General features: G+C 43.0%; 4 protein-coding genes across 5 annotated transcripts; 3 read left to right on the top strand and 1 right to left on the bottom strand.

Annotated features, from left to right (window-relative positions):
* Positions 1-24,589: 24,589 nt before the first annotated feature.
* On the bottom strand, positions 24,590-28,595 carry LOC124266103. The gene is made up of 3 exons (XM_046700915.1): positions 28,131-28,595; positions 25,420-25,501; positions 24,590-24,774 (listed from the first exon to the last, which is right to left on the bottom strand). The coding sequence occupies exons 1-3, from the start codon at positions 28,470-28,472 to the stop codon at positions 24,590-24,592; spliced, it is 609 nt and encodes a 202-aa protein (XP_046556871.1). The 5' UTR covers positions 28,473-28,595.
* A 3,073-nt stretch (positions 28,596-31,668) lies between these two features.
* Positions 31,669-35,535, top strand: LOC124266085 (polysialoglycoprotein-like). Its single transcript, XM_046700903.1, has 3 exons — positions 31,669-31,744; positions 32,344-32,931; positions 35,077-35,535. The coding sequence occupies exons 1-3, from the start codon at positions 31,675-31,677 to the stop codon at positions 35,331-35,333; spliced, it is 915 nt and encodes a 304-aa protein (XP_046556859.1). The 5' UTR covers positions 31,669-31,674; the 3' UTR covers positions 35,334-35,535.
* Positions 35,536-36,409: 874 nt separating this feature from the next.
* LOC124266102 (DNA-directed RNA polymerase II subunit RPB1-like) lies at positions 36,410-41,573 on the top strand. The gene is made up of 5 exons (XM_046700914.1): positions 36,410-36,430; positions 37,879-37,946; positions 40,199-40,656; positions 40,760-40,887; positions 41,010-41,573. Exons 1-5 carry the CDS (start codon positions 36,410-36,412, stop codon positions 41,571-41,573), a joined length of 1,239 nt encoding a protein of 412 aa, XP_046556870.1.
* Positions 41,574-43,200: 1,627 nt separating this feature from the next.
* Positions 43,201-70,979, top strand: LOC124266057 (dynein light chain Tctex-type 5-like). Of its 2 annotated transcripts, none has more exons than XM_046700872.1 (3): positions 43,201-43,293; positions 63,956-64,062; positions 69,354-70,979. In XM_046700872.1, the coding sequence occupies exons 2-3, from the start codon at positions 63,967-63,969 to the stop codon at positions 69,918-69,920; spliced, it is 663 nt and encodes a 220-aa protein (XP_046556828.1). In that variant the 5' UTR covers positions 43,201-43,293; positions 63,956-63,966; the 3' UTR covers positions 69,921-70,979. The 2 variants fall into 2 exon arrangements, with proteins under 2 accessions (XP_046556828.1, XP_046556827.1); XM_046700871.1 differs by lacking the exon at positions 43,201-43,293 and adding an exon at positions 51,970-52,061.
* Positions 70,980-72,089: the final 1,110 nt, after the last annotated feature.

Below are 72,089 nucleotides of genomic sequence, written 5' to 3'. Positions count from 1 at the left end.
AAGAAAAAGAAACGTACATTTCAAAGCGTAAGCTAATAATATCCTGTTATTTTGGGATATGCTATGAAGAATTTCAAAATGTAATAGAAATATTAAATTATTGAAAGCTATTGCTCGTAAATTATGTCCTTGCGTCAACATCGAAAATAACTCCATAATGAAAAACAATTAACTTTAATTTTCGAAACATACACAAATAATCTCTGGCTTTTTTAAGACGTGTCACGAATAATTTCACAGCTGGTAGAATTAACATGAAATTATAGAAACCATATGCTAACAAAAATTTGAAAATTAGTAATGACAAAGCGTTTGTCACAAACATATAGCTATTACCCCCCGCCACATGTCGATATCTGAATGTAGCAATTATCCTCTGTCTGACCCTCAAAATTATGTAAACGTTACCGAAACTGTCACCTGATGCCTTGATACAAAATGCGGCCTACCTTTAGAATACGGCACCACAAACTTTAAAATACGTCATAATACCCTTTTACGTAATGTTATGTGATTTTGTTCGAAAGCACGTTCTCGAAACAATGCCCTATGACGCCTGCATGGCAACACAGTTGTCTGGCTCCGCGAGTGCGTATAAGCTCCGCTCACTGGTGTTTCATCTCTACGAGCTATGTCATTGCATAAGCCCAACGATGTTGAGAGTTTCCAGTAGTTGTATACCGGCGGATGCGCAATATTTTGCAAGCACCAGTTTGAAATATTTTTCTTTTTTCACTAATACGCTCATATTTATTTGTATTACGGGCTGCTGAGGTGTTATGTTTTGCGTATTTTGTATGTTGTAATTTTTTTAATTTACATATCTATTTTTGTCATTCAGTAATTTGCACCATTACATAGAAAAGTGTTTTATTAGTATTTTATTTTTTTCGAAGCGGTAATAATGCATTACACTAGACACGTCAGTCGTGTTTGTGCCGGTTCGGTCAATGCATTCTATTTATTAGGATTAATTCAAGGGATTGGGGTTAGGGCTAGGGCTAGGGCTAGGGCTAGGGCTAGGACTAGGACTAGGACTAGGACTAGGACTAGGGTTGGGGTTAGGGTTTAGGGTTGGGGACCTAATGCAATATAGTAGGTACATGTCCGGTGGTTCTGTCAATGCATTCTATTTATTAGGATTATTTCAAGGGGTTAGGGTTAGGGTTAGGGCTGAGGGTTTAGGGTTTAGGGTTTAGGGTTAGGGTTAGGGTTAGGGTTGGGGACCTAATCCAATATAGCAGGTACATGTCCGGTGTAATACGTGAGTACCATTTGTTGTTTTTCCTTTTTGCATTTTAATACTTTTTTTTTCACACAAAAACGGGAAATCAAAAACGTCGAAAGTACATTATGAAATGGTTTAATGTAGAAATTTTGGGCTAATGGAAATTGGTCTGGGAATTTGCACTCAAGCCTCTTTCACACGCAACATAAATTTTGTAAACTCACCCGAGTGCCGTCACTACACATGCTCATGTCTCCCTCGTTCTTTAGTGCGATCCACATTATCCTTACAGTGTTCCCTACATCACTTTTCTGTCACAAAATCACCGATTTATATAAAAGCGCGTCATTCATGCATGCACCGTGAAATCTACGTCTGACGCCTGACGTCAACAACCCTTTTCAGTTTGAGGCATATCGGCTCATTCCACGCCACACGTTAATTTGTAGATTACGGAATGGGACGAGTGTGCCAAATGGCATCGGATCCATTCGGCAATTGTCCGGAGAATAAAATCACGAGACACCAAGTCTACCCGTAGCATTCGTAATTGTCCGTGACCTATTCGACTCTTTCCGTTCATTTCCGTGACGTCACAGGAATGACTCGATAAATTTGCACATTGCGCAACAGTGTGGACGTAGCTCAGTCGGTTAGCTGTCGAGCTAACAACCCGAAGGTCGCGGGTTCGCGTCCGACGGGTTCTCACAAACTGGTTGCTTGTCTTAAGGACACGTGACCTACGGCAGAGATCGTCCTCACGAGAAGTTGTGGTGCTGTATTCTAAAGGTGCTCCCAAAATGCAAACAAATTCCATCCTTTAGGTTTGGAGATATCCAAGAATACTCGCTGTGACCTTGAAAATAATCCGAAGGTCACTGAATTCGACTGGCGTTAGACGATACTCCCAACGCATCTTGGTACTACCTTTAAGCAAAACATATTAATTCTGTCTTGTATTTTCGCACTAAAAAGTTAGACATGTGCAAAACACTTTTCACTGTGAACTTAAAATGAGCACAAGTTTCCCAATCAATTGGTGTTGGGGGAATCCCGCCAATACACCTTGATATAAAATTGGATCAAAATCTATTAATACTTTCCTGAGTTCCCGGCTACCAAGCTTGGCATGTGCAAAACTGTTACACCTTCGCTGTGACCTTTAAAATGACCTCAAGGTCACAGAATTCAAGTGGTGTCGGTAAATCTCCAATCTCCAGTCAATAAACCTTGGTACCAAATTTGAACAAAATCCATCATTTCTTTCTCGAGTTCTTTCAGTAAACAGAATGGGGAGTCATTTGAACAAGCGATTGTAGTTTCAAATTGCTTTTTTGTGCAGTTTAATATAAGTTTGATTCTAGACGACTTCTACCAATCTCAAACATAGCATATTTTGTTTCCTGAAGTTTGTGATGCATTTTATTGCAGATTTTACGTTTTTTGGGAGTACCAAGCCAAGATACAAAGTCTCACAAAGTGGGGACCGTGAGGCTGCAACATAGCAAAACCAATTTGCTTGAGGCTGACAGATAATATGTAGAAATATAAAACATAAAAACAGCTGTATTTGTATCATATTCTAGGTGAGGTTGACTACTATTTGAACGCCCCTCGTAGTTATACCCGTTAGAACACCCACCCACCTCTCCGACTCTACATGCATGCAAGTGTGTTAGATATACCCGTTAGAAACCCACCGCCACTTTATATGTATACATATCAAAACCTCAAAAGATATTTGCGAAAAGACATGATACAGAGGACAGTTTATATCGATTATACATCAGGACGAATATCATTTTCGTCATTTAGCTTTGTCAGTTCATTCTTGGGTTATCGCGCTAACAATCTTTATATTGGCAAAACCATCAGATTTTTGCTGTGACCTTGAAAATTATCTCAAGGTCACTCCATTTCACTTGTGTCGGTGAATCTCACCAATATACCTTGGTACCAAATTTGAACAAAATCCATCATTTCTTTCTGGAGTTATCGCCCTAACAAGCTTATTTGATGTATGAAATGAAACGAAAAACAAACACTCACGTATTTACGAGTGATTAAAACTGTTATTACAATTTACGTAAATATCTATTACATTTTACCGCAACGAAAAGTACTACAATTTACGTCAATTTTTATTACAATTTGCGCATTACAATTTACGTCAATTTTTATTACAATTTACGTTTTTATTACAATTTACGTCAAGTTTATTACAATTTGCTTCAAGTATTACAATTTGCGTTTTTATTACAATTTACGTCGTAACATAGCCGTTTAAGCTCTGTGTGTAATATTTATACATTTTCTATCCACGGACAACATGCTTCTAATATTAATATTTTTTTCATGGATTCATTATATTTTATCTATAGCTGTGCTATAGTTTTCATGAAAATGTCTTTTCTGTTGTTGGAATTGAAGTAAGTCCCACACAGAGCTGGGATCATATGTCTTTGAAATATAAATTATGCAAACGGCTGGAACCTTGTGTTCCAATACAAAACGTTCGTAGCTCTACGACATTCGCATGCCTATGATAAACTATAGAGTTGGGCTCAACCATTGACTGGATTACATTCTCTTCGTCAGCAGAGAAATTTCGACTTTTCTTTTCCTTTGGAGTGCAGGCGACATTTTGCGTTTCCATTTTTGATAAACCGGATTTAAACAGAAAACGGAATTATGGGATATATGGAAGCTAACCAGTGACGTTAACCACACTGTTAAACTTTGACGGCGACGTTAGCTAACGACATGACTAACCATGTTTTGAACAACGCATAGTTAACGTTAGGAGTAGATAACCGAGTATTGAACAACCGGGCCCAGTGGTATAGACAATGGGAGTACCAGGACACCCGCCATTAGCCTTTTCATCTCAATGTGCCTAACATGAAAAATACAACAGCCTCTTTCAAACTTGGTACACACATCGCTATTAATACTGCCGCAAAACTACCCATATCTCAGTTTTTAAATAACAGACAATTTCAAGTTCGGGTGGGTTCCACACTGTCTGACTATTTCCACCAAGATCAGGGCGTCCCCCAAGGCAGCATCCTGTCTGTCACACTTTTTAGCATCAAAATTAACAGCCTCACTAACGTTCTGAACAGTTGCGTTGATGGGTCCCTTTTCGTGGATGACTTCAATATTTCATGTCGTGGTAAGAACATGCACACAATAGAAAGGCAGCTACAACTCTGCCTTAACAAAATCCAAAAATGGGCCAATGAAAATGGTTTTAAGTTTTCAAAATCCAAACCAAATTGTATTCACTTTTGTCATAAATACAAACCACACAAGGATCCAGACCTAACTTTAGATGGTACTCCCATCAAGGTAGTAGAAGAGGCCAAATTCCTTGGACTCATATTCGACCGCCACCTGACATTCTTACCACACATAAAATATTTGAAAACAAAGTGCTTGAAGGCTCTAGACCTGCTAAAAGTAGTCTCAAATACCGAGTGGGGAGGGGATCAGACCACCCTCCTTCACTTGTACAGATCATTACTTCGCAGTAAACTAGATTATGGCTCCATTGTCTACGGCAGTCTATATGCGGAGCCAATGAACCTTCCCTTGAACAACGCCGCATTAAACTCTCACTGCAGTATATCACTAAATTACGTTCAAATGAGTCCAATCCAGCATACAATTGTGTTTTCAACCCGCTCTATGAAAACTTATTTCCTAAACTGCCAAGCCTGGTTCCACCACTTGGAATCAGGATCAAACCACACATATCTGCAGCTAAAATTGATCTCAACATCATTGCACCATACCGACTTCTGTCCTCACCACCATGGCAAATGGTGAAACCACAGGTCGATCTTACCCTCACCAAACTCAAAAAGTCTGAAACAAATCCCTTGGTGTTCCAACAGGAATACAACCAGTTACATTCGAAGTATAACACTCACAGACCCATTTTCACAGACGGATCCAAGGACGATGGCCAAGTTGCCAGCGCTACAGTCATTGGAGCCAAGACTGTCTCCTCTAGGATCCCCGACAACAGTTCCATTTTCACCGCTGAAGCCAAAGCTATCTTCTCAGCTTTGACCTACATTCAACAGCAAAATCAGTCCAAAATCTTCATCGTTTTTACAGATTCATTATCCTGCCTTCAAGCACTTCTAAACGTGACTTCAAGTCACCCAATCATCCTGGACATACTAGAACTGTACAACGACCTTTCTACTGGCCAATATGACATCGTCCTCTGCTGGTTGCCGGGTCACGTCGGCATAGCAGGTAACACTAAGGCCGATGCTGCAGCAAAAGCAGCTCTTGAAAAGCCCCTATCTCCACTGCTAATCCCGTACAGTGATTTCAAACCCACTATCAAAAGCTATACTCGGGACCTGATCCAAAAAAGGTGGGACACTCAAGTAGGAAGAAACAAACTCCATGAATTGAAGCCAACAATCGGTTATACCTACTTGGGTTGCCAGTCAAGACGTGATGAAGTAATTTTACGACGATGTCGTATTGGCCACAGTTGATTTACACATGACTATCTGCTAAAAACGGATGGGGATGGACCCCCCATATGTCTCTCCTGCGATGAGGCTTTCACCGTCAAGCATATTCTGCTTGACTGTGTGGACTTTACATCTGCAAGGTACTCGCATTATCATGCAACCAATCTGAAAGATCTGTTCTCCAGCGTGAGATGACGACCTTTTTGGAAGCGACCACTTCCCAACAATTCTTACTCCTATCAACCCCACGGATGAACCACCATCAACAAGATGGAATTTTACTAAGGCCAACTGGCCTTTATTCCAAACCCTATGTTCAGAAAAACTTAAGCCGGACAACTTCAGGAATGTTCCTGACCCCATGGAACTATTTTTTGGGGGGTTATGAGTATATTTTGTAGAGCGCTCACTGAGGATATCACTGAATATATCCTTGTGTATCAAGTACCTTGATATTCTGTGTTTTACTCATGTGGAGAATCGACCCCGGCCATCAGCGTGACAAGTGAACGCTTTAACCACTGGACTTCCCCAGCTTCTTCTGTCTGGTGCTACCAGTTGAAACTAAACGTTAACCAGACATCTGTCCGTGGAAGAACTTCAAGTGAAACAAACAAACAACAAAGCAATGTGAGATAAGTAACAATTGTATTAAAAAAAATATAAGTTTAGAAAATAACTACAAACCACGACAAAGCTATTAAAGTGGCGGTACACAACAGAGGGACAATACAAATACAAAGGCAATATAATACAAAAGTAGTGATTAACTTTAACCTCACTGTAACTATCATGAAGTTTCCAAAACAGGCCGAGTATCCAGTAAGAAGATCTCCACACAGCTGCTGGTCTTCTTGTATCTTGACAGCTAATGTGAGATATGACACAAGAGGTAGATCCCCTCAGAAAACGCTTCCAGAGGATTCTCCAACTCCCAGGGTCAGAATATAGTGGAAAGGCCCATAGGGAGAGTGTTCTGTAGTACCTTCCAGAACAGTGTCTGAAGATAGCACGCATTTGAATATAGAGAACACCAGTTCTGTAGTACCTTCCAGAGCAGTGTCTGAAGATAGCACGCGTTTGAATGTAGAGCACACCAGCGCCACAACTGAACATCAGCAGCTACAATGTATTACACTTGAAACATTTCTTTGAGAGTCATTTTAGAAGTTGTATAGGTGAAGGAAAACTATCCATACTTGGTATTCCTTCAGTTGGAACATTGTTACACAATAAATACCACTGCAACATAACAATGGTTCTTTCAATGGCGAGGATGTAACCGAAGTCAACATGCAATCTGAGAACATTTACTAGCATGGATTAAAAACAAAGTGTCAAAACTAGGACCTTTAAACTCCACGTTTATCTAAACATTAAAGATGAGGGGTCGTTAGTTGTCGTACAAGTAACAAGCGAGTTTAGTTTTACTCGCTTTTAGCAATTTTCCAGCAATATCATGGAGGGGAACACCGGAAATGGGCTTAATACATTGTACCCGTGTGGGGAATCGAACCTGGGTTTTCGCCGTGACGAGCCAATGCTGTAAGCACTAGGATACCCACCGCCCCTCGTACAATTAAACGCTGCCTGAATAAACCATGAGGTGCGTTGCCCGAAAGTTTTGGGTTTCTTCCCCCCTGGGTGTTTAACTGAAACTTATGTTTAAGATAAACATATTGAAAATATTTACAGTGAAAGGAAGGACCTACGGAAATACTTCCTGTTGTCCGAAGTTCAACACATCAACGCTCGACACAGCTTTTGTTTGGTTTGAGCAATTAAAAACAAAATTGGAAAAGTCCTTTTTATGAACAGGGGTGTGGTGTGTCGGAATATTCCAACACTTACAAAAAACTGACCCCCATCAGGTTAGAGAGCTATTGTTCGGCCATTACGCCCCACTGTGTTGTCAAACCATATTCAAGGGCAACAACTCACAACACTCGCAAAATAGCGTCATTCAGCTGAAAAATGTTTTACCCAGAAAAAAAACCATCTCGTTCTTCAGTTTTCTTTGCGATTTAGCAAAGCTGTCCCATATATACATGAAGTTCGGAAGAAAATAATTTTGGGTGAAACAGTTTATAATGTTAACATTTGTTTCTAGCATTTAATTGAAAGATGCTTTCCGACTACCTATAATACCGAGAGTAAGGAATACACTTCAACTTAAAGTATCAGACAGACATATGTTGAAAAGAAGCTATCGTTCTTACAAAACATATAATCCTGCTGCCAAAAAGAGCACAAATCATACCTTCTCTGTCACATGTGGCGGGACCCAGCATGTTTTAGCTTCCCTGGTCCCATGGCTTTCTGGGAGTTGATGTTTGCAATGAACAGTTTGAGAAAATTGAAGCGCTTTGTCAAAAATAAAAAATAAACATCGCAACACCAAAAAGTTGAAACCCCTCCGTCTTAAGAAAAAGCACAATCGCTATGCAGTTGCCATTAATAGTTGTGTTTTTTTACATCTACAATAAGATCATCTGTACAGCAAACATCAATGCGGGGGTGGTGGGGTAGCCTAGTGGTTAAAGTGAAGATCCGGGTTCGATTTCCCACACGGGTACAATGTGAGAAGCCCATTTTTGGTGATATTGCTGGAATACTGCTAAAAGCGGCATAAAACTAAACTTACCCACTCACTCACAAACAGCGATAAACCGACTAACGTGTAAAAGCTCGTGCCAAATTTAATGAACAAAACCAAATACATCGTCAGTTACCGTAACCTGCAACTCTACCTGTCCTTGGGGACGAAGCTGAAAAAAGTACATTGCGTGATCGCATTCCGTCAAAGCCCATGGATGGAACCTTACATTTGGTTGAACACGGACTTGAGGCAAAAAAACACCAGCAACTTCGAAAAATACTTGTACAAGCTCATGAACAACTCATTATTCGGCAAGACGATGGAAAATTTGAGAAAACGAGGGAACATGAAGCTAGTCAGATCGAGCGAGGAAGAAAACCTTAGGAAACTCATAGCCAGCCCAGCGTTCAACGACGACTTGGCAGCGCTGCACATAAACAAAACCCACATCAGATTCAACTGACCTGTTTACGTGGGGATGTGTATCCTTGACTTATCCAAACACTTGAAGTACGATTTCTACTACAACAAGCTGAAAACACAGTACGGCGACAAGTGTGAAGTGCTGTACACGGACACGGATTCCCTGCTGAAGGAAATTTGCACCGAGGACGTGTATGAGGACGTAAAGACAAATATGCACCTGTATGACACCAGCGACTACCCTAAAGATCACCCTATGCACAGCCAAGTCACCCAAACAGTGCTCGGCAAGATGAAGGACGAATGCGCGGGCACGCCGATCGCCAAGTACGTTGGCCTGAGACCCAAGATGTATTCCATCAAGAAAGCAGACGACGACGAAATCAGAAAGGCGAAGGCGTGAAAAAACATGTGGTGAAAAAACACATCAAGCATGTCAGATTCAAGGAAGTCCTGTTCCAGAATATAACTTTCAAACACCAAATGAACATGCTGAGAAGCGACGGACACAGGATATATACGGACTGAGAATCAACAAGACATTGTTACGAGTGGAGAGATCACACAACAATTTAAAATAGTTTTAATACTGGCAGTCTATACATATATACAAATGTTCAAAACAAGTATCATGGTATATGTTAAAAGTCTTACTTTGGTTATCACACGGATATACAATTGTTCCTGCTCCATCACATTCCTCAGAATAATATCACATATAATCCTTCACATGAAATCTCACTATGCCGACATGGCATATTTAAGTAGATAGTTTTAAACTTGCCGACATGGCCAATCCATTCAGTTCACTCCCGACCTGGGCACTGATCACTTTGTGTGTTACCTTGCTTTAACAAGTCAAAACCCAAGCTACAATTATATAACATCGTTGTTTCATTACCCCAGCTTACTTATAGACAATGGAGAGTGGTCACTGGTACGAGCATAGCTTCTCAATTAAGGTGAACAGGTATTTTAGGGAATGTAAATATATTTTAGAATGACTTCAGATTTATAAATATATATACAGAATTATGTATAGATATATAAGACATTCTCATAACATTCCCCCTCTTGAAAAAGAAGTTTTGCATGTTGAAAAACTTCAGTGTAAAACTATGTACAACATCTGTCATAAACACATTCACATGATGTCTGCACATTCAAGATGTGTCATTTGTCATTTTGAAACAGGCTTTGGATTACAGTTCATACAGTCAAGGTAATCATGACTTAATGTCCCAAGCTACATTGCCCGTGAAAGAGCATCAGCCAATATATTGTCTTTTCCCTTGATATGACGAATGTCAAGGTCAAAATCTTCCAGCTGTATACTCCAACGCATTAATCGCTGATTTTTGTTCTTGAGCTTTTTCACAAACACAAGTGGATTGTGGTCCGTGAACACTAGAATTGGTGTCACCGTAGTGCTCAGATACACTTCGAAGTGTTGGAGAGCTAGTATTAGTGCCAATGTCTCCTTCTCTATTGTAGAGTAGTGTTTTTGATGACTGTCAAATTTCTTGCTGAAGTAGCAGATGGGATGATCTATCCCCAAAGTGTCTTCTTGTTGTAACACTGCTCCTGCTCCTATGTCACATGCATCAACACAGAGCTTGAAGGCTTTGTTGAAGTCAGGCACTACTAACACAGGTGCATTAGTCAGAATAGCTTTGATTTTCTCAAATGCCTGCTGTTGACATTCTTCCCAGATAAATTTGCAGTCTTTCTTCAGTAGGTTGGTCAGTGGTGCTGCTACTTGGGAAAAGTTCTGGCAAAAACGGCGATAATATCCAGCCATTCCTAAGAATCTCATCAATTCTTTCCTGTTTGTAGGTTCTGGATACATGTTCACAGCTTGTATTTTGGCCTGTACTGGTTTAACTTCACCTTGTCCCACAACATGACCTAAATAAGTTACTGTGGCTTTCACAAATTCACTCTTGGTCAAGTTGATAGTGAGTTTGGCTTGTGTTACAGAGTCAAACAACATCCGAATGGTCTTGATCTGATCATCCCACTCGTCAGTAGCCACGATGACGTCATCAATGTATGCATCACACTGGTCAATTCTTCCTGTGATGGAGTTGATAAGTCTTTGAAAGGTAGCTGGTGCATTTTTCAATCCAAAAGGCATCACATTATATTGATATAAGCCTTCTGGGGTAACCAATGCTGATACTTGTTTTGCCCTATCTGTTAACGGGATCTGCCAGTATCCCTTCAATAAATCAAATTTGCTTACATATCTAGCTTTTCCTATCCTATCAATACAATCATCTATTCTAGGCATTGGATAGGAATCAGATTTGGAGAGAGCATTGACTCGTTTGTAATTATTGCATAGTCGAACACCTCCTCCAGCCTTAGGTACAAGTATACATGGAGAACTCCAAGCGCTATTGCTGGGTTCGATGATGTTATTGTCCAACATGTATTGAATCTCAGTTCTAAGCTGAGCTAATTTGATTGGGTTCATACGATAAGCATGTTGCTTAACAGGAGTTGACTCCCCTACATCTATATCATGATAGATGCAATCTGTCCTAGATGGTACATCTGGAAATAAATGTGAGTACTCGTGAATTAACTCCTCCAGTTCTATCTTCTGTTCATGAGTCACATGTGCTAACTTAGAATCTAGATTGCTTAAGACATCAGAGTTATTAAGCTTCACATCAGGTTCTTTGCTCTTTGTACAAGAGTCTCTAGCCAATGTATCATTCTCAGTTATTTCTACTGTGTCTATTGTGCTAACACTCACAGTCTTTGGTACAGTTTCAGCATACCTATCATAGTATGGTTTCATCATATTGATATGACAAACTCTTTTGGCCTTCCTCCGATCTGGTGTTTCTATTTCATAATCTGTGTCACTCAATTTCCTCAATAGAACCTAGCTCTAAATGGATGTCCTGGTATTGGCAGAAGGATGAGTACTTTGTCACCTGCCACAAACTCTCTATGTTCTGCTTTTGTATCATACCAGGTTTTCATCTTCTCTTGACTCTCCTGCAGGTTTTGTTTTGCAATGCTACAAGCCTTAGTAAACCTCTCTTTGAAGTTTGAAACGTAATCAAGCAGACTCATTTCTGTATCCTCATCTAGCCACTTCTCCTTCAGGTACTTTAATGGTCCCCGAACTGTACGTCTAAATACTAACTCAAAAGGACTGAAACCCAGTGATTCTTGTACTGATTCCCTAGCTGCAAACACCATGTATGGAATCCCTTCGTCCCAGTCTTTCTGATTGTCTTCACAATAAGCCTTAAGCATATTCTTTAGCGTTTGATGGAATCGCTCAAGAGCACCCTGTGACTCAGGATGATAGGCACTTGAACTATACTGAGTGATACCTAACTCATTCATAACCTGCTGAAATATCCCAGACATAAAGTTAGATCCCTGATCTGACTGGATGGACTTTGGCAACCCTACTAGAGTGAAGAACTTAATCAACGCTTTGACAATGGCAGGAGTCTTAATGTTCCTTAAAGGAATAGCTTCAGGAAAACGTGTAGATGCACACATTATTGTCAACAAATAGACATTTCCTGTCCGTGTGCGAGGGAGGGGTCCAACACAATCTATTATGACCCTGCTGAATGGTTCTTCAACCGTTGGAATAGGTTGCAAGGGATATTTTGTTATCTTCTGGTTAGGTTTACCGACCATTTGACACGTGTGACATGTTCTACAGAATTTCCTGACATCATTCTGAATTCCTGGCCAATAGAAATGAGTTACGATCTTTTGGTAGGTCTTGTTAACCCCTAAGTGTCCTGCAAGTAAAGTATCATGCCCTAGGCTAAGAATCTCATGTCTATACACTGGTGGAATGACAATCTGGTGCAGTATGTTCCATTCCTCATCTGCTGAACTATCTGGAGGTCTCCACTTCCTCATCAAAACACCTGATTTAAGGTAATAGCATACTGCCTCCCTATGACTATCTTTCTCAGAAACAGCTTTGTCTCTTAGTAACCTAAGTTCTGGATTCATCTTCTGTTCTTCAATAAGTTTCTCCCTTGAAGCATCACTAATTGGTTCCTCAGAAAATGTGAACTTATCAACAATAGGTGTACTCCCTTTAGAAACACATCTGTCCCCTTTATCAGTTTCATCCCCATTTCTAACATTGGAAGGTGTCACTTCCTCACCTTCATCAAGATGACTGATAAAAGTCTCAGATAAATCAATTTCCCTGCATCTAGGAATGTCAGACTTTTCTTTTGACTTTGCTTTCTGTTGCGTCATAGCCCTAGTAACTGCACAAGAAGGGTATACTCTTATCTTGTCTCTCTCCTCCTGCTTGGCACACGGTATCTCACTAACCTTAGGTAGATCAGCTACAACCTTATCTTCTGCAATATCATTGCCCATGATAAGTGATACACCTGGTACTGGCAACGTTGACATGATGCCAACCCTAACAGATCCTGTCACTAAATCCGACTTCAAATGGACGTCATGAAGTGGTACCTTAATGTAACCCCAATTCCCGCATTAGGACACTGGTTCCTGTGTACGTTTTCTCAGAAAATGGTAGATAATCTTCTAGCATAAGAGTCTGGAGGGCTCCAGTATCTCTCAGGATATCTACAGGTTTTGAGACAGACCTATCACCCACTAAGGACACCAATCCTTTTGACATAAAAGGAGAATAACCATTTTCAAAAGGGGCCTTGTCTACCTGCACACCCTCAACATCCACTTGAGACAACTGATGTGATATCACTGAGGCAAGAGCATGTGGCGACTGTTCACTCTGAGATTTGTTCTTCAATTTCCAACATGCACTTAACAAATGTCCCTTTTTCTTACAATAAGAACACACTGGCTCTGAACTCATCAATCCTGCTGACGGGTTTCCCTGTCGAGAACTAAGTGCTCTACCTGCCATCTCATTATTGTTAGGACCTCTAGCTGAAGGCTGAGACAATCCATGACCTGTAGCATTACCGCATGTAACATTTGACCTAGGAAAACTACTCCCTGAAGCCTTAAAAGAAGAACCAAACTTCCCTCTACTATGGTAATCTGCACTTCGCAGTGAAGCCTTATGTGTAAGTGCATAGTCATCTGCTAGAGTAGCTGCTTGCTCTAATGATTCAGCCTTCTGTTCATCCAAATAGGTTTTAATGTCACATGGAATACACCTTTTGAACTCCTCAACCAGCATGAGTTGTTTCAATTTCTCATAATCCTTGTTTATCTCTTTGGATGAACACCATCTATCAAACATCATAACCTTGTTTCTAGCAAACTCAACGTAAGTCTGTCCTTCATGCTTTCTACAGTTTCTAAACTTTTGTCGATAAGCCTCGGGAACTAACTCATAAGCTTTCAGTATGACACTCTTAACCACTTGATAATCAGAGCTCTGATCAATGGATAGAGCTGCATAAACTTCCTGAGCTTTGCCTACGAGAACACTCTGAACAAGTGTAGTCCATGATTCTTCAGGCCATTTCAAATTTGTAGCTAACTTTTCAAAATGCAAAAAAGAACTTATCAACCTCATTTTCTTGAAACGGGGGAATAAGTTTCACAAATTTTGCCACATCAAATCCCTTATTCTTCTCATCACCTAGTTTCTGCTGTTTTATCTTCAGCTCTAACTCCAGCTTCTGAATATCTAATTGCCTGGATCTCAATTCCCTTTCTGTATGCTCTTTCTCTTTTTTGGACCTCTAATTCCTCTTTTTGGACCTCTAATTCCATTAAGATGATTTGTTCACTCTTGACTTTTGTTTTAGGTTCAAGACTCTCATCTAAAATATTTTCATCCACTAAGTATTCTATCACAAGGTTTTGAATATGGGATTTCCTAGACAACGGGTCAATGTCAACCTGATAATACGTTGCCACCTGTATTACTTCAGATTTCTTCAATGCAAGGATATCTTAAACACTAATTGTCTGTACAAAATCCTTCACTTTGAATTCCATGACTACTAAGTGTTGTGCTTTCTCTATTTACACTGAACAATAAAACAATGAACAATTTGAATTTGAAATGATACGTGAGTGATGTAAATGAGTGCTTTAGTTGCACAAGTTTCCCTTTTATCTGTTTTGGAACAACATTCCAAATGGTTAAATGAACAGCTCCCGGACGAGCCCCCAATTTGTTACGAGTGGAGAGATCACACAACAATTTAAAATAGTTTTCATACTGGCAGTCTATACATATATACAAATGTTCAAAACAAGTATCATGGTATATGTTAGAAGTCTTACTTTGGTTATCACACGGATATACAATTGTTCCTGCTCCATCACATTCCTCAGAATAATATCGAATATAATCCTTCACATGAAATCTCACTATGCCGACATGGCATATTTAAGTAGATAGTTTTAAACTTGCCGACATGGCCAATCCATTCAGTTCACTCCCGACCTGGGCACTGATCACTTTGTGTGTTACCTTGCTTTAACAAGTCAAAACCCAAGCTACAATTATATAACATCGTTGTTTCATTACCCCAGCTTACTTATAGACAATGGAGAGTGGTCACTGGTACGAGCATAGCTTCTCAATTAAGGTGAACAGGTATTTTAGGGAATGTAAATATATTTTAGAATGACTTCAGATTTATAAATATATATACAGAATTATGTATAGATATATAAGACATTCTCATAACAACATCACTGTCTCCCATGGGCATGAAACGATGGATCGCCATCAAATGAGTCACCACTTGCGCATACGGACACAAATGCCAAAGCAGCTCGAGTTTCAGAAGAGAAAGCCAAAGCCTGGCTAAAAAAACAAACCATCTGGCAAGTCTACCTGCCAGCGCCTTGATGCATCCCGAGAAGTAAATTCGACATTTCAATGCCGAATCGCGTCCACCAAGCCGTCCTCCTGTTTCTCCCCCACGACAGGGTGAGGCGTAAAATCTACAAGTACACTCTGACAGTCGTTGACGGCGCCAGTTGCTACAAGGAAGCTGAACCGTTGACGACCAAAGATTCGAATGCAGTCGCCAAAGCCTTTGAACGCATATACAAACGCAGTCGCTTGACCTGGCCTGCCGTATTGCAAGTCGATCCCGGACGTGAGTTCATGGGAGCCATGTCAATGCTGCTGGCCAAGCACAAAGTCCAAGTGAGACGAGGTATAGTGGGAGCTCATCATAGCCAAGCCATGTTGAGAGATTCAATCGCACCCTAGCCGAACGCCTGTTCTCGCACCAATACTTGCAGGATTTAATGGATCCCGGAAACAGAAACACGGAATGGGTCGTACGCTTACCGCGAGTGGTGGATGTCATCAACAACGAAGTCACCAGACTTGTGGGCAAGAGACCCGTTGAAGCCATCAAAATGAAATCTGTCAAATCGTTGTTTGCATCAGCATGTCGCGATCAAACAGAGAAAACATTACCGGACCGGGTCAGCGTTAGGTACTTGTACCAGCTGGGAGAATACGAGGGAGACAGCAGAAAACGCGCCACCGATCCTATATGTTCCATGAAAACGTACAACATAGACCTTGCCGAGAGCATTCGTCAGAGAGGAGATGAAGATCGTACCTCACGACACAGTACCTTAAACATCACCCACCGTGTGATGATGGTTTCTCGTCATGACATTTTATCAGTCTTGCATGCCTAATTTTCTGCTTATTGTAGCCAGCCAGTCACCCGAACATCGAGCCTTTTTCCAGACCGACCCCATGCTCACTTAAAAGTCAAATATTCAGAAACTATTCCACCGATTTTCGTCAAATTTTGCATGCACCTAAGTAGTAGTAAACACAATGGGGTTACGGGATTAGGGACCCCTCAAGGGCACAATTTTTTTTATAATTGAGCCCTTGGGGGGGCCTGGTCCCGTAGCCCCATTGTGTATACTACTCGTTTTAGTCACAGAGGTATACGTACAATACGTTTTAGTCATAGGGACATACGTTCAATACGTTATAGTCACAGGGACATACGTACAATACGTTTCATCACATGCGTAAAATACGTTTTATCACATGGGCATATTACAAAACGTTTTAGTCACAATGTTTATGTACAGACACATGTATCAGAAGAGGGGGGTTCCCTGTCCTCTCACATTTCAAGTTCATGTGGTAAAATCAGGAAATGATTACTGTTGGATTGTATGAACACTGATCCTCGCTGTCTGGGTAAGATGACTTCCTAAGCAAAGAGTGCATTAAGTCGCCCAGACCAGGAACCACCAGGGTGCTGCTGGCCAATTCTATCGCCGACTCCCCCAGCGCCTGGACACCTAGCAGGAGGGACTTACAGGGGACATGTTTCGTTGATAATAACTTGCAAGCGTAGAACGGTTGGTCCAATCGGTGGGCACGTCATCCTTGGTGACATCGGAAAGTAGGCATTCAAACTGCGGCGTGTTCTTCCAAATGTCCACAGATCGACAAACAAATTCTCCTTCATTGATGCATGCCTGTAAACATTCTTCCTCTGTGTCGACCATCAATTTTCGTCTATTGTTATGTTTTAGGTGGGAATGTTCATAACGCGTGAAGTAGGAAGAACACTCCGGCCCTGCAATACAGCAATAATACTTGTTATTATTCGCCCGTGGAAGATACTGCAGTGTAATATGTTTTACGTCATATTACGTTATATTACTCTAGTGTAATACCGCTAGACGTATGGCATCATAATGGTTTACAGTTATGACGTCACAATGCTAATACATCTGTCACAATGGTATTACACCTTGCTTGACACGCGGAAAGCTCAGAGTCATCACAGTGTAGGCAGTTTCTATCAATTGATGTTGGAGAGTAATAAACAGAATACTTAATTCGCTTCAGTGAAGTGCCATTTTTATTAAACGAGTTAATGATTTGGTATCAAACGAGCGTTTGCATTTGATCGTTTGATACCAAATCATTAACTCGTTTGATAAAAATGGTATGTCATGGAAGCGAGTTTAGTATCCTCTATTTACCCAAGTTAGATGGGTTTTGTTTCAATTAATAAGTCGACACGTGAAAGCTCTGTGCAGCCAAAGCCATTCTTTGATACGTTCAAGCTATTTGGCGGCGAGTCTGGACCAGACAATCCAGTGACAATGAACATGAGCATGAGAAAATCGGGATACAACGGCATATGTCAACCACGTCAGTTGATCAACCATCTGAACCCGTTAGTCTGGTCTTTCTTCTCCATCACAAGTACTTCGCTGTAAAAACTGCTGAGCATCTTTTTACAACTGTTCATTTAAAACATTTGTTAACTGTTTTTTAAAAGGAATTAAATTTATTGATAAATTCTGATTGATATGTTTTGTAGATAGATGTATTTCATGATTGCTAGTTTAGAATAGTAACCAAGATTCTACCATGACTCTGTAAATACTGGATTCTGATTGGTAAAGTCATTCAGAGATATATTATCACGTTATATACCTCTTATTTTCCAACAAAGTATGTATTTTCTTAAAAATCTTAATAACGCGGTTATGGTAGAAAGGAGATAAACATATTGTGCTGGAAAATCAGAGATATATAACGAAATTATAATAGCTCTAAACTAGATTTAAAACCAAACGCGAAGCATCACAATGTGGTGATGGAGGAACGTGGTATACAAACCTATGACGTACTGACAATGTGGTGATGGAGGAACGTAGCTATAGTATGATGTACTGACGATGTGGTGATGGAGCAACGTAGTATACAAACCTATGAAGTACTGACAATGTGGTGATGGAGGAACGTAGTATACAAACCTATGACGTCCTGACGGTGTGGTGATGGAGGAACGTAGTATACAAACCTATGAAGTACTGACAATGTGGTGATGGAGGAACGTAGTATACAAACCTATGCATGCCTGTAAACATTCTTCCTCTGTGTCGACCATCAATTTTCGTCTATTGTGTAATACCGCTAGACGTATGGCATCATAAACCTGACGTACTGACAATGTGGTGATGGAGGAACGTCAAACCTATGACGTACTGACTGTGGTGATGGACATCTGTCACAATGTGGTGATGGAGGAACGTACAAACATGACTACTGCATGAAGTACAGACGATGTAGTGATGCAGGAACGTAGTATACAAACCTATGACGTACTGACAATGTGGTGATGGAGGAACGTAGTATACAAACCTATGACGTACTGACGATGTAGTGATGCAGGAACGTAGTATACAAACCTATGACGTACTGACGATGTAGTGATGCAGGAACGTAGTATACAAACCTATGACGTACTGACAATGTGGTGATGGAGGAACGTGTATACAAACCTATGACGTACTGACGATGTGGTGATGGAGGAACGTAGTATACAAACCTATGACGTACAGACAATGTGGTGATGGAGGAACGTAGTATACAAACCTATGACGTACTGACGATGTGGTGATGGAGGAACGTAGTATACAAACCTATGACGTACTGACGATGTAGTGATGGAGGAACGTAGTATACAAACCTATGACGTACTGACGATGTAGTGATGGAGGAACGTAGTATACAAACCTATGACGTACAGACAATGTGGTGATGGAGGAACGTAGTATACAAACCTATGAAGTACTGACAATGTGGTGATGGAGGAACGTGACGTAGTATACAAACCTATGACGTACTGACGATGTAGTGATGGAGGAACGTAGTATACAAACCTATGACGTACTGACGATGTGGTGATGGAGGAACGTAGTATACAAACCTATGACGTACTGACGATGTGGTGATGGAGGAACGTAGTATACAAACCTATGACGTACTGACGATGTAGTGATGCAGGAACGTAGTATACAAACCTATGACGTACTGACGATGTAGTGATGCAGGAACGTAGTATACAAACCTATGACGTACAGACAATGTGGTGATGGAGGAACGTAGTATACAAACCTATGAAGTACTGACAATGTGGTGATGGAGGAACGTGACGATGTAGTGATGCAGGAACGTAGTATACAAACCTATGACGTACTGACGATGTAGTGATGGAGGAACGTAGTATACAAACCTATGACGTAGAGGAACGGACGTACTGGACAAGGAGGAACGGACAGGACAATGGAACGGACGGTGTAATGGAGGAACGTAGTATACAAACCTATGACGTACTGGATGTGGAGGAACGGTATACAGACCAATGAAGGGAATGGAGGAATGGAGTATGGAAACCTATGACGTACAGACAATGTGGTGATGGAGGACGAACAAGAACGGATGGACACATGGAACGATGGTATAATGGATGGATGGAATGACAATGGAGGAACGGACAACCCCAGGAACGGACGATGGATGGAGGAACGGATACAGACAATGGAGGATGGAGGAATGGACGGATGGAATCCCAGAATGGAGGAATGGATGGATGGAACCAAGGACGTACTGATGGAATGGAGGAAAGGACACAACCCAAGGACAGAAATGGAGGAATGTACGGAATGGATGGAGGAACGGATGGAAACCTATGGATGGATGGAGGGATGCAGGAACGGATGGACAATGGATGGACAATGGAAGTATACAAACCAGGACAAGACAATGGATGGAGGAATGATGGAAGGAAATGGAAACGGACAATGGAAGGAACGGATGGACAATGGACGATGGATGGAGGAACGTAGATACAAACCGGACGGAAGGATGGAGGAAATGGAACGAATGGAAATGGATGGAGGAATGGACAAGGATGGATGGATGGAATGGAACCCTATGGATAACGGATGGAGGAACGGAGGAACGGAGGAACGGAAATGGATGGAGAACGGACGGGACGATGGAATGGAATGGAACGAACCCAGGACAACCCGAATGGAATGGACGGAATGGAATGGAGGACAAGGACAATGGAATGGATGGAACGGATGGAGGACGAACCAGACGACATGGAATGGATGGAACGGAACCCCATGACGTACAGACAATGTGGTGGATGGAGGAACGGTATACAACCCAGAGGACGTACCGATGGATGGAGGAACGGATACAAACCCATGACAACCGAACAATGGATGGAAACCCCAGGACGTACTGACGATGTGGTGGATGGAGGAACGGACAAACCATGACGTACTGACGGTGGTGATGGAAACGACATACACCGGACCCATGGAACGGACGGTAGTGGACACGGACCCATGACGTACAGACAATGGAGGAACGGACATGTGGAAACGGACAGACAGGAACGATGGACACAGGACATTGGATGGAGGAATGGAGGAACGGAATGGATGGAGGAACGAATGAACAGAGGATGGAGGAAGGAATGGAGTGGAACGGAAAGGAAGGAATGGAGATGGAGGAACGACATGGACAAGGAACGGAATGGAAATGGAGGAATGGAGGACACACTGGAATACGGACAATGAATGGAATGGAACATGGAATGGAAACAGGAGGATGAAGACAATGGAGGAAATAGGAGGAATGGAATGGAAGGGATGGATGGAAAGGAAGGAATGGAATGGAGGAACAGGTGGAATGGAAGGATGGAAAGGAATGGAAGGAATGGAAGGAATGGATGGAAGGGAATGGAAATGGAAATGGAACAAATGGAAATGGAAGGAATGGATGGAACATGAGAAGAATGGATGGAATGGAGGAGATGGATGGAATGGAAGAATGGAATGGAATGGAAATGGAATGGAAGGATGGAATGGAACATGGAAATGGATGGAATGGATGGAATGGAGGAATGGAATGGAATGGAATGGAATGGATGGAATGGAATGGAATGGAATGGAGGAAAGGAGGATGGAATGGAATGGAATGGATGGAGGAATGGAATGGAGGAAGGAATGGAATGGATGGGAATGGATGGAAATGGAATGGAATGGATGGATGGAATGGAGGATGGAGGGATGGAAGGATGGATGGATGGATGGAATGGATGGATGGAGATGTACAGACAATGTGGTGATGCAGGAACGTAGTATACAAACCTATGACGTACTGACAATGTGGTGATGGAGGAACGTAGTATACAAACCTATGACGTACTGACGATGTGGTGATGGAGGAACGTAGTATACAAACCTATGATGTACAGACAATGTGGTGATGGAGGAACGTAGTATACAAACCTATGACGTACTGACGATGTAGTGATGCAGGAACGTAGTATTCAAACCTATGACGTACTGACGATGTAGTAATGGAGGAACGTGGTATACAAACCTATGACGTACTGACGATGTAGTAATGGAGGAACGTAGTATACAAACCTATGACGTACAGACAATGTGGTGATGGAGGAACGTAGTATACAAACCTATGACGTACTGACAATGTGGTGATGGAGGAACGTAGTATACAAACCTATGACGTACAGACAATGTGGTGATGGAGGAACGTAGTATACAAACCTATGACGTACTGACGATGTAGTGATGGAGGAACGTAGTATTCAAACCTATGACGTACAGACGATGTAGTGATGGAGGAACGTAGTATACAAACCTATGACGTACTGACAATGTGGTGATGGAGGAACGTAGTATACAAAATGGAGGAACGTAGTATGCAGGAACGTAGTATACAGACCTATGACGTACAGACGATGTAGTGATGGAGGAACGTAGTATACAAACCTATGACGTACTGACGATGTAGTGATGGAGGAACGTAGTATACAAACCAGTGACGTACAGACAATGTGGTGATGGAGGAACGTAGTATACAAACCTATGACGTACTGACGATGTAGTGATGGAGGAACGTAGTATACAAACCTATGACGTACAGACAATGTGGTGATGGAGGAACGTAGTATACAAACCTATGACGTACTGACGATGTGGTGATGGAGGAACGTAGTATACCAACCTATGACGTACTGACGATGTAGTGATGCAGGAACGTAGTATACAAACCTGTGACGTACAGACGATGTGGTGATGGAGGAACGTAGTATACAAACCTATGACGTCCTGACGATGTGATGATGGAGGAACGTAGTATACAAACCTATGAAGTACTGACAATGTGGTGATGGAGGAACATGGTATACAAACCTATGACGTCCTGACGATGTGATGATGGAGGAACGTAGTATACAAACCTATGACGTACTGACGATGTGGTGATGGAGGAACGTAGTATACAAACCTATGAAGTACTGACGATGTGGTGATGGAGGAACGTGGTATACAAACCTATGACGTACTGACGATGTGATGATGGAGTAACGTAGTATACAAACCTATGACGTACTGACGATGTGGTGATGGAGGAACGTAGTATACAAACCTATGACGTACTGACGATGTGGTGATGGAGGAACGTAGTATACAAACCTATGACGTACTGACGATGTGGTGATGGAGGAACGTAGTATACAAACCTATGACGTACTGACGATGTGGTGATGGAGGAACGTAGTATACAAACCTATGACGTACTGACGATGTGGTGATGGAGTAACGTAGTATACAAACCTATGACGTACTGACAATGTGGTGATGGAGTAACGTAGTATACAAACCTATGACGTACTGACAATGTGGTGATGGAGGAACGTAGTATACAAACCTATGACGTACTGACGATGTGGTGATGGAGGAACGTAGTATACAAACCTATGATGTACAGACAATGTGGTGATGGAGGAACGTAGTATACCAACCTATGACGTACTGACAATGTGGTGATGGAGTAACGTAGTTTACAAACCTATGACGTACTGACGATGTGGTGATGGAGGAACGTAGTATACAAACCTATGATGTACTGACGATGTAGTGATGGAGTAACGTAGTTTACAAGCCTATGACGTACTGACGATGTGGTGATGGAGTAACGTAGTTTACAAGCCTATGACGTACAGACGATGTTGTGATGGAGTAACGTAGTTTACAAGCCTATGACGTACTGACGATGTGGTGATTGAGTAACGTAGTTTACAAGCCTATGACGTACAGACGATGTTATGATGAAGTAACGTAGTTTACAAGCCTATGACGTACTGACGATGTTGTGATGGAGTAACGTAGTTTACAAGCCTATGACGTACTGACGATGTTGGTGATGGAGTAACGTAGTTTACAAGCCTATGACGTACAAACCCTATGACGATGATGTGTGATGAAGTAACGTAGTTTACAAGCCTATGACGTACTGACGATGTGATGTGGTGATGGAGTAACATGGTTTACAAGCCGATGATGACGATGTAACGTAGTTTTACAAGCCAATGACGAACAAGCCTATGACGTACAGACGATGTTATGATGAAGTAACGTAGAACGATGTAGTGATGGTTAACGTAGTTTACAAGCCTATGACTTACAGACGATGTAGTGATGGAGTAACGTAGACGTTGTTGTGATGGAATAACGTAGTTTACAAGCCTATGACGTACAGACGATGTTATGATGAAGTAACGTAGTTTACAAGCCTATGACTTACTGACGATGTTGTGATGGAGTAACGTGGTATACAAACCTATGACGTACTGACGATGTTATGATGAAGTAACGTAGTAGAGACTAATGATGGTGATGAGTAACGTAGTGATAAAACGACCCATTCTAAACAAGTCTTTAAGGTAACTGGTTGATACCGAATAGTGTAAACCCTAGTCTCATTTGTAGCCGCAGATGACGTCTGTTTCAAATTCTCCCCCCTGCTTCAGTTAGCTGGAAACCTACAGGCATGACTGTCAGGCGAGCGACAAGGCACAACTGTCACGCTCAAATTGACACATAGTCCGCGTGAGCTCGATAAAGGAGGTATTTCTTGCGTGCTAGTCACATTATTTAACTAGAGTCAAATATATCTAGGTTTATATTAGTTCATGCACTGCAGCATGAAAACCATATTGCGTTTGTGAAGCTTGAGTAGATGTGGATCCACTTTCAAGACAAGGTGCTCAATATGCTGGATGCCATCAATACTTGCTGATTGGATTTATGTATCTTTATTAGGTTCTTCATCATCTTACCTGCTGTCCTACCCTCTTCTCTGGCTGTGGTCGGTACTGGGGTAGCAGGTGTCTCATCTTCCTCTCTTCCACCCCCTGTAGTTGTGTCCTCTCTGAACCCTGTAGACCAAGGACTACATTTAATATGTACATACTGGCAAGCTATTTCAACAAGCTATGGTTGAAATCTGACCATATTGTTTGAGGTTGCTGTCCATACTTGATTTAGAAAACGCCAGGGCAAAATAATTCCCAGCATTACTTCCTTACAAACATTTATCAAAGTGTATGAATACATTACTGACAATCAGGGACGCCGTATCTAGCCTATTGGGAGCACCCTCCATTCACATAATTTGACCGAAAATGTTTTTACAGCGCAACGCCGCAATACCGTACTGTTGCCATGCGACGGCGGACTATAAACAATCAGGTGATCGATGGATCATGAAATTCAGCTGTTAATTTTGAATTGCGGTGTAGAAGTTCAGAGTTTCCGATGTTTACATGTAAAGAAAGTCTTCTGGAAACAGATCTGTTTTTTCCACACAGAGGGTGCCAGTTTCAATGCCGAGGAGCAAACACTTTTTGTGTAGTTAATTCGCAGATAAATGTCACGCGTAAGAAGTTTTAAAAATGAGAGATTTAAACACAATTTCTTGCGCCACATTTTTCAGCTCGGGGTATTTCCTCTTCCGACTGTGCAAAGGAAGCCATACTGGAATAGCCTCTTCGTTCAGTTTTAGTCAACAGTGACTGACTTACCTGACCTAAGGCACAGATACCCTTGATGAGCAACAGGTGCACACGTCTCTGATGGTTGGCACCTGCACATCCGCCCAGACACCTGAAGAAAAACTCTCTTTAAACGACCTGTGTGATTTACTTTTTAGTACAACAATATTTGACGGTCCATGTAATAAGTAAACTCAACTCTTTCGTGGAAAGACGAAGTTATAATTACATATCTCAGTGAGTGAGTGAATTTAATTTTACGCCTCTTTGAGCAATATTCCCGGGGGACACCAAAAATTGGCTTCACACATTGCACCCATATGGGAAATAGAACTCCGGTCCTCGGCGTGACGATCGAACGTTTTAACCACAAGGCTACCCCACCGCCCTTTGTCTCAGTGAAGAACTCTCTGAGCGATAAACACCATTCGTAAATTCAATGGTTTGATCTTTTGTTTGTCTAACGCTGCCATCAGCTCCGATCTGTGGATAATTGATTGTAAATCAATCAGTGATCAAGAGTATCGATCTATAAATCGCGAAAATACCTCTGTCTCCCTTAAGGAGGGAGTCTACGATCCTTAGGGTTAGTGTTAGGGTTAGGGTACGGCACCGTTTCCGATCTTTAGTGAGCTGACGCATCTCTAGATGCAGACAACCCTTTACGATCCTTGAAGGGGTACCATTCACATGATTGTTGCAAATAAGTGGGGGCCTGAGGGGGATATGCCATCTTTTGATGACTTGGATTGTCAATAAGAGTCTATCAACAGGAATAGTTCCTGTTAATCTCAAATAGGCAGTGGTCAAACCTCTTCTAAAGAAACAGGACTTAGACGTGTCGATCCTCAGTAACTACCGTCCTGTGTCTAACCTATCATTCCTTTCAAAAGTGCTTGAAAAGGCTGTGAAACGTAGACTCTCCTTACATCTTGACAGATTTGGCTTACTGGATAAGCATCAGTCTGCATATAGGCCAGAACACAGTACTGAAACAGCGCTGCTTCGCATTATGAATGATTTGTTGACATCTGTGGATGGTGGGTGTGTTGGCTTGTTGGTATTGTTAGATCTCTCGGCGGCATTTGATACCATCGATCATGAACAACTATCAGCAACACTGAGGGAGTCGATAGGTATTGATGGAACTGTACTGAAATGGTTTATGTCACACCTTTCTGGTCGAGTCCAGTCAGTTTGTATCGGTGACTCAAATTCTGAAACTGCCATCTTAAAGTATGGTGTTCCTCAAGGATCTGTCCTTGGGTCCATCCTATTCACACTGTATACTTCTGATCTGGGCAAATCTCTTTCACCCTCAAGTGTAAATCATCATATGTACGCAGATGATACACAGTTACTTAAAGTTTTCTACCCCAAAATGCATGCCACTCAGTGACTGAACTGGAAGTGTGCACTGATAGTATCAAGTCCTGGATGACTATACACAAGCTGAAACTAAATGACAGCAAAACAGAGGCTCTTCTTGCAGGAACTCTGCCTAAACGGTTGGCCACTGGTGTGAAGACCGTTCGAGTGGGAGACTCTGAGATTACAGTTTCGGAATGTGTCAAGAATCTTGGTGTGGTTTTTGACAACAGTCTATCAATGGATGATCACATATCTAAAATCTGTCACTCTTGCTATTTTCATCTAAGGAATATTGGTTCCATTAGAGATCTTCTTTCTACTGATATGGCACATATGCTAGCAAGAACACTTGTATTGACAAGACTTGATTATGCAAATAGCTTGTTGGGAAATCTAACCCAGGAACAGTTTGCGAAACTCCAACGGGTCCAAAACACTGCAGCACGGATCGTGACCCGAACGAGGAAGTGTGCACATATAACACCAGTGCTAACTTCCCTACACTGGCTCCCAGTCCAAGCTCGAGTCCAATACAAGATTCTCACATTGACATATAAATGTGTCAATCAAACAGCTCCTGCCTATCTGACAGAATTGATTGAGAAATATGAACCTTCTCGGACACTAAGATCTGCTGATCAGTTACTTCTTAAAGTACCCAAATCCCGCCTCAAAAAGTATGGACAGAGATCATTTGCTTACATGGCCCCAACTCTGTGGAACGATCTTCCCCTGGGAATAAAGAAATCTCCATCATTGACAATCTTTAAAAGCTGCATAAAGACTCATCTCTTCCAAAAGTTCTATAAGGATTGATATACCAGTGAAAATATAACACCTCTACTGCAGTGTTTTTTAAATTTTGTGTGAGCGCCATGAGCGCATAACAAATCTACTGACACCAAGTGCCTGGAGTTTTTATGGCGCATAACAAATCTCTAATGGATGATTATGGTCATCGTAGGCTTAAATAAAAGCGACAAAACCCTTCAACATGCATAAGAAAATGTCTGCTAAAAGTCGGTTGTACAATTTTGAATATATCCTCAGCAGTATTACAGCTGTACGATGTTGCTGATGGGTTGCTGAGGACCAGTTCCCCGGACAATGGTAATTGTCAGTCAAGCAGCTTTATTTTTATTGGGAATCTCGACTGTCCGGAAATCTTTATCCGGAGGAACTACCGCGTTGTCTTGTATCAGATAACCTTTGTAGAAACTAAATTTACTTTGTCGCCTTTTACGGCAACTCATGAGTTGCTGACGGTCAATTGTATACTATATTTTATTGTGAATTTGGATAGCCCGGAATCCCCTTATCAGGAGGATTTATGAAATTGTCTTGTATCAGATTGTTAAAATCACACTTACGTCCTCTGCAGACAGTTCAATGTAGACGGAGTCGTCATCAGATCTCACGGCGGTAGGGAAGTGGGACTCCGTCACCTTGTTGAGGTCACATACAGCAGGGTGTGCCTTCCAACGCCAGTTCACAGAAACACAGTAGGGCGAGTACAAACACAACGTGTAGCACTGTACCCGTGCAGTCACAGTCCAGCTACTGACCACATGGTCAGGGACAATAGCCAGACCGGGGACACTTCTGACCCCTTCCATCAGCCCTATAGCTCCAGCCAACACAGATATGGCCAGTGTATAGGCGGTGTAAGTGACTATTGTTGTAGCCAGTGTTGAGGCGGTGTGGGCCACCATTGTTGAAGCCAGCGTCGATGCGGTGTGAGCCAGATTGTTTAATTGTAGAGGCGGTGTACGCCACCTACCATCACCTACTACAGTGGAGACATAAACTCCTTCTTCCAACCAGCCTGCATCTGGATATATAAACTGTACAGAACGTTTTATCTTTTACCAATATGTGCTAACAATGAATTTGATCTGGGCTGTTTCGGTGTGTTAATAAACGACCAATTACATATTATCTAACATAGATTCGTCAGTAACGTGTATCTACTGATGCATGTATAATGTTTGTGTTTTTAATACAGAAAATATTGAACTTGTTTTGTGACTAGTATGTCTTAGAAATTATGTAATAGGTGAAGTGTTAATATAATTCAATCTCCTGTCATTGGACCAGCCAGCATGTCCCGGCACCGCCTGTGGGAGGAGCCAGACTCTGCTGGCACACATTATACATGACTACATGTAATAACGATGAGGGGGGCTTTAATTGACAGTAGTGTCAGCCTTAATTAGGAAATAATTATCGATCTGGACTCGATTTCACATCGAAGTGACTTCGATTTTAGAAGGATACGTTTAGGTGTATCTTAATTACTGTTCTGCTTTTGTTGTTCGCTGGCTGCGTTATATACACATACAAATAGGACACTAAGAAGAAAGTCAACTTTACGTAGGGTTCTTGGTAACGTTCAGGGGCGTTGATGTGGCTTAGTGGTTAAAGCGTTCGTCCGTGACGCCGAAGACCGATTCTCCGCTTTAGTCTGTTTGCAGTGAAAACGTACCGATGAATTTCACTTTAAACAAAAACATAAATCAAATAAAGTGAAATTAGAAGTACGAATCCTCATGATTTTACCTTGCCAATTGAACATTTAAATCTCAGAATTTTATTCAACTTGGATAAAAGTTGTTGAACAAACGATCATAGTTTCAAATTGCTATTGTTGGTTCGTGTTACAAGGTGGTATGCACATTAAATGAAACACCGAGAAGAAGTACGGTTGGTCTAAGTTAACTCTCATCACGTACTGCACGTGCATTTGTATCACTGTTCCAATTACTGCGTTTACTCCCTTGTAATACAAACCAATAATAGCGGTTTGAATCTATGATCGTCTGTTAAACAAGTTGAATAAAATTCTGAAATTTATATGTTTAATTGGCAAGGTCAAATTATGAGGATTCGCAATCTTAATTTCACTTTATTTGATTTATTTTTCTGTTTAAAGTGGAATTAATCGGTACGTTTTGACTGCAAACAGACTATAGGCTACCCCACTGCCCAAACCTTTGATGATTAGTATTCTATGGATATATTTTCGGAAGAAATGTGCCGAGCACGAGAAACAACTTACGAAGAAAAAATACCTGGATATTATTTTATGACTGGTATACAAAAGTTTATTCCGCATTCGAGAGAGTGAGTTAGTTGAGTTTTGCGCCGCTTTTAGCAATATTCCGCCAAAATCACAGCGGGAGACACCAGGAATGGGCTTCACACATTGTACCCATATGGGGAATCGAACCAGTGTCATCGACTTGACAGGCGAACGCTTTAATAACCAGGCCACAGCACCGCCTCTATTACACTTGGATGTGGGGAATCGAACCCGGGTCTTCAGCGTGACGAGTGGACGCTAAACAACTAGGCTACCCCACGGGCCCTATTCCGCATTAGAAGAACCCGGAGGCTGTGACTCAACCATGATATGCTCTGGCTCATGGCCATATCTGCAAGAAACAGAGCCAATTGGACCAACTGATTCTTGCAATCCGCATATGTTTGTAGTGCAGCACTATTTTGTCTTACTCTACGTATAGCATTATTCCAGCACTATCACAGCTCCTAAAGTGTGTTTCAAACATTGTAACCATTTTGGGAATCGAAACCGAGACTTCGGTGTGACGAGCGAACCATTGTAACCATCAGACTACCCACTGTCCCTTACCATTGCTTTAGCATTTCAGAAAGCTGCCTGGTATCGAACGTTCGAACTATCCACAGGGTTCTTGTTGAAATGATCCCAGACATGGCGAGTCACACATAAACCTGTTGTACATTATGTATGCAAAGATGAGGTCGCCTGTAACCGATTACAAACCAATTAATTATTTTAATAGGTCAATATTGATCACGTGTTCGCTGTTTATATGTAATCGATCGTTCATTGATACATTCAAATGTATTATTTAACATATATCGGTAATATATAAAATGTCCTGTACAGATCTGTAGGTCCAGATGCAGACTCTTTGGGAGAAGGAAAGTTTAGGCATCCACTCTGTTGGCTGCAGTTGTGAAGGTATACACCGCCTCGACACCGACTTCAACAATGGTGGAGCACACCGCCTCGACGCCGGCTTCAACAATGGTGGCTCACACCGCATCGACGCTGGCTACAACAATGGTGGCCCACACCGCCTCAACACTGGCTACAACAATAGTCACTCACACCGCCTATACACTGGCCATATCTGTGTTGGCTGGAGCTATAGGGCTGACGGAAGGGGTTAGAAGTGTCCCTGGGCTGGCTATTGTCCCTGACCATGTGGTCAGTAGCTGGACTGTGACTGCACGGGTACAGTGCTACACGTTGTGTTTGTACTCGCCCTACTGTGTTTCTGTGAACTGGCGCTGGAAGGCACATCCTGCTGTGTGTGACCTCAACAGGGTGACGGAGTCCGACTTCCCTACCGCCGTGAGACCTGATGACGACTCCGTCTACATTGAACTGTCTGCAGAGGAAGTAAGTACGAATATGGCAATCTGATACAAGACATCTTTGTAAATCCTCTTGAAAATGGTTTTCCAGAACATCAAAATTCACAATAAAATATAAGTATACACTTGATCGTCAGCAACTCATGAGTTTTCGTAATAGGATTTCCTTGACCAGAAAGACATCATATTCCCGTTGCGAGTTTCATGACATCAATCATCGGATTGTCTGATCCAGACCAGACTGGAATATTGGTTAGTTCATCGTTAAACAGCAAACACGAAAACACAATTCTGTGCCTAAAACATCTTACTGACTGGGCAATGACATCTGTTGCAAAGATTTATAAGGATAAACACAAAGAAGGGAATTTGTGAAGGATGTTTCTGCAACCTCGTCTTTCCAATAAACAAGTGGTACTTAGTGTTGTACTAAAAAGTTAAATCACACAGGTCATTTAATGAGAGTTTTCTCTTCAGGTGTCTGGGCGGATGTGCACGTGCCAACCATCAGAGACGTGTGCACCTGTTGCTCACCAAGGGTATCTGTGCCTTAGGTCAGGTAAGCCAGTCACATTTAAGTAGATTTAAACAAAGAGATTATCCTAGCCTCATCGGTATCTTAGAATAAACTCGCTGAAACCCTTCTCAAGATCCTGGCTTTTCTCGAGGCTTTTATCTTGTTGCTGTGCAGCATTATAGGTACTGTCGGAGATAAGGAGATAATCCGAACCATGAGGAGGTTGTTTGCGTGTGTTTTGTCTCTCAACTGTAAAACTTAATCTCAATATGTAGTGAAGTATTATCTGCGAAATCGTACTTATAAACTGTTCCTTTTATACTGCCCGACTACTGCTACTATACGTATAATGGCTAGACGTCAGGCAGATATAGTGTGGAATAACCAATGGATGTCAGAGGATAAAATCAGAAAAAGTGACATAGTGTGGACCAACCAATGAAAGTTAGATAGTAAAGCAGTGGAAGTAAAAGCGAATATGTTAACGGCATGCCGAATAGAAAAAGCAGAGTTTAATGATATGGATATCTTTTTAGTGTTAAACCTAGGACGTATATACCTGTGTATCCCTGTATGGTTAAACTTAGTCAATTGGTCAAAATATCTTGTTTAATTCAGTTCTTTGTCTTCAATGTTGACAGCCAAGGATATAACACCTCTTCCCTCTGTACCATCAACAGCCACGGGAGAAGAAGGGACTACCTCTGTACCGACCAAAGTCTCAGGAGAAGAAGGAACTACCTCTGTACCGACCGCAGCCACGGGAGAAGACGGAACTACCTCTGTACCATTCACAGCCACTGGAGAAGACGGTACTACCTCTGTACCGACCAGAGCTACGGGAGAAGAAGGCACTACCTCTGTACCGACCAGAGTCACGGGAGAAGAAGGCACTACCTCTGTACCGACCAGAGTCACGGGAGAAGAAGGAACTACCTCTGTACCGACCAGAGTCACAGGCAAAGAAGGCACTACCTCTGTTCCGACCAGAGTCACAGGCACAGAAGGCACTAGGTCTGTACCGACCAGAGTCACAGGCAAAACAGGCACTACCTCTGTACCGACCAGAGTCACAGGCAAAGAAGGTACTGCCTCTGTACCGACCAGAGTCACAGGCAAAAAAGGCACTACCTCTGTACCGACCAGAGTCACAGGCAAAAAAGGCACTACCTCTGTACCGACCACAGCTACGGGAGAAGAAGGCACTACTTCTGTACAGACCACAACAGGTAACATAATGGACAGTTAAGTATGTTGCCCGGTTAAAAAACTTTCCCTAAAAGTCTGCCATACCGGGATGTTCAAGGGCCTAAATTTAGATTCATAATTTCATTGTTGGGGGTGATGTCCCTTTGTAAAAGCACATGGCGAACGTCGGTATTTACAACGTTCATAGTGAGGTGAGGTGAAATTGGGTTTAACGTCGTGCTTGAGAATATTTCGCTCATATGACGACGTACATGCGTGTGTATGTGTATTTGCGGCCCCTTGTATAAGCTGGTTTTATAGTGCTAGCCCAGTGAGATACCATGCCGCAGTGAAGCATGAATACCCCACTCAGACACATTATACTGACTCCGAGCCGACCAGTCCTTGTTGTACCCATTAATGCCGAGCGCCAGGCAGGGACCAACAAATGCCATATTTTAACGTTTTTTGGTATGACGCGGTCGGGGATCGAACCCGCGACCTTTCGCTCTCCGGTCGGACGCTCTAACCACTACACCACGGAGGCGGTCACGTTCATAGTGCAATCAGAGGAGTCCATGTGTACATGAGTCACTGGACCCAGAGACAGGTCAGGTACCTGATACGGAAACAGACCTCTCAAATTCATATGACTCACACGCGGTTTCTATCGAGTGGGAAAATCTTGCAATCGGACACATTCCGCGAGAGCAGAGTAGAATCTGTGATTTTGTCATCAAAAGAAGGGGCCCGGTGTCATTGACGTTCAAGTTAACCATAGTCGTCCACAACGTCCACACATTCCACGAGGTGGTATTGAAGTACCTGCGGTCAAGCATGTCCAGCTTGGCTGTATTGATTTTCCCATCACAAGGGATCAATATTTCACTAAAGGATCTTTTTTACCATGTCAATTGTCATTTGATAACTGTTTTTTAGTAGAAACAGAATTGTTTTCAAAATCTTTAGGAATATGTTTTGGACATCGATACCATTGGATAGATTTTTTAACAAATTGCCAACATCTGAAATGATGGTGTAAATCCAGCTAGGGTCCATGCAGGAAGCAAAAATACTGTAAGTCCCCATGGTCCCTAGTAGGGTGAACTGCCTTCAGTTGGTGGCGATCTATAGTCTGTTTTAATATTGTATTGTCTTCAGTAGTTTCAAAGTTTTAGATTTAGGCACTAGTTTTATATCTATATCTGTGATATTCTAGTTGTATTTACTGTCCTTCCTTGACAGGTTTTAATACATTAACTTCATGTATTATGTATAACTTTATTGTAAGGATATGGTGGAAATACTGCCGATGTGACTTAAAATCGTAACTCACTAACTCTTGAAATACATGCAGGTTCTTTCTTTGTTAGGAGCCAAAAAGAATTTAAAAATTGTACCATTTGTTAATCTATGCTCACATAAATTCGGTGTGCTTGTTTTCCCTTTCAGTATGTGTAATTACCGAATTTATGCCCAGGGCTGTATTGTGGTTTTTGTTAATTTGATCACCAAACAGGTTATTGTTCATTGAGGAGTCCGATGCTTAAATACGGGTAAAGATCTTTACGTTATGTCTTGTAGAAGCTCAGAACAGATTTTCTCTTGCTAGATAAACGGTCAGTTGTTATAGTTGGTATTCAATATGCGTGGATTAATCAACATGTTGGTGAGTGAGTGAGTGTAGTTTACGCCTCTTTTAGCAATATTGCAGCAATATCACGGCGGGGGACACCAGAAATGGGTTTCACATATTGTACCCATGTGGGGAATCGAACCCGGGTCTTCGGCGTGACAAGGGGACGCTTTAACCACTAGGCTACCCCACCGCCCTCAACTTGTTGGTGATGCAGGTTACGTTGTGAAAGATTTAAGAATGAGATGAAAGGAGACTGCCTGCACGCAACTATGCACGAATGTATGTTCGAGATATGAAAACTATTCATGTTATAGATTGTATCCAACACCCGTCTAATATAAATTCCTTGTCGGAATATAAATATATATGATTGAGAATGAAATCCAGATCAAAATTAGAACAGAGACAAGAACAGATTTCTTTTCCCTTCGTGTATATGATTTAATCACTTGGAAGCCGCTTTCACGCAGTATTCCAGCAATGTCACATATTTAACCCTCTTGTTGTGTATTTCCCATGACTTATAGGTACCATTGCATGTTTACAGGGCAGGGTTGTTCTTCTCAGTTCAAGCGTTTAACCTCATCCTACATAGGTGAAAGTATCATACGAAGGATAACACGTGTCACGTTGGATCAGTGCCTTCAGGCATGCCTCGACGAAAGTGTCTTCTTGTGTCGATCTGTGGACTTTTACCCGCAGCGCAGAGAATGCGCACTAGGCTCTATTTCGAAGGATGGCGTATCCGCCGGTTTGTCGGGTAGGCATTATGCATCACATTATCAGCGAATGTGTGATCTGTGAAGCTCATTTACTGGATGTCATTTGGCGGAAACAAACCAGGCTTGTCATTTGGGGGATACAAGCAAGGCTTGTTATTTGGGGGGACACAAGCCAGGCTTGTCATTTGGGCACATATCCATTTTGGTGGCAGGATATACGTTCACCTTTTCGCGAACACCTGGTATCATCACTGTTTCATAGTGATTCATAAACACATGCTCTGTCATCGTATCGCATGGTGACAATCACTGGATTGTCTGGTCCAGACTCGATTGTTTTCAAACAACATGTTTCAGATGTAATGCTGCTGAAACAAATACCTACTCATTATATAGTCAGAATTGTACAATCGATTGTTAGCAGATATTTCTAATGGATGTGGAAAGAGTTTTGTCGCTTCTCCCCGTTAATCTCAGCTGGCCCCCTGGTGGTGACACTGAAATCCGTTGTTGATGCTTTGAATAAACTTCATCCCCTATAACAAACATCCACCAAACCAAACGGTGTCTGAGTTCCTTCCGTTTCGTATTTAAAATTTAATATCTAGAACAGACTTCACACTCCAATAAAGTTTTATTGTCCAACAAAGTTTCTTCGGTTTTCACATTTCGATTAAAGGCCAGTGCACCGTGAGCCCTCTGCTGACACCTGAGCCAGGTACATCCGATGGTCTAATGATGAATATGGACAATTAATCCTTTTGCAGACTGAGTGACAACGAGGCCTTGTTATATCGACAATAAGCTATATCCTTGCCAAGTCGATCCCACATTGATCCCAGTTCATTATATAGTTTATTTATTTAGATCAAACTCCACTGAATGTAAACACTGCACAGATCCGGTGTATAATTAGTGTTCAAGGTTCATTCACACCAAACGTGATGGTCTATGGTGCATGTGGGGGGGTTTATGGGGCAGTATACACAGGGTTATTAATTCACATAACCACTTGATAACACTACAGTTTGTTGTATATGTTTTGAAACCCCATGTTCCCAAATGGAAACTAATACATATATTACTCTGATTAGAAAAATATAATAATACCGAATTTGGTAACAATTTACTTGCACTCTGATGAGAGGAGTATCAACAATGGCGGAAAGTGTGGCCACAGTATTCACGCCAACATGCTGATTGTCACACAGTTGACAAAGGATGGTTGTTGGAACTGTATGAACCACCACAGGAGACATCGTCAGTATCTGGAGTAGCCACCCTGCCTGCCTCCTCAGTATCTATACTGGCAATCAAGCGTTGAATTCTCAGCCATATCTCAGTGCCATTTCTCTGCAGACTCTGAACATGTGTCGATGACGGCTAGAGAACGTTGAGGTGTAGCGTTGTCATCCTTAAATATCGGACGACAAGGAATGGGGCGGTTATAGCAATGTACGTCCGTCCAGATGCTGTGATGAGAACTACACACCATCACTTATAGTCCGTCAACTGAACTTTTGGCACCCTGTTTTTCACAAAAAAACTTTTAACCAAAAATGCCTTCAAAATGTTTTTGTGCATACGCTCTTTATATCTTATGACCTATCCAAGGTTTAAATTTCATAATCTTATGTCAAGTATTAAAGCTTCGTCTTAAGAAGCTATCTTATAAAAATATGAAAAATAGAAGTAGTTATACAAGGGAGTAAAATGATACGATGGAACAGCCAACAACATGGTGTGACACGCGTGCATATTGTTTACATTGTTACGCCTGCAAGCAAATCAACAGGGACTCTATAATCATCATAAATCCATTTTAAACAAGTAGATTCATTGAAGTCTTTAAAGACTGGTTGCTTGGTCTCTTGTATCTATATCCAAATTTGAGCAACAGCTTGTATATGGTATGCTTTGATACATTGAAGTCATGGTCTCTCTCGAACAATATTTTCTTCAGTTTGCTTGAAGATATGGATGGATGTAACCGGCGCATGATGTCCCTCACAACCCGTCTATCGAATTCATCAAGCTTTGTTTTCTTTGCAGCTTTTGAGACGGTCCCCGATTTAACTGCCATGTCATCGTCAGGCTCTGAAATAGTGTTATGGGAGATAACTCTTTGCAATATTCTTTTGCAGATCTTCGTGGCATTAAGTGTCTTTTGGAGAAAGATTCAATTGAAACAAAATTGAATTTTTTGTCGCTTTGCCTCGCGCTTGAAAAAGTTGTAAACTCTTTTGATGATTTGCCGGTCATCTTTGTGCAACCTCGTTTTCCCTAAAACCTGTGCGTGTTGACGATCTTTGACATCAGTTAAGCGTGCTAATGTAAATACCCGTGCATGTACCTATCACGCTGACACACATTTTACAGTGTTGTTGGCTTTTCCATCAGGTGCGTTAACCCCTCGTAAAACTCTCCACAGTTTTACCATTATTATATGACAGGTTTAAAGGCAAAATCTTTAATAATCGTTTTAAATTTACTAAAATCGATATCTTGTTAGGTCACGGTATACAAGTACCATATGAACAGATTAGTGTTTTAAAATATTCAGGAGTTTTATATAAATTGTGAAAAACAGGGTGCCAAAAGTTAAGTTGACGGACTATAGCCACCAGGTACGGAATTCAATCGATCATCCTCTGGTGACAAGCCTCGTTATCAACATAACGGCCATCAGTAACGTGTAGATGATAGCGGCTTTCATGAGACCAGGGAACCCGACGCCATGTTCTCACTTCTCGGTTTTTCCAAGCCTGCACCACATTCCTTGTACCTGTCTGTGAGGGAGGGGCGTCTCCCTCAGACAACAACCACACAGATTCCATTTGATGGTAGGGGAGGACTCCCACTCTCCTTTCCGGTGCAGTTCTTCAACATCGGTCATGGGACTGCGTCTTGCCAAACGTGTTTGGGAGAGGGCAGTTTTGGAGGTTGGGTTGTTATGATCTGGGGATGGGATAACAGCTGCAGCAAGGACGCCAATCACTGTGACTGCGGGGAACTTGAATGTTGTGAAGTACCTAGAAGAGATTTTGCAAATGGCGGCTTAACCGTGTTTTGCAACAGAACATCCCTGGAGTGACGTTTCAATACGACACGGCAAGATTACACATTGCTGAAGTTGTACAGCAGCATCCGCAAATAGAACAAAAAATGCTTGTCGTAAGAGGCAACTAACGGCATCGTATCCCAATTGTGTAGATCGATCCTCATGATGTTGATCACTGGATTGTCTGGTCCATTCTCGCCATGTACCTGAAATATTGCTGAGTGCGGCGTAAAACAACAAACCAACCACACACTGGACTTCCCATGTAATAACATTTCATTCGCGGCAGTAAAAAATTAACACTGGTTCAGTTTGTTGTTTGTGTGTCACAGTAACTTCTGCCTTTGAAGTTTAAACGAGCTTAACCAGCTGTGCAGATTGTCAGCAGCACGCAACTCGAAACCATCAGTTGCTCAACATTGTATGAATCACACATAAAATCCTAGTTCTCCACTCATTTACAGTCCGTTTGAGTCAGAAACGGACCGATGAATTGCAAATTTTATCATTGTACAAAATTGCCACTTAAATATATAGATAGTACACATGTTTATCATGTACTAATACCCAACAGCTTTCTGATATTTGAAAATTTTCCGGACTCCACCAAAAAAGTTCTTTAACAAACTATCATTAAAATTTTGACACAGTTCACTATTTGTTACGAGGGAGGAGTCCAGAGAAAGGGACAGCCAGGTGTGCGAGAAAGGATGGAGACGGCCCAGCACAAGCTAATGAATAAATAACTTGGTGGGCACTTGTGCACGTGCTTCTCTAACATCGGTCCGTTTCTGACTCAAACGGACTGTATCTGTGACCTTCGTCAGGTGAGGCTTAATGAGTGATGTTGTTTTATGCCGCACTCAGCAACAGTCTGGCTGTGATACCGGTTCCTGACAATACCTGCCCAACTGGGACACGACGTCTTGTATTAATCAGGAGGCCTCACATCCCGTGCCAACCACTGGTCGCTGAAGACACACACGGACTTTCAGGGACAGTTGTTGTGTAACAGTCTGCGGGGTGTAACAATATGATATTTGTGATATGATATGATTGGCTTCCTGACCTTTGTTGACGTGTTTTAGACACCCTTCTCGTCGCTGCAAAGATGGTAGAATGTTGACAAACGGTATACATGCTCACTCATGCATTCTTTTGGCTAAATGGTCGGGTAGCGAGATTAGACTGACTGACTGAGTTTGGTTTTACGCCGCTTTTAGCAATATTCCAGCAACACCACGGCGGGGGGCACCACAAATTGGCTTCTCACATTGTACCCATGTGGGAATTCGAACCCGGATCTTCGGCGTGACGAGCCAACGCTTTAACCACTAGGTTACCCCAACTCCCCAGCGAGATTAGAAACAAGATCAGCCACGTGTTTATAATATATACATGGAGGTGTGTCTAAGGAGGGTATAATGCCAATGTGGACAGTATGTCACTTACATCAAAACTCTGTTATCATAGAAGGAAAGACAGATGTAGGGCAGGCCTCAGACGTTTACCGTTTTGATGCAAAGCGCCAGTGAGTGAGTGAGTGAGTTAAAGAGTTTACGTCACACCGGCAATATTTCAGCCATATCGTGACGACAAAAACGTCATATACTGAGAACATGTAAATTTATATTTTCTAAGAAGATGCCAGCGAAAGACAGGATAACAACTACATTATCACAATTAATTAAAACTAGTTTGAGCTTACTAACACAAGAGTAACACGCGATTAGCCCAAGAATAGCCCTTGAGTAAGACACGAGTAGTCCGCGTGTTTCCGACGAGTAGCCAAAGAGAGACCTAGAGAAAAACACGTTACAAGTGCCAGCAACCCACGAGAAGCCCACGAGTAGCCCTGAGTACCATCACAAGTATTCCACGGGTAGCCCCGAGTACCATCACAAGTATTCCACGGGTAGCCCCGAGTACCATCACAAGTATTCCACGGGTAGCCCCGAGTACCATCACAAGTATTCCATGAGTAGCCCCGAGTACCATCACAAGTATTCCATGAGTAGCCCCGAGTACCATCACAAGTATTCCACGGGTAGCCCCGAGTACCATCACAAGTATTCCATGAGTAGCCCCGAGTACCATCACAAGTATTCCACGGGTAGCCCCGAGTACCATCACAAGTATTCCACGAGTAGCCCCGAGTACCATCACAAGTATTCCACCCGTAGCCCCGAGTACCATCACAAGTATTCCACGAGTAGCCCCGAGTACCATCACAAGTATTCCACCCGTAGCCCCGAGTACCATCACAAGTATTCCACGAGTAGCCCCGAGTACCATCACAAGTATTCCACCCGTAGCCCCGAGTACCATCACAAGTATTCCACGAGTAGCCCCGAGTACCATCACAAGTATTCCACGAGTAGCCCCGAGTACCATCACTAGTATTCCACCCGTAGCCCCGAGTACCATCACAAGTATTCCACCCGTAGCCCCGAGTACCATCACAAGTATTCCACGAGTAGCCCCGAGTACCATCACAAGTATTCCACGAGTAGCCCCGAGTACCATCACAAGTATTCCACCCGTAGCCCCGAGTACCATCACAAGTATTCCACGAGTAGCCCCGAGTACCATCACAAGTATTCCACGAGTAGCCCCGAGTACCATCACAAGTATTCCACCCGTAGCCCCGAGTACCATCACAATTATTCCACCCGTAGCCCCGAGTACCATCACAAGTATTCCACGAGTAGCCCCGAGTACCATCACAAGTATTCCACGGGTAGCCCCGAGTACCATCACAAGTATTCCACGAGTAGCCCCGAGTACCATCACAAGTATTCCACCCGTAGCCCCGAGTACCATCACAAATATTCCACGAGTAGCCCCGATTACCATCACAAGTATTCCACCCGTAGCCCCGAGTACCATCACAAGTATTCCACCCGTAGCCCCGAGTACCATCACAAGTATTCCACCCGTAGCCCCGAGTACCATCACAAGTATTCCACGAGTAGCCCCGAGTACCATCACAAGTATTCCACCCGTAGCCCCGAGTACCATCACAAGTATTCCACCCGTAGCCCCGAGTACCATCACAAGTATTCCACCCGTAGCCCCGAGTACCATCACAAGTATTCCACCCGTAGCCCCGAGTACCATCACAAGTATTCCACCCGTAGCCCCGAGTACCATCACAAGTATTCCACGAGTAGCCCCGAGTACCATCACAAGTATTCCACGAGTAGCCCCGAGTACCATCACAAGTATTCCACGAGTAGCCCCGAGTACCATTACAAGTAATCAACGAGTAGCCCATCAGCAAGGACATGGTGCTTATGTTTTAGAGTAGATCTGGGATCATCGTATCCTGGCACATGAAAGGGATGCAACTCCTCTTTGTGTGTCTTCCATATTATGGCCCTGCATATCATTATACTTTATGACACATTAACAGAGTGAACAGTTTTGGCCTAGTAGTTTAGGCGTGGATCGATTTCACCCATGCCAATCACCATACTTCCGGCCGTGATATGAAGTAACACACTGATAATCAGCCCCTCCGACCGTTCCCATTGCCACGAAATCGTGTCCAAATACAGCCCAGCCCCTCCCCTCCCTCCCCCCCCAACACATCTGCTCTCCACCCTTCCCCTCTGACCTCAAAGAAATACACCCCCTCTTCCTCTTGCCCCTCCCGTTCCAAGACCTCCCCTGGCGGTCATCACCACCGTGAAAAACAACACTGCCCAAGTGCACATATACGTTCCGATAAAACTCCAATACTTCATGTACTAGTGGAGATTTATCGAAACGTATACCCTGGCATCTTCCAAAAGTAATACAAACACTCCAAAGGAAGTCCAGACCAGTTTGTAATTCCTAGAGCTGTAATTCCTAGTTTGTAAGACCTATGGGCGATGGGGAAGCCCAGTGGTTAACGTGTCCGCTCGTCACGCTGAAGAGCCGGGTTCGATTATCCACATGGGAACAATGTGTGAAGCCCATTTCTGGTGTCCCCCGCCGTGATGTTGCTGGAATATTGCTAAAAGCGGCGTAAACCTCACTCCGTAGATCGATGCTCATGTTGTTGATCACTAGATTGTTTGATCCAGACTCGATTATTTACAGACCGCCGCCAAATAGCTGGAATATTGCTGAGTGTGGCGTAAAACTATACTCACTCACTCACCCACTCGCCCACTCAATCAATCAATCAATCAATCACCCACCCACCGACCAATCACCCACTCACTCACCCACCAAGTCACTCACTCACTCATTCACTCACTCACCCACACGACCTGAATACTCCTATTTCACTGGAATCTTTAGGGCCATAGGCTGACTACCTCCCCACTCCGTCCCCCATCGCCCCGTCCAAACACACGCCCCACTCTACCACCTTCCCCTAAGCTCCACATCCCCCACCCCACCTACCCCTCCTTTATTTGTCCGCTTTACATCACCATCAACGGCAACACGTCACAACCTGTAGACTGAAATTAAAGAGTACTACGCCGGGTGAAATTAGCACCGTGTCATGAAGCACCACGTAATTACTTCCCTGTCAATCAATGACGCCGGCGTTTGCTTACATGGCGATATAAATTAGTCTCCCGCCAGCTCGAACCATACAGCTATCACTTTCATCGATCACGGCCATTGGTAACCACCCTGGCTGTCCAACTCCCCGTATTATAAACCCCATACAAGATCTGTTAGAAAACATTCACCTGTCCCTTTACAAAACCGTACCTCCAAACCCGTTCACTGTAATCTAGATTCCATAGGCCCAGTTTAATTCTCTTTACAGATCCATGTACATAAACTGCTTCATTCTTAACAGTCGATCTTTCTGAGGGGGTTTAGGTATTGAATTACTGGGCTGACAACTCTCACCCCCGGAACGTCGCGAACGGGTTGAGCTGTACAGTGAGGTGGGACACAACGGGGACTGTTGACAGAAACACGGCGTCAGAGACGCTGTTACCTGTACGTCGGCGACTTTGATATCAGACAGGTGAGACGATTTTTTTATAGTTCTTGCAACAGAGTTTGGTTGTAGTAATATCAAGGTAAGATTTCGATTGTATAGGTGATTGTCTCGGACTGGAATATTTGACGGTGTGAAACATTTGCCGCATAATGTATTAGTGAGCTTGATACGTGTTTGCCTGTTTAAAGTAAACGTTTATCGAAGGAAGATATATTAGCGCCACCTAGGGAGTTTTATCTCGCAAACAAACAGAACGGTATATCGTTTGTCGCTGTTTGGGAATAAAGTGTAACTTTGAGTTGAGCTACTCTTGACGGGGAATTAATCTATAGGCACTGTCAACACTACATGTCCTACGGCTGGGACATTCTGGTTCTGAGATCCGTTATATCTGTACCGTTAACTCTCTACTAAAGGATGCATGGAATCTGTTAAAGGGGCATTTTCTTCTCATCGTGGTACAAGTAACAGGCGTCGTGGCCCATGTGAATTCCGGGTCAGGACAGGTCACCATGGCCAGCGTCCAATGCAGGTCAATGAGGCGACGTAATGGATAGAGGTTCAAGCTCTCTTAGTTTGTTTGCACGCAGCAATATTCCAGCTATATATAATCTGTAAATAATCAAGTCCGGACCATACAATCCAGTGATCAACATCATAACATGTCAGAGGCGTGGCTACCATTATTAAAAAAACAGGCTTAGAAATGATTTTTGCTATGAATGCTGGGCAAGTCCTCAATACTGTCTAAATATAAAGCTTTGCAACCTATCGGGCTTACACGAAAAAAATGGCCTGCTACGCGCCTGCATGTGTCAACCCCGTTAGACGCCTCAAGCATTGGTTGCTGAAGACCAATTCTAACCCGGATCTTCACGAGTAAGGTACAAATCCTGAGACTTAAATGATTTACGTAACATCGACATTCGACGTCAAGGGACATGCTCGGAATATCAATCATTAGATTGTGTGGCCCAGGTAAGATTGTGTACCGGACGCCACAATACAGCTGGAGAAATGCCGACTGTAGAAACATACACCCAAGTAAATATATGCTATCCCCTTATTTTTTCATGCTCAAAATTGCCTTCATAAAAATAGTAGGTACATGGTAGGCGTGCTAAATCAACTACAGCAGTGTAGCTGTTTGTCTACAAGTACAGTGTCGGCGGGGAGAGTTCCATATGTCAATCACGTATAACACCCGATTATAAGACATCGGAGACATAATCGATATTATAACACAGCAGGTCAATCAGTCACGTGATATGTTTTCAATACATCTTTCAATTAATTCACCATATATAGTAAAACGCCTTTATAGCAGAGTGAACGTTATCAGTACACATTTATCAAACCAACGTTGATGTAAACCAACATGTCGACTTCACTGAATTCAACGTGGAGGTAGTAGGTGCTGGAATTATCGATTGATGTGATTTATACAGAATACAATACTCGTTTTTTCTATATCCAATAGTCGCGCCCGTTTTGTTTGTGCTGATGTTGATTTCTGCCGATTGATCTCCACCTACCGTGCTACAATGGTGGTTCATGCGCTACAAATGGTGGTTCATGCGCTACAAATGGTGGTTCATGCGCTACAAATGGTGGTTCATGCGCTACAAATGGTGGTTCATGCGCTACAAAATGTCCAATGTCTTGAAGTCTTACTTGATCAACCCTGATATCTTCTCGTTTTAATTGCATTGTCAAACCATTGCAGCGTACCTGACACTCTATCTCTCCTTATCTGTGCCTACATCCCCTGGAGGAAATCTATTAATCGTAGTACCGTCGCCCGAGACGTCACGATGCGTTTTGCAGAGCTGTTTCTCTTTGGTCTTCCACGATCCTATGATGGACGGTGTAAATACCACATTCGGCTTGATATGTTCCTACGCTTGTCAGAATCATAACCTGGGCCCCGTTCCACAAAGCGGTCGTAGCGCTATGTTGATCGTAACTCCCATACTTTAACATAGACTTACGACAGTCGTAGTGTTAAGATGATCGTAACTCCCACACTTTAACATAGACTTACGACAGTCGTAGCGTTAAGATGATCGTAACTCCCACACTTTAACATACACACGACAGTCGTAGCGCTAAGATGATCGTAACTCCCACACTTTAACATAGACATACGACAGTCGTAGCGTTAAGATGATCGTAACTCCCACACTTTAACATAGACTTACGACAGTCGTAGCGTTAAGATGATCGTAACTCCCACACTTAAACATAGACTTACGACAGTCGTAGCGTTAAGATGATCGTAACTCCACCACTTTAACATAGACACGACAGTCGTAGCGCTAAGATGATCGTAACTCCCACACTTTAACATAGACTTACGACAGTCGTAGCGTTAAGGTGATCGTAACTCCCACACTTTAACATAGACTTACGACAGTCGTAGCGTTAGGATGATCGTAACTCCCACACTTTAACATAGACTTACGACAGTCGTAGCCCTACGATGATCGTAACTCCCACACTTTAACATAGACTTACGACAGTCGTAGCACTACGATGATCGTAACTCCCACACTTTCACAAAGACTTACGACAGTCGTAGCGCTACGATCGCTTTGTGAAACAGGCCCTTGGTTCGTGGGGATCGTCAAAGTGGTACACATGAACGTCTGTCATCAAACGGGGTATACCTTCTCAAGCTCAGACACCGTGATATAACTGAAATACTGTTCGCCTGCACATAAACTCAGTCAAACACTCACTCTCAACTACTCACTCAACCACTCGCTCAGTCACTCACTCAGTCAGTCACTCACTCAATCACCCACTCAACCACCCACTCAACCACCCATTCAACCACTCACTCAACCACCCACTCAACTATTCACTCAGCCACACAACCACTCAATCAATCACTCAACCACCCATTCGACCACGCACTCAACCCCTCAACGACTCAGCCACCCATTCAACCACTCACTCAACCACCCATTCAACCACTCACTCAACCACCCACTCAACTATCCACTCAGCCACACAACCACTCAATCAATCACTCAACCACCCACTCAACCACCCACTCAACTATCCACTCAGCCACACAACCACTCACTCAATCACTCAACCACCCATTCAACCACTCACTCAACCACCCACTCAACTATCCACTCAGCAACACAACCACTCACTCAACCACCCACTCAACTATCCACTCAGCCACACAACCACTCACTCATTCACTCAACCACCCATTCAACCACTCACTCAACCACCCACTCAGCCACACAACCACTCACTCAACCACCCACTCAACTATCCACTCAGCCACACAACCACTCACTCAATCACTCAACCACCCATTCAACCACTCACTCAACCACCCACTCAACTATCCACTCAGCCACACAACCACTCACTCAATCACTCAACCACCCATTCAACCACTCACTCAACCCCTCAACGACTCAGCCACCCATTCACTTACTTCTTCAGTCAATCTGAGGCCTTACAGAATTGGACCGACGATGAGCCACCATACAAAGCAGTACAAAGTTAGTCTTACTTGTGAGTGTGTTGGTAAACACCCCATGTTTTCCAAACACAATAAAACCCCTTGTAGCCTACAAACTGTGTTTGATATCTCTCCACGTGGGTGATAAAGAAAGTCATATACCCAGTGTCTCTACTCTCCCTAGCACGTTATCCCATCGTTATGACCCTATCGTGGGTATCGATGTTGGCAGAATGTTTGACCCTCTCACAATAATATGATTTATGACTTTATCGATCCGACAGCCGAAGTGAACGACTTCAGCAGCGGAGAAACTTTACCGTACGCAAAATACTGTATCCTACTCCATAGGAATTGTGAAAGGGACCCAGATTTTTAATCCCGTGGGACGCACAAAAGTGTGGCTGTTTCCACCATTACGTTTATCAAAATGGTAGATTGCATGACGGATGGCCGACTTTTCTATTTTTTCTATTCTATTCCAAAGGTTAATTATTGATTTTTTTAGTCTTACACTGAATTAGAGGGTAAAGAGCGTTTGCAACGAAACCCTTTTTGAAACCTGGGGAAACACGCATATCAACAGCATATTAGTATTATTAATATTAATATATGGGTATTTATATAACGCTATAGTCCATCCCATGTACATGCATGCTCAAAGCGCTATATTTTCCCTCGGCCATTCAATGTCAATCTCAACGGCACATCGCATTTTCAATCTCAACTCCCCGGAGAGCATAAAACTCGTGCAGCCACTTGGCGCACCAAGTTAATGTGGCGTTCCCATCCTGGCAGCAGTGTTGTTTAACGGTTGTTAGTAAATATTCAAGTCTGTACCAGGTAGACCAGTGATTGGAACATAAGCATCGATGATATCGATTGAAGCTAACGACCTTCACGGGATAACTCCAGATGGCGGGGTAGTGGGGTGTTGCAGGAATTCGCGAGAACATCGCCGAGTACTAGAAACAAGTTTCATCATTAGGCAGCCCTCGTTGCTTGTACTGGCACTTTGTTCTGGTCAGCATACACGGGTGCATGAAGTATTGTGTCCCCGACACTTATCATTTGACAGACATAAGCACTTTGGACAATAATTAACAAAAATATTACTAATACATAATTTTACACAGAACCCACAGAAATGCTGTTTATACTAAATCTGAAGTAGTAACTTACACAGGTGAAACATATTGATGATTACACCTGTTACATATATACTCAACAAAAAGAGTTAAGGAACATCCCAATTTACAATATTAAAGTATTTATGATATCATGATCCATATAATACTGAAATACTGTTGTGGTGAGTATATTAGAAATGCATAGCTTGAGCATGAAACCCTCGGCATTCATTTAGTACTTGAATATTTGAGACTGTCATATACCCGTGTGTTGGAATGATGGCAGTAATGTCTGTCCTGTACATAGTCTTGGGTCATAAGTTTATGAGTATTTATCTGCACCATGTTTCTGGTATAACTGAAGCTATTCAGGTTGCTTGTTGCACGGCGTACCGCCTGGGCGGGATATAAACCCACAGATCAACCGATAGTTCTTGATGTATAAAATAAGTCATTATAGCCCTTGCCCAATATCAGACTGTATTACATTAGAACGCTCTCAACCTTACCGAACGCTTGAATACTATAATGAAATAACACCCGTCCATTAGGAAAGTTTAGACTCTTCAATAGGAATTTAATCGCTCGTTGGACAATATGTGTTCGTCTTGAAAGCTCGTTGACTTTGTTGATATGTATTCTGTGGACATTTATATAAATCTGTAATTTGACTCCCAAGTCATTAACAACGACATCCTTTCATGTGGAGGGACAGGAGACCTGTGGGCTGGAAATGCCTCGCAACTCTCATGTTCTGACGTATATTTATGTCTATTGTAATTGTATTCACAAGCACAGGTGTGCTAGTTCCGACATGTAGGCAGTGTTTTCAGAGGGACAGTCGTTTAGCATGGGCGCTAAAGCGTTCGGTCGTCACGTTAAAGGTCTGGGTTCGATTCCCGACATTTGTACAGTGTGAAGTCCGATTGTTACTGCTAAAAGCGTAGAAACAGATATTACCATGCTCACATAGAGCCATTACACATATATTACCATGGTCGACATAGAGATATTATACTGCTTGACATACAGATATTACCTCGCTCAACTGGCAGATATTACCATGGTCGACATACAAATATTATCCTGCATTATGTACATATATTGCCTCGCTCAGTTGGCACATATTACCATGATCGACGTTACGTTAACCACAATACCATGTTTAGGCCACTTTCAGTGAGGTGGCTGTCTTATGTCCACTCTGAACAAGGAACTGTTGTCAGTGTTCCACTCAACTGGTCTTACTGGACTTATCACATAGATGGACGTATCACGCAGACTGGCCTTATCACGTAGACTGGCCTTATCACGTAGATTTGACTTATCACGTAGACTGGCCTTATCACGTAGATTGGACTTACCACGCAGACTGGCCTTATCACTTAGATTGGGCTTATCACGGAGACAGACTGGACTTATCATTAAATTGGAATTATGACGAAGATTGGAGTTATGACGAAGATATAGTGGACTTTACACGTAGATTGGTCTTAGCACCTAAACTGGACTTACCACGTAGATTGGACGTACCACGTAGATTGGACGTGTCACGTAGATTGGACTTATCCCGTAGATTGGGCGTTTCACTAGATTGCACTTACCACGTAGATTGGACTTATCACGTAGATTGGACTTACCACGTAGATTGGACTTAGCACCTGAACTGGACTTACCACATATATTGGACTTCTCGCGTAGATTTGACTTACCGCGTAGATTGGACGTATCACGTAGATTGGACGTATCATGTAGATTGGACTTAGCACCTAAATTGGACTTACCACGTAGATTGGACTTATCCCGTAGATTGGACTTAGCGCCTAAATTGCACTTACCACATAGATTGGATTTCTCACGTAGATTTGACTTACCACGTAGATTGGACTTATCACGTAGATTGGACGTACCACGTAGATTGGACGTATCACGTAGGTTGGACTTCTCACGTAGATTGGACTTACCACTTAGATTGGGCGTAACACTAGGTTGGACTTACCACGTAGATTGGACTTACTAGTATCACGTAGATTGGACTTACCACGTAGATTGAACTCATCACGTAGATCGGACTTATCACAAAGATTGGACTCGTCACCTAGATTGGGCTTATAACGTTCACTGGACTCGTACTTAGCATGTACATCGGACTTCGAAAAACCTCCACAGGGGCTACACGGGGAACTGTTGACAATGTTTAACACATGACATATATTCCTTTTGAATGTCCTCCTAAACACGTTATGCCACATGCTTGACATGGCGTTGTTCAATGGTTTATTTGTTAAAGTCGAGGCTTGAAGGCCTTCAGTGACGGGTATTGTGTGGGTTCTTTCGCTGGCTTGTTTGTTAGCTTGGATCATAAACCGACACGCCACCCTGTCTGCCAACAACTTGACATCCAGGTTAAGACTGAAAACCATTAACGATCGGTTATGGGTATCGAACATGTATAATAGAGCGCGAAGCACCCCTTTAAATTCTTTGTTTCCGTGTACGGCCTGTGGTTAAGGGCGCTGTTGGAAGTTTGGCGTCTCCATGGTTACAAAAGTAAACAACTTGAAGGTGGATACGAGGGAGTTGGGTGGAGGGGGGATAATGACAGCTGTTGTTTTCTTATATTTCTAGTCCAACATTACAGCTATCTGATGTAGTAAACATGATGGTGGTGTCAGTGTTTAACGCCCACTATTCGAGGTACATTATCGCGGCCTGTATACTGTGGAGTCTGCTGTTCACAACCCAGTGGTTGATGTTAAGAGCAACGAGTCACGCCGTCGTTACGATGACCGAGTAACTGAGTCTGATTACCCTGTCCATTAAGGTTTTTAAGGAGCAGCATAACCTGCTGGGATAAATTATAAATCGGGTTCCCCACGGAAGCAACTCAGTAGCAACTGCTAATGATGTTGATCACTGGATTGTCTGGCCCAGACTCAGTTATGTACAGACTGCCGCCATATAGCCGGAATATTGCAAACTACAAACAAACAAACGGAGGTAATGGTAACGGTAGTCGGACCTGTGACTCAGCTGGAATGTGCGTGAAGAAACAAAAATAGACGATGACAACATATTGTATCGAGTGCATTTTTGTCAATTACATGTATATATGGTATGGGAACTATGCTTGTAGTTTGGTTCATGTTGCTTTCGTTCCCAAGGTTCAGGTGATGTCAGTCTTTCTCGGTGTTTCGCGTCAATAGGTATGCCGTTCAAGGGCACCTAGCTCAAGGCTGTGTATAGGGAAATACTATATCAAAGCGATAATCCTGAAATAACAAGGATATGGCGACGCTCGAAATGAGCCTGTCAACTATACTAACTACACTGATCCATAAACATAACTTATTATTTATTGGGAACTGACGGTGGTATTCTGAGGTTTAAGATATTACAATATGCCACTTATCATTTCATGGAAACATATACTTCTTCGTTTGTTTGTTGGTTAACGCCACACAACCCATAGTCGTATGCCGGCTGCATGACGGCATTCTGTAGATATCAGTGTAACAGTTAAGTTATTGTCATCTGGATCATATATCTACTCAAATGGGAAACGATGACATGCATAAAGTCAGCGAGCCTGACCACCCGATCCCCTCGATTGCCTGTTATGAGACGTATGGGATGCTGCGAGTTCTAACCCTGATTTCAAGGTGGCACATGCTCAGTTGAGAACACAGGCAAATCTTAATCACATAACGGTGTTTTCCTTACCGTCTTATCCCTTGGAGGCGGACGGGGTTATTAGCAGTAAGTCGTAGCTTCGAATGTAATTAAAATAAAAACAAAATATTACGTGTAGGATGTTCTCAGTAACTGATGAAAGCGTCGTAAAATCTCAATCTTCACTTTGAACACCCACTCCGCGCCGACCCTATCTATCACTGAATGGGACTTCATTCCTATTCATGTGAGAGTTGTTGACAGTGATATCGACAAGCTGCCAGGCATCAATCACCACGCGTTGTTATTGACACGCGGCCCAGTTACAGTTAATGATGCGGGGGGAAAACACAATGTACATACCAGGCTGACTAGGTAGGCTCCACACAGTGTCTTCCAGGTGTAGAGGAGTTGACTGTCACGCTGTAAACAATCATTGTCTTGTTGGATACAGGTGTCGTTTGGTATTCGACGTCTGTTGACATGGAATAAGGATTTAGGTAAGTTTAATCAACTTTAGTAATGTATGAATCCCGAAAACATATCTGTCTCATAAAGTCTGAATTGTTCTTAGGGATTATCAAAACAGCTGTGAAGGGACGGTTGCCCAGTTAGCATCTGGACGTTGGCCCAACGTTGGCAATGTTGGCAAAACCATTGCCAACGTTGGGCCAACGTCTAAATGTTATTTGGGTGGTTTGAGGCTTTCGTCCACGTTAAGCTGAAACTCCAAGCTTCACCTGCAAAGGAAACTGTCCAAAAGCGGTCTACACCCAACATCACTCAGTTAGTTTGGTTATGTTTCGTTTTCAAAATCATGATAATGAGGTTTCTACTTTTTGACGGAATCGCCGCTTATCGACATAGATCCGAAACGTTTTTGCAAATATAGATATTGAAGCGCGTTGTTATATTTAGGTGCTTCGAAATTCCATCAAATTTAGATGTACATGTATTTTGTCTTAATACGTTGTAGTTTGAATGATTTAATTTGGATGTTACTGTTTTTGCGAACCACCTATATCACGAAATTACTCGACTTACAGGGATACTGTTTACATACCTGTTACCATATGAACTGAACTCATGACTTCATGTTGTATAGGTGTTCTATACCACTCACAGCAAGTTAAGGAACGCCTGGCCATGTCCTGCTACCACAGCCTATAGTCTGTATCATTTGAAGTACTTCTTGGAGTAGTATAAAATGATAGTACTGAGAAAAAACATACGGTCAAAGACATTTTCATATCAGTTTATGAACGTTACGTATGCGACGAGGCCACTGTCTACCACGACGTAGTATAAATAATGGTAGTTGTCATAGTAACGAAACATGCTACATGCCCGAAAACAGCTAGATCAATTTGCCCTCTGAATCATACGGGGTCTGCGGTTGAAGTGTTCGCCAGTCACGCTGAAGACACGGGTTCGATTTCCCATGAATGGTGTCCCTCCTTCATATTGCTGGAATAGTGCTAAAGGCGGCCTAAAACCATACTCATTCGCTCAGAATTATAGGACTCGACTCCGTATTCTAGAGGATACAGTGTCTGCCCGAAGAGGGCTGGTTCGATCCCCCACAGCGTTGCACCGAAAGGAATTTACATGATGGCATTTGTTGTTACCTTGCCTGACGCTGGACTTAAACCAGGACAAACTGGCACGGAGTCAGTTTGCTGTGTGTAAACCGGCATGGTATCCACAACAAACCAACGTTAGTCCTGACAAGACTCAAAACCCAAGTGTTCTACTTGCGAACACTACATATAACACAAGGGAGGAACACACAAGAACGTCTGTGTTTTGTTAACCACAAAAGATAGATCCATAGAACAAAATTAACAGAGAGAAGCGGCTTTCATCCGAGAACAGCACCCTCTGCCAGTCACGTCGCTGTCAACGTCGAACTGTACGGGCCCTTTTAAGTCTCCGTCGACGATGTCCGGCTGTCAAATACTGTCCCCGGAAAGGTCTGTAAGGCTGGAATCCATAGGATCTCAGTCGTCTGGTAACTCTGTATTGGTCCTCCTGGGTGTTGTGACTCGAGGTGTGCCTGACCGTGGCCTGTGTATCGGTCCTCCTGGGGTGTTGTGACTCGAGGTGTGCCTGACCGTGGCCTGTGTATCAGTCCTCCTGGGGTGTTGTGACATCGAGGTGTGCCTGACCGTGGACTGTGTATCAGTCCTCCTGGGGTGTTGTGACTCGAGGTGTGCCTGATCGTGGCCTGTGTATCGGTCCTTCCCGGGTGTTGTGACTCGAGGTGTGCCTGACCGTGGCCTGTGTATCAGTCCTCCTGGGGTGTTGTGACTCGAGGTGTGCCTGATCGTGGCCTGTGTATCAGTCCTCCTGGGGTGTTGTGACTCGAGGTGTGCCTGATCGTGGCCTGTGTATCGGTCCTTCCCGGGTGTTGTGACTCGAGGTGTGCCTGACCGTGGCCTGTGTATCAGTCCTCCCGGGGTGTTGTGACTCGAGGTGTGCCTGACCGTGGCCTGTGTATCGGTCCTCCCGGGTGTTGTGACTCGAGGTGTGCCTGACCGTGGCCTGTGTATCAGTCCTCCTGGGGTGTTGTGACTCGAGGTATGCCTGATCGTGGCCTGTGTATCGGTCCTCCTGGGGTGTTGTGACTCGAGGTGTGCCTGACCGTGGCCTATGTATCAGTCCTCCTGGGGTGTTGTGACTCGAGGTGTGCCTGATCGTGGCCTGTATATCAGTCCTCCCCGGGTGTTGTGACTCGAGGTGTGCCTGACCGTGGCCTGTGTATCAGTCTTCCTGGGGTGTTGTGACTCGAGGTGTGCCTGACCGTGGCCTGTGTATCGGTCCTCCTGGGGTGTTGTGACTCGAGGTGTGCCTGACCGTGGCCTGTGTATCAGTCCTCCTGGGGTGTTGTGACTCGAGGTGTGCCTGACCGTGGCCTGTGTATCAGTCCTCCTGGGTGTTGTGACTCGAGGTGTGCCTGACCGTGGCCTGTGTATCGGTCCTCCCCGGGTGTTGTGACTCGAGGTGTGCCTGACCGTGGCCTGTGTATCAGTCCTCCTGGGGTGTTGTGACTCGAGGTGTGCCTGATCGTGGCCTGTGTATCGGTCCTCCTGGGGTGTTGTGACTCGAGGTGTGCCTGATCGTGGCCTGTGTATCAGTCCTCCTGGGGTGTTGTGACTCCAGGTGTGCCTGACCGTGGCCTGTGTATCGGTCCTCCTGGGGTGTTGTGACTCGAGGTGTGCCTGACCGTGGCCTGTGTATCAGTCCTCCTGGGGTGTTGTGACTCGAGGTGTGCCTGACCGTGGCCTGTGTATCAGTCCTCCTGGGGTGTTGTGACATCGAGGTGTGCCTGACCGTGGCCTGTGTATCAGTCCTCCTGGGGTGTTGTGACTCGAGCTGTGCCTGATCGTGGCCTGTGTATCGGTCCTTCCCGGGTGTTGTGACTCGAGGTGTGCCTGACCATGGCCTGTGTATCAGTCCTCCTGGGGTGTTGTGACTCGAGGTGTGCCTGACCGTGGCCTGTGTATCAGTCCTCCCGGGATGTTGTGACTCGAGGTGTGCCTGACCGTGGCCTGTGTATCGGTCCTCCCCGGGTGTTGTGACTCGAGGTGTGCCTGACCGTGGCCTGTGTATCAGTCCTCCTGGGGTGTTGTGACTCGAGGTATGCCTGATCGTGGCCTGTGTATCGGTCCTCCTGGGGTGTTGTGACTCGAGGTGTGCCTGATCGTGGCCTGTGTATCAGTCCTCCTGGGGTGTTGTGACTCGAGGTGTGCCTGACCGTGGCCTGTGTATCAGTCCTCCTGGGTGTTGTGACTCGAGGTGTGCCTGACCGTGGCCTGTGTATCAGTCCTCCTGGGGTGTTGTGACTCGAGGTGTGCCTGATCGTTGCCTGTGTATCGGTCCTCCTGGGGTGTTGTGACTCGAGGTGTGCCTGACCGTGGCCTGTGTATCAGTCCTCCTGGGGTGTTGTGACTCGAGGTGTGCCTGATCGTGGCCTGTGTGTCGGTCCTCCTGGGGTGTTGTGACTCGAGGTGTGCCTGATCGTGGCCTGTGTATCGGTCCTCCTGGGGTGTTGTGACTCGAGGTGTGCCTGATCGTGGCCTGTGTATCGGTCCTCCTGGGGTGTTGTGACTCGAGGTGTGCCCTGACCGTGGCCTGTGTGAGGTCCTCCTGGGGTGTTGTGACTCGAGGTGTGCCTGATCGTGGCCTGTGTGTCGGTCCTCCTGGGGTGTTGTGACTCGAGGTGTGCCTGATCGTGGCCTGTGTATCGGTCCTCCTGGGGTGTTGTGACTCGAGGTGTGCCTGATCGTGGCCTGTGTATCGGTCCTCCTGGGGTGTTGTGACTCGAGGTGTGCCTGACCGTGGCCTGTGTGAGGTCCTCCTGGGGTGTTGTGACTCGAGGTGTGCCTGATCGTGGCCTGTGTATCGGTCCTCCTGGGGTGTTGTGACTCGAGGTGTGCCTGATCGTGGCCTGTGTATCGGTCCTCCTGGGGTGTTGTGACTCGAGGTGTGCCTGACCGTGGCCTGTGTGAGGTCCTCCTGGGGTGTTGTGACTCGAGGTGTGCCTGACCGTGGCCTGTGTATCGGTCCTCCTGGGGTGTTGTGACTCGAGGTGTGCCTGACCGTGGCCTGTGTGAGGTCAGTCCTGTCTGACGGTATCGCTGCATGGGCCTGGTGACGGTGACGCGATGACCGCCAAGCGTTCTTGCAACGTGGGCGTGGGAAGCTCCCATTTCGATCATTCCGATCGCTCGTTGTCGCAAAGTTAATCGAGCCATTCTTTTGGACGTTTTTTGATAGAATGAATGTCTGACAACCCGTTTGTATTGGTTTTATACCCGTTTGGCATTTAATTCTTTCGCTTTGCGGGAAAAACATGCAAACCATATTTTGACAAAATGATGAAAAATCATGGATTACATGACTTATTTCCAAGTGGAAAACTCATTATTGCGTGTTGGCGATCAATAGCCCATTTTTACATTGTATTGTCCAAAAATAGTTTTCTACTTTTAAAGATATATGCTAGCTAGTTTTAACCCATTTTTTGTGATAATCTAGTAATTTTGCTGTCCTTCGTTGACAGGATTTTATATGTTATATGTATTTATTATGAATTTAGAACTAGTTTTAGTCACGATATGGCTGAAATATTGCCGATGTGACTTTAAATCTTAACTCACTCACTCACTCATTATTGCGTTTGGGCGATGTGTTTTCATGTGATGGTAATTGAAGCTGAATTTGGAATTTTTTATATAATTTCAATTTCAAAATGGTAACGTTTCTTTAGCCCATCAGTGTATTCTGAACGATGAACAGTAGTGCTCTACAAACATGTGTAGAAGTATTCGACGTTTTCTGGCGACATAACATCTGTAGGACGTTTTCAATACTTCTTTTGACACTTATGGTAATGTGGTGAAATGATATATACTCGTACGTGTGCAATTCAAACTCCAGTTTCAGTTTATCCAATGTACCCGTGAGGATCCGGGTTAGAATTGGTCTTCAACAACCCATGCTTGTCGTAAAAGAGGCGATAAATGGGATCGGGTGACACACGTCATCATATCCCGGTTGCGTAGATCGATGCTCATGCTGTTGATCACTGGACTGTCTGGTCCAGACTCGATTATTTACAGACCGCTGCCATATAGCTGGAATATTGATGAGTGTGGCGTTAAACAACAACCAACCAAGATTACCCAATGGTCTTCTAAGGCGTGTAAGAATTCAAACTACAGTCACACACCCATACACATTCTCTTGAATAACTACACGCAGATGAAATTCTAAAGTGTAGCATTATCTATGGTATGCTGATTTTGTACGATCACGCGGATATTGAGGTCTACTGTGTGAGTCAGAGTTCTCAGCAAAACACAGGAAACTCTCGTGTAGCATTGTGAAACATGTGATCCACACTTCGCCTGAAATGTCACCTAATTTATACGATACTGATAATCTGAAATACGTCCTTTAATGCAAGTATTTCACATAAAAGCCAAACACCTGACCTGTGTAGGTTTCCCCTTGTTCCTTCCGTAATGACACAACTCGCCGCCTTTGTCGATGGGTTGTCACCACTGCACATGTCCTTGCAACTGCAAAAGAATTTTCCGAGATTTGTTACAGACCACAAGTGCATATCCGAACACCACTGTCCAGTCCTCAATATATAGAACCTCAAACATATCGTACTTCCTCTAATAAGCGCCCAATCTCTAATAAGCGACGGGGGTAAAGCAGCATACTAACAATTACGGTAATTACACCAAGTAGGCGCAAAAGCGCCGGGACTCTAATAAGCGCCGGGTCTGAAAGTCCGTTGAAAAAATTATACGCCAGGGCGCAAATTTTGCAGGAAATACGGTACATTCGTTTACGGTACACTCCGGAATCCATCTGTGATGGTAGCAATAGAACAGGAATTCATTGCACACATTTTGCGAAGAATGGCTTGAAATGGCCAAGAATATGTCATCCGCTACACGTTTTGTATGTGGCAGGTTTTCTCTATTTTTGACCATTATATGGTTTTATTACCGATATCTTACATGTGGTGTTTTCACGTTATGTAATGTGATCGTGTCTGTCGCATTCATATTTCGGTTCTGCGATCCGAGTTTCAAATAAACCGATCATCTGATTTCGGTGTGCACTGTAAAACAGTTTTGGAATAAACCCTTTTAGGTGCAGATGCAGAACGATGACTGCAGAATGCGTCTATTTAGTTTATTTCCATTGAACACAATTACCTCATATAAGGATTAAATATGAAGCTAAGGTATTCACGACCGACTCATATTGCCACAGGTACCATTAAGTGACAGTAATTGTAGCGTATAATGAATGCGACGTCACGCCAGTTTTCTCATACACCAGACGAGAGTCACATGGACAACCTTCGACGCCACTAAGAAAAACTAAAGAGCAGTGTTCTATCATTGGGACACGTGTTCTCGCATAGAACATTAGTGTGCCGCTTACCGTTATATATCATCTTTATTCACAGCAAAACACACGTTCTGATAGAGAACGCATATGTTCTGTAGCTCACACAAACACTCGCGGTTACAAATTTGTCGTTGGATACCAGTGTTCTGCTACATGTAAATATTACGTAGTACAGACAAGATATGTCCATGTATTGCCAATGAGCTGTAGTATGTCTTGATACAACCAGGCTACATAGGAGCATATAAGCTTGTTTTATGATCAAATTATAACATCCAACTGTTATTACACACATTTTGCGGGAGGACCTCCTCACAAAACAGATAACAAACCGAACACGTGCTGTCGGAAATAGAAATTTCGTATTCTAACGCAGAACGTTTCCTATAAAAGCATACATATTTAGAGGATAGTACAAGCACTCACATACGCACATATTCAAATACACACACACACACACACACGCACACACACACACACACACACACACATAGACATATGCGTGAAAGTGCTATAGACATGAACCCCACCTACTACTTCGTTTGCGGTTGTTGTTGCTGTTGCTGTCGATGCTGTTGGTGGTGAGGTGGTGGTTGATCGTTCAGCCTCTGGTTTCCCTTTGAACAACCTCCATTAAGTTCAGCTCGTTTGTTGCACAGTATGGTTGAAAGCGTTCTATTTTAATCCGGTTTGACAGGAGACACGGGCTATAATGGTTTATATCATATGTCAAGAACTATCGGTCTGATCTGTGGGCTGAGATAACGCCTAGACGGTGCGTCGTGCAACAAACGATTTGAACGGCTTATGTCATAAGAGAAATATGGTGGCGATAATACTCATAGACGTTTAACCCAAGAATACGTGAAGGACACACTCTACTGTCATCATTCAATGATATAGATGGCGCTGATATATGACAATGTGAGTCCCAGGGCCAGGCTGAGCCAAAAACCACCCCCCACCCCACCCCCCTGTTGCTGGTCGTGGGTAGAGAGCATGGGTGATCAGGTGTCCGTGTTGCTGGTTACATCATACCCTGGTGACGTGTATCGCCGCTTGTGTCGTAATCACGTATTTGCTTGGTTCAGGTTTTATTGAACTGACGGGCAATGATGTGTAAGTGAGTGTTATACGCCGCTTTTAGCAACATTCCAGCAATATCACGGCGGGGAATCGAACCCGAGTCTTCGGCGAACGCCACTAACCACTATTCTACTCTACCGACGCGCCGGACACTGAAACTAAACACTCTGTTTGATGGTGGCGAATATCAACAAACACATATAGTTAGTTATTCGATGTTGATGTAGCCTAAACGGGGTTTATAGCTGTGTTCTAACCTGGAAGTGTTTCAGCAAATGATTTCAGCCTCGTAACGGTTTTATAACGTTTGTTATTGTTTGGTTAAATTCAAATTTTGAAGTGTGCATTTTCTTTGTGCCAGATAGTTTATTTAACGAACAGCCGCCTTCCACAGTCGTGTCTGTAATGTATTTCTGATTAATAAAATCAGCGACCGCCTCCGTGGTGTAGTGGTTAGAGCGTCCGCCCGGAGAGCGGAAGGTCGCGGGTTCGATCCCCGACCGCGTCAAACCAAAAGACGTTAAAATATGGTACTTGTTGGTCCCTGCCTGGCGCTCGGCATTAATTGGTACATCAAGGACTGGTCGGCTCGGAGTCAGTATGATGTGTCTGAGTGGGGTATTCATGCTTCACTGCGGCATGGTATCTCAGTGGGCTAGCACTATAAAACCAGCTTCAGCCTGGGCTAGTACAAGCAGCCGCACATACACATACACACGCATGCACGTCGTCATATGAGCGAAATATTCTCAAGTACGACGTTAAACCCAATTTCACCTCAATAAAATCAGCATTAAGTACCTAGTAGCCTAGTGGTTAAAGCGTTCGCTCGTCACGCCGAAGACCCGAGTTCGATTCCCCACATGGGAACAATGTGTGAAGCCCATTTCTTGTGTCCCCCGCCGAATATTGCTAAAAGCGACGTAAAACTTAAACCCACTCACTAACATCCGTTTGCACTCTGCAAACCGTTATATTATATATACTGTTATGTTGTCCCAGGAACACCGTTCATGTACGTGCCATGATATATAGGTTCACTGTTGTTGTGTGTCGATCGCCAAGCTGAGACAACGAGTTTAACCCAAAGTCTGGACGTAAAAGATTCTGACACCAACAAACAACAAAGAGAAATCAATACAGATCAATACGAAGAACGTTCAATGTCAGTTCAAAACACCAGCCTCTACTGAATCCGAACAGAAACAATGTAACTCACTTACAACACATGGCCTTCCTACTGAATGTTTTATCATAAACCTCGTGTTTATGTCACAATCAATAACACGGTGTGATGTACACGCTAACCCAGCCTGCACCCCTAGCCTTGCATCAAGTCTGTACCGATGATAGGTCCAGGCAAGTCAAATTGTACTATCCCTAACACAGTCCAGACGAGCGGATAGTGCATCTGATGACGCCAGTCTCTTATAGGGGCAACTTGTATATAGATAGTTAAGTAGATAGATATAGAAACATCGACAGACATAGACACATACATAAATAGATAGATATAAATATATACAGATAGGTATATATGGTTAGGTAGAGACAGATAGTTAGAACTAGATAGATATATATATATACTGAGTCAAAAAAGAAACTTCACATTCTTTCTTCAGGGCACTATAAAAGAACAAGAGATGGTAAGATGGTTAAATTGTTATTATTTCATTGCTGAGATCTGTGTGATGTACTCGATACACTGACAGTGCCATAATCAATTCCATTAGGCTACACCGCCGTTCCAAAACATGGGTATACAGAATGTCAAGTCACAAGAATAAAAATGCGAAATTTCTCGGTTCAATATCGTGCATGGCCGCCCCGCGCATTCACCACTGCCAAACACCGTCTCCTCATCGACTGCCTGATGCTTGTGAACACGTGGTTGGGGATTCTGCGCCATTGTTCTTGCAAGGCAACGCCAAGTTCCTGCAACTTCTGAGGTTGGTTCCTAAGACCACGAAGCCTTCTCCCAAGTGCATACCAAACGTGCTCTATTGGATTAAGGTCAGGGGCCTTCGATGGCCAGTCCATGACGTTGATTCCACCGTTTTGAAGGAAACTTCGTGTCAACATCGCGGTATGCGGCCGAGCATTATCATGCTGGAACTGTAGACCTGGGCCATGAGCCGCCATGAAAGGAACGAGTTCAGGGGTGAGCACCTGGTTGCGGTAAGCAGCAGCTGTGAGGTTTCCACGGATGACCAGAAGTCGGGAACGGTTGTTCCCACAGAAAGCACCCCACACCATGCAACTTCCGCCCCCGAATCTGTCGACTTCCTGTACACAACATTGGGCATACCGTTCACGTCGTCGTCTCCAGATTCTATGCCTGCCGTCCGCGAATCTGAGGGTAAACCTGGATTCATCGCTAAAGACGACTCGATTCCAGTCTCTCTGGGTCCATCGGAGGTGACGTTGGGCCCACAGCAGACGTTGACGTTGATGAAACGGCGTCAATATTGGCCCACGATATGGACGTCGAGAATGGAGATTGGCAGCCCGCAACCGATTTCGAATGGTCTGTGAGGACTTTCGACCTCTAAACATCTCAGCCCTGGTTCGTGTAGCCGGCAGAAATTTGTCACGTAGGTGACGTAGGACGATTTGACGGTCTTCTGCTCGTGACGTCACACGTGGACGACCCGACCTTGGGCGATCAGAAGAGGTGCCAGTTTGTTGTAGACGACCTCGCAAGTCATACACAGTACGACGGCTGCATCCCATTGCTCTTGCGACGTCAATAATTGATCTTCCCGCTTGATCTACCGTTAGAACTGTGGTTTAAAAGTGTTTTTTCAATTCTTGAGGCCAATGCAAACACGTGCATATGAAGAAAACTTCGATGCGAAGATCACGTGATCGACTGCACGTGCAAAACCTGATTTGGCACTAACGTCATTTGCACGACGAATGGATGGGTTTGAGTGGGTTTTGCTAACGTTTTTCTAGAGTCGAACGATAGGGATCCCATTTCGGATACATAGATGTATCATCAGAGAAAAAGTATTCATTATTTTTCAAATTACATTTTGTGAAGTTTCTTTTTTGACTCACTATATATAAATAGTTCTAACTATCTGTCTCTACCTAACCATAGGGATATATATATAGTTGTATTTATATATAGATTATAGATAGTTGTAGATAGAAACAGATAGATATATATTGTTGGGTAGATAGATAGAGATAGATAAATAGAGATAAATGGATAGATATAGACAGATATAGAACTAGACATAGAAATACATATAGTTAGGTAGATGTCGATACATGTAGATGGAAATAGATAGATTGATAGATGTAGACTTTATATAATCTATAAATTAACATTTAAACTGATTACTGATCTCAGCTTTAGAGAACGTGTGTAAGTCTAGACGTGCCAGCGCCAAACAGCAGGACAGGTTATAAACTGTTCACTGTGTGCTGTCGGGATCAGATAATCGGCTCTGTGTTAACCGTCTTACATCACCCTTCCATTAGGCTAAACACATACTTTACTGGATAAGTTTAGACCTTGGGATAGACTAGGATAATATTTACGTTTCTGCTTTAATTACACAGACAACAAAACGATAGTGGAAAGAGGTATCGCTGCCGTTCTAAGCGACATGACGACCCATTATTCGCACGTGATTCGCGGGAAGATCTCGCGTCACTGCTTGAGATTTTACACTGCTTTAAGCAATTTAATAGTTCAGTAACAACATGGCACCCACTGTGGTAGGATAACACAGACAGCTCTGTGATCAAATGTAAAACCGTATCCCCTTGTTAACAGCTTTACCAATAGTCAGTGAGGGTACAACGAGATACAATCACCCAGGCCACACATGTAACTCAATCAACCACACATGTAACTATCTAGGGGTTAATTCCATTACACATCGTTGTTACAAGTTCATTTATACTATTTCACCTGTATCAAAAGTTGTCCTTGAGGCCTCGAACATAATATATTGGCGTAAACGTCAAGCCCTTGAACGGAAAAGTTATTACCTGTATAGACTTTGATCTAAGCATGTGCAAATGTCATCAACGTTCGAACTTCGTCAGGTTTGGTTGAGGACTTGTTTTTATCTTTCTGTCTCGGTTTACCACAGTACCTAAATTACCTGTCACCTTGAGAAATGGACACAGCTTTGTTCTCGACTCTTCTTTGGATCTTATTTGATTATTACCTGTCAGTGTTTAAAAATAAAATTTTCATGCCACATGTCTAAGGAAAAAGACAAGAGCAGGAATAGCGGTCTGACAGTGGATATGTGGCAAAAAATTACTATGAACTCATTATGACAAATTCATGTTTTAACAATTGTAAAATACGTTAAATGTGACTAAAATGTACCATTTGTTTCAGCTCGAGTCGCCATGACGACGGAGAAGTTAACGATGCATGCATTGAAGCAGAATGACAACGTCCACCCCACCTTCAGAGCTTCGACGTCGGGTGCGGGAAGTAAAGAGGTACGTTAAACCAATACAATCAAAACAACATTTCATCTCTCCTACAAATAATATGTAATATGTATCATTCGATGGCATGTATGAAGCCTATTTCTGGTATCCACCGCCGTGATATTGCTGGAATATTGCTAAAAGCGGCGTGAACGTAAACTCACTCACTCAAATAATACTGACAATGTCTTCGTGGAGTATTACATGCGACCTCTCCCAGTCTCACGCCATTTATGTCACTAACGCGACCAATTGTTAAATGTCCTCCACATGTCTACCATTAAACATTCTGAAAGCTTTATTAAGAATTTACACGCTGGAAACGTGAGCATGAAAGAGCGAGTTCACTCGATGGAACCTCAAACATTGTAACATGGGAACACCAAAGGCGGAGTTGCTGCTTAAGTGAAAGCAAGGAATTAGCACACACTGTACATTGTTAAGACGAGACGCCCTTGAAAATGAATATGTGTTCATTTGAACCAAACCTGTTTCAGGTCATGTAATTTTAGGTTTTTGTTTATTTGCGGATTAACGTGACACTCAGCAATATCCCAGCTTATGACGACGGACTGTACATAATCAAACCCGGACCAGATAATCCACTGACTGGTATCACGAACAACCTCCCATTCCGTCGCCATGAACAACTGGACCTCCCGACTCATTACGTCACGTGGTATGACCTTCACATGTTTCTGGGGGCTAGTTCCACCCCCGCAGTCACCCTGGCCCCATCCCCACAGCGTTAGTGAGTGGTTTCACTGAAGATGGTACTGGGCAGGATGGCTATCCTATGCGTCCAGATAGTGTGTGTTGTTGACTCTGAAACCCCTTCCCCTACAAACGGTAACTATAAAGATGAAGGTAGCATTTTACATAATGGACGAGTATGTTCAGTCACTCTAGTCCTGATGTTCAAGTAGAAATACAGGTATGACAGACTAAAACACAGGTAAAAACCTCGGCTATCCGAACGGTCCGCAGTAAAACTATCACGCGAGGTATCCACAATAACATGGTTTCACTATAACAGGTGTGAGTTTATATTGTTAACACTTGTTTAACAGAGATGTCTTGATGTCTTGCTTGATGTCTTCATGTCTTCATGTCTTGATGTCTTGCCGGCTATAGTAGCCACGTTAATGTCATGTGCATATTTTGACACCTATCGTTTATAACTCTACTGTATTCACTCTTCAAGGTCGAATATAGCATTAGTTGGACCGATTTAAAATATGTCTTAAATTTCATACCCACATCTATTAAAAGAGCATATAAAATACATTATGAACAATTTATTTAGTTTCATATTTAGTTTCCAGTTGGCAGTAATTATCAATATTAGATTTACTGTTAACGTTTTATCTCATGTCAAAGCTACAATATTTATGACGCATGTTCACGTCTCTCGGGGTCTGAAACTGGGAGTTTATTGCAGACATTACAAATAAACTGTTATAAATCATATATCAAATGAGTGGTAGCCCCTACTTGAAGTCTCATTCCCGGTGACTCCACCTGCCGACGAGATTTGACACGCACAAGGCATTAGGTATAAGGGTAAACATCGTTCACTGACTTATGGCGTGTTTGGAACTAAAAGCTACAGAACTTTCTGCCTAGAAGGAAATAGTTAACAAAATGTCAATTATTAAAGGACGCGGAATATTTGATATGCGGAAGACCATTGTAAGTACTATATTTATATTTTCCTCAGCTTCTATCTCTTAAGGTGTTCACTTGTAATAATATCATATATAATGTATCGCAAATGCGAAACAATTAATTTGTTTCATTAACAATATTTGCACTTTGAAACACTGTTTGACGTCAATCACGTGCAGGTGAGGTGAGGTGAAATTGGGTTTTACGTCGTGCTTGAGAATATTTCGCTCATATGACGACGTGCATGCCTGTGTATGTGGATGTGAGGCTGCTTGTACTAGCCCAGACTGAAGCTGGATATATAGTGCTAGCCCACTGAGATACCATGCCGCAGTGAAGCATGAATACCCCACTCAGACACATTATACTGACTCCGAGCCAACCAGTCCTTGTTGTACCCATTAATACCGAGGCAGGGACCAACAAGTACCATATTTTAACGTCTTTTGGTATGACGCGGTCGGGGATCGAACCCGCGGCTTTCAGCTCTCCGGGTGGACGCTCTAACCACTACACCACGGAGGCGGTCCAATCACGTGCAGAGTATGTGATAAATTAAAACTGCATCAAATAACATCAGGTGGTAATATAACTTTGCTGTTGGGTAGTTCGCGCGCTTGCCTGTGACGTGCTAAGCGATTTTTGTTTCATATTCGAATTCCGCCAGGGTCATTGTTTGAAACCGTTTATCAATGCAAATGTATCTTATAAAAGTTATTAGTCCAATTACAGGAAGTACTTTCTCTATAGCCCAGGATAATTCACATGTTTCATTAAAACATATGTTGCACTTTTGCTCTTATAGCATACTAGAGATGGAGTGTGTGCGCGCGTGTGCTTGCGTGTGTGAAGAGTTAATGAGAAATGTTTAACCGATGTTACGAAAGGAAGGGGACACAGTATATTACTTTCTGTAATCATCATGGGACGAAATAACAGCACACACACAACCCTTACCCCCAGACTTACACCCCTCTGACCCCCAGATACTGCACGTAGGGTAAGGTGCTCGCACGTCACCACCCATCCAAAATGACTGTACTCTCTGTATATCAATGTTCGTGTCTACACAAAGTACAGCAATGGCCTCTGTAGCTGCGGGACAACCAGGCTGAATTCAGACTATTTCTTCAGTAGCTGTTCTCTCAACCCATTAACCCACTTACAACATGTAAATAGAGCTGTTGTACCCAGATAGGGACAGTTACTGATAATCAGAAGACACTTCGCCCTTAACCCTTGACCTTTGACCAATGATCTCAAGCCAATACCCTGCATTTAAATCTTTATTAGATGTAAAGTTTTCTGTTTCAAATGTACATTTTAAAGAATATAGACGATATTTACGTTTACTTACACTTCATCGCCTATCCCTTCTCCGTTATGGAAGACGTAAAGATGATAATTATCCCTCAACAATATGTAAAATGTGTAACAATAACATCCCTGAGGAGGAATTACATTTTATTTTTGTCTGTGATGGGTATGTAATGTTACGAAGTATATATTTACCCAATTTTGTTCAATGTCCAACTATCATTAAGTTTAACAAAATATAGCAATGTAATGACACGATTATTCTTCTGAAAACGGTGCAGTTTATTAAGTATGCCCTCGTGATCAGATCAAAAGTGTGTAAATAATGTATAAGATGTATATTGCCTTGTCAAAAATTAAGTTTTGTATCATATGATTGTACATGGTCCGATGGCCTACTTACGAAAACTATACTCATTCAATTCAGTACCCTGTAATCCAGGTCTGTAGAGGTCGCCGTGGTCACTTTCTCCTCCACCCTCGTTCACCCAACACATGGCTTATTTTGAGTGGCAGCACGACGACGAGAGTCGTTGTGGAGGTTATCACCCATTTGACAGACCCTGAACTAGAAGGTTAATTAGGGTAACACCTACGGGTATAATGGAACAGTCCACTGTTTAGTGAGTAGAGCAGGGTGAGCCTGAAACAGGTTCGTTACTGAGAAGTTTGACTGTGGGTAAATAGAACTTTGTTGTGATTAAATGCTAAATGATTTCTCTTTTAAAAATTGTTTTTACTATCAATTACTATCGAATATAAAAACAGGTTTGTCACTGAGAGGTTTCATTGTGTTTATTGATAGAAAAGACCCCTCCCAATAATAGCATATGTACAACAGAAGTTAACTGAGAAAACGTTTTGTTGGAGAGATATAGATATGTACATATTTGAAAACATTCTGATTTGCAGTAAATGAGACACCTGCATTGCCATGTAAGATACGATTAATACCAATCAGTGTTCTAATTTTAACAATACTTTCTAAAGATTGTAACAGACTGAGTTTATGTCTTTGAGTAGTATACAATGGACATTCAAGGAAGTAATGAAGAACATTCTCAAATGCATGGCCACATTGACATGATGCGTCATATTTTAAATATTTATTGTAAACAAATCGTAACCTGCTCACTGAACCGTAAATGTTGTTGTTTTAAAGTGTCTGCGAACTGGCTGTCTGCGTGTTGGGAGGACACCGTTGTGGATGTAATTTATATTAGTTATGGTTATATGCTCCATTTACGTGTCTGTTGCCGTCGTTGAGGCACGCTGAACATTTGTTTATATATTCAGTAATTATCACGTATAACGCTGATCATTTGTTTATATACTCAGTAATTACCACGTATAACGCTGTGACTGTTTCAGTTGGTGATGTAGTTGCAAGATACTTACATCGTTGCTGAACGAGTATTGACAAATCACGAAAATATACTCTTTTATGAAAATGTATGTGGGCTTGCTGATGATAATTAATGGCGACGTGTCTAACTTATTTGATCCAACATTTGCAACTCAATTACATGAATGGAAATAGACTTGCCAACTCAGAGATATAATACCTTTTCCATACAACTGGACCTTTGGCTTTGATTCGAGGATACACGCCGTAGTGAGAAAATGCATATCTGGAATATCGGTGTCGCTAACCCTGACATTTGCGGAATCACTTGACATCACTCAGGTCTCGTTAGAGTTTCTCTTTGAATGTTCAAACATTCTTTAATACCAGCTACATAATACGACCTATTATATATATGCCTTTTCGTCTTGTCTTTGAATCTGTCAGGGGCGGTGCGGTTGCCTAGTGGTTAAGGCTTTCGCACGTCACGTCGGAGATGGGCACAATGTGTGAAGACCATTTCTGGTGTCCCCCGCCGTGATATTGCTGGAATATTGCTAAAAGCGGCGTACAAATAAACTCATTCATTGATTTAATCTGGAAGGCAATCTTTCAGTTGATCAAATATTCTTCATACGCTAGACATACTGGCCTGGCGCACCATGCTGTATTTGTGTCTGTCTATGTGATATTGACCACGGAGGAAAGGTCATATGTAACGTCAGATTGATTTCCGTGTATATTCGCAAATCATGTTAACGGACACACAAGCACGTGTACGCCAGCTAACGGTCGACTTAAAAGAGTATCGGATGGTAATCATGTGTGACCTGGCTCATAGGGTGTCGTAGTAACCGATGGCGTGAGGCGTTGTTCATGGCGTCGACGTTCAAAGGCCGTTGGAATTATACCGACTATACCGACTGCTCTAATTTGTCACAAATTAAATTTATTTTCCTTTATATTCCAGCTGCCTCGTCAAATGTCCCGATCGGAGCTGGATGTCCAACCCAAGAGAAGAAGCCGCGCCATCAGTAACAGCGAGAGCTCCACCAAATCTGTGGCACAATCTACAAAACCGAAGATGTCCATCTTCAAGCTGGTAGCTGCGACGCGGGCTTGGCACAAACTCGCCACCAAGAACAGCAAGTCCCGGAGTTCGGAAAAACCGCCTCCCAAGCTGGAGAACACATTCAGGCTGGAACCGGATGAACGGAAGAGGTTTATGCCCCGCAAGGTCGAGAAGCTCTTGGCTGACGTCCTTGCCGCGAGGCTAGACAAGGTTACGTACGACCCACGCACGTGTAGGGAGATCACAACAGATATATCGACTCATATCAAGGCCAGGGTGAAGGCGATGGACTTCCCGCGATATAAGATCGTCAGTAATGTTATCATCATGGAGAACAAAGGTCAAGGGGCAGAGGTCGCCAGCAGGTGCGTGTGGGATGCCAATTCAGACTCATTCGCCACCCACACATACAGGAACCACTCTCTAGTAGCTATTGCATATGTCCATGGAGTTTACTATGAATGAAGGCAATATATGTCACTGACTGAAATTTGGATGCCTTAAATCCTGCCACAACTAAACCAACTCCTGAAACAATGAGGTCAAGGTTAAGGTCATGGAACTCTTTTTAGCAGTATTGGATACGAACGTTTGAGACAGGTTCTGGAACAACCTTGCACATGAGTTCATGGTTGGACATAAATTTGTTAGATTTTACCAAGACATCTGATTGTTGGTATATGATTCTACAATTGTATTATATGACTTTGCGAAAAGTATTCCCATTTTCATCACCCGAAATGCCAACAAGGCAAAACCTCAACTCCACCTCCACATTCCCTATGAAATGGCGAGCACTTATTTAGCTGACTGTATGTTGAGACTGGGTACAAAGACTGGCTATTTCAGTGAACTGCGTTTACGACAAACACGCTTCTAACGAACTGGAGAATAGAACGAACTGTCGAATATAACGAACTGCTTTTTCGGTCCCGGGCACCTGCTGTGTATGTTGGTCGAGATACTTATCGCCGTAGTTTACTGAACACCACTTTTATTTATAAGCCACAAAAACCTTGCCATAATCTTAGACACAGAATAGGAAGATAAAAATACATCTCACGAGAAACGTTTACGCAAGATATGGTGACTATTCACAGATTATGAACTCATGAGATGCAGTATATGACAAGACTTACATTCAACCCCACAGCCCAGACGCATAAAGCAATTTTAGCGCTAGAATTCTTTTAACTCTTAAACTGCATACTAACACCGCTCATGGCGCTAAGATAGCTTTCTGCAGATGGGTCTTGATCTGCTCCTTGCTGGAGACAAGACTGAAATATGGATATTCAGTGACGCGTTTACATACAAGCTGGCGTGCAACTGTACTCATGGGGTTAAACTTTCATGTTTTCTTATTGTCTTTTGTTACGATCAGGCGTTAAAACATCCTGCTGCATCTCGCAACATCGTCCTCCGTGAGTCCGTAGAAAAAGCGGAAGCCTTATCGTTTATTCCAGAAATGCTTGTAAAAGTGAAACTATATTTGCCTGTAGCTTGATAAAAATCATAATTGACCACTGGACTCGTGGATGTCTTTAAAGCATGTGTTGTGGCTCCCCGAAACAGTTATTGGGTTCTTCATTTCACAGAAGAGCATCGGTGTCTGCAAGCTACCATTGTCTCTGTAATTACAGTTACCAACGTCCCACATTAGACGGTGATTTCTATACTATCTTGACAGCTTTGCGCGTGTACGTCAATGTGATAACTGGTATATACTTTTATTGTTAAAATATAACCGCCGAACACTACTGACGTGCGTGTTTCACGCTCATTCAAAATTGTATCTTTATATTTATCATATATATTTTACATGTATTCTCGCCATTTATATGTTCCCACATATGACGTATGATATTTTGATAAATTGTTCTTCGTGCAACCTGTAAACACATTTGATCCATTTAAACTCCAATCGATTATAAAACTTTCAACAACAGCTATCTCATGGCTGGCTGCGCACCACATACATAATCAAGACCATGGTCGGATTCGGGAATTTTGAAAAGGGTGGGTGGGGAGTCCAGGGGTTTCGAACCCCTGGTTCTTTCCCCATTGGCTCAGCCAACGCAAAAAAAAATTTCGAACTTAAGTCAATTTTCAAAGGGGTGTATCATACACACACACACACACCCTCTGGATCCGCCAAAGAGTGAATGAGTTGGTTTTTACAGCGTTTTAACAATATTCATGTCACAGCTGGGGACACAGAGCTGCAGCTACGCCTGAAAGTTACTTCGCCCACAAAATAATTCTTTACTACTGATACAAGCCACGAAATTTGAATGTTGAAACTAAGCAAAACTTCTGATTTTTATGTTAACACAAAAAGAAAACATTGACTTGACCTTTAGATTTGAATAAGATACTGTATCATTGTCGGCCACAGTTTTCTAGCCAGTCGACACTGGTTTCATCATTAAATTTGCTAAGCAAAGATTACAAAAAATAGATGAGAATAAGACATTGTCGGCATGACACTGGTTTCATCATTAAGCTGCTAATATGACGAACATTTATATCAGGCCATAATCTTAAATAATTCAAAAGCGTATTATAACTTAGCAAGTGGAAGATAATGATATATTTACAAAATGGCGCGTGGTCCTGTACTCAAAGCTCAGG

This window comes from Haliotis rubra, unplaced genomic scaffold (assembly GCF_003918875.1).
Source record: "Haliotis rubra isolate DU_JTF1 unplaced genomic scaffold, ASM391887v1 Scf123, whole genome shotgun sequence".
NCBI classification, from domain to species: Eukaryota; Metazoa; Mollusca; class Gastropoda; order Lepetellida; family Haliotidae; genus Haliotis; species Haliotis rubra.
This window is presented reverse-complemented; position numbering and strand designations above follow the sequence as displayed.

What these genes read in the sequence shown, in the direction of transcription:
- LOC124266085 (XM_046700903.1), top strand. Translation starts at nt 31,675, where the DNA reads ATGTGCACGTGCCAACCATCAGAGACGTGTGCACCTGTTGCTCACCAA. An exon ending in GTATCTGTGCCTTAGGTCAG is followed by an intron (nt 31,745 to 32,343) that starts GTAAGCCAGTCA and finishes CAATGTTGACAG; the next exon opens with CCAAGGATATAACACCTCTT. An exon ending in TTCTGTACAGACCACAACAG is followed by an intron (nt 32,932 to 35,076) that starts GTAACATAATGG and finishes GCATGTTTACAG; the next exon opens with GGCAGGGTTGTTCTTCTCAG.
- LOC124266103 (XM_046700915.1), bottom strand. Translation starts at nt 28,472, where the DNA reads ATGGTGGCCCACACCGCCTCAACACTGGCTACAACAATAGTCACTTAC. An exon ending in TTGAACTGTCTGCAGAGGAC is followed by an intron (nt 25,502 to 28,130) that starts GTAAGTGTGATT and finishes GTTTTTCTTCAG; the next exon opens with GTGTCTGGGCGGATGTGCAG. An exon ending in GTATCTGTGCCTTAGGTCAG is followed by an intron (nt 24,775 to 25,419) that starts GTAAGTCAGTCA and finishes CTTGGTCTACAG; the next exon opens with GGTTCAGAGAGGACACAACT.
- LOC124266102 (XM_046700914.1), top strand. Translation starts at nt 36,410, where the DNA reads ATGGCGGAAAGTGTGGCCACA. An exon ending in TGGCGGAAAGTGTGGCCACA is followed by an intron (nt 36,431 to 37,878) that starts GTATTCACGCCA and finishes TATAGCCACCAG; the next exon opens with GTACGGAATTCAATCGATCA. An exon ending in CCATCACAAGTATTCCACGA is followed by an intron (nt 40,657 to 40,759) that starts GTAGCCCCGAGT and finishes TTCCACCCGTAG; the next exon opens with CCCCGAGTACCATCACAAGT.
- LOC124266057 (XM_046700872.1), top strand. Translation starts at nt 63,967, where the DNA reads ATGACGACGGAGAAGTTAACGATGCATGCATTGAAGCAGAATGACAAC. An exon ending in CGGGTGCGGGAAGTAAAGAG is followed by an intron (nt 64,063 to 69,353) that starts GTACGTTAAACC and finishes TTTATATTCCAG; the next exon opens with CTGCCTCGTCAAATGTCCCG.